At 34.6% G+C, this 54135-nt stretch overlaps 1 protein-coding gene across 1 annotated transcript; it reads right to left on the bottom strand.

The window, feature by feature from the left end:
• Positions 1 to 19258: 19258 nt before the first annotated feature.
• Positions 19259 to 23276, bottom strand: LOC112013952 (putative disease resistance protein RGA3). The gene is made up of 2 exons (XM_065772838.1): positions 20297 to 23276; positions 19259 to 19752 (listed from the first exon to the last, which is right to left on the bottom strand). Exons 1-2 carry the CDS (start codon positions 22898 to 22900, stop codon positions 19726 to 19728), a joined length of 2631 nt encoding a protein of 876 aa, XP_065628910.1. The 5' UTR covers positions 22901 to 23276; the 3' UTR covers positions 19259 to 19725.
• Positions 23277 to 54135: the final 30859 nt, after the last annotated feature.

Genomic DNA, 54135 nt, shown 5'->3' with positions numbered 1-54135 from the left:
TTGGTTACAAATTTTGGCGGTTTCAACTCGGCGAATTGGCATTAACAATGTTTTTTTTTTCTTTTTTTTTCTTTTTTTTTTTTAAATTATCACAATCTACAATTTATTATTGCATAATCTCAAAATATAACTAATGCATACAAAAAATTGAAGGTAGATTTCATTTAATAATCTCAATTCCAACACAAACATAGGGTCAATAAAAAAAAATGATATATCATCTCTAATAGACCTTGTCTCCACAAAAAAGGAAAAAAGAAAAATAAAAAAACAATAGCCTACTGCCTTACAACTGAGGAAAATAAAATCAACAAACCCAAAGTTTTAACATTCCCAAAGTCACATCAAGGATTCAAAATAATAACATACCAACATAACAAATAAACTTCAAAATGGTAGGCATGATCTCAAGATTTACAAGAATATATGAGACCTAAATCAAAAAGACAAACAACATACTCAATAAAAAATATAGATACAAACATTAAGCAATACAAAACATAAAAACAACTACCTTTGTGATTGTCTAAGAGAGTTCACAGTTGATGGAAGGTGAAGAATTGAACGGATAATAATAATAATAATTTAAAAAATAATAAAATAAAATAAAAATAATAAAGAGGCTTCAAAAAGGTTGAGGAAGAAAAGGACAAAACAACATGAAAGAGGGAATGAGAGAAAGTGGCTGAAGGTGAAGGCTAAATACAGAGTGTATGTAGTATACGGTTGAAGTGATTTTAGGGTTTCAATGTTGACTTTTTTATATTTTGTATAAGGAATTGATTATTGATTAGCTGTAAAAATTGATTAGGTGAATTGATTAACTTTATGTACAGAATATATGGTTGATCAATTTGAACTAATATATATATATATATATTATGTATAATTAAGCGAGCGAGTCGGGTTGTAGCGAGTTGGCAATGTTTCAATCCATTATCCAACCTAATCCGCTATTTTGAGCGTCTAATTTGCCCAACCCAAACCGCCTAACTTAATGACCCGCACAGGGCAGGCAGGTCGGGCAAAGTGACGAGTCAAGCGGATATTCTGCACACAAGCTGCTCTAGTCCTTTTTTTTTTTTTTTAAGTACAAACTTGTCATTTATTTCCTTTTTTATTTATCTATTTGCTAGTTTATTTATAAAAGTTTCCTTACACTTTTCATCAAAAATTTAACCTCATGTGTAAAAATGAAGAATCTTCACTAGAACATTAGCAACTTGTGCCTCTATACAGAGACCCACTCCTATCCAAATTGATTTCTAAGAGTACAGGGCACAATCATCCTCCATTTATCAAGCAACGTTGAAATCAAATTTGAATTCTCATAGAGTTATAGCTTACAACTGCAAGATGAGGTTATTGGTTGGAATTGGAAGCATAGGCTCATAGCTGTTTTTAATTAAAGATAAACCAGACCTGGTTAGGTTCAATATTTCATGGTTTTACAAACTTCATCAAAGAAAACAAAGACAATAGAGACTTGTAGATACATGCCATATGAACAAATTGATAGTTAGTGACATTCCTCCACCAAAGTATTCTCTATTAAGTTCCTTGAGCATTCATATTCGAACTGCCATATGCCAAATGTAGATATATTTTACCATCAAAACACAAAAACATCTCAGCACCCGGCATGCCAATTGTAAAAAAATATACAATCGAGCTACAATAGTATTCTACATATAGAATCAATTGTAGCAACTTGCAAAACCAAAATAACAAATTTTTATTCCTTTTTCCTAAAATATCTTCTTCTTTCTCTCTCTTCAGCCTCTTATCTCCTCTCTCTCCCTACTCTTTTCTTTTCTCTTTCCACTTCTTCGGATCCTGCTCTCTCTCTTCCCTCTCTATCTAATTGCCCTCTCTCTAGTGAAGGATAGGTTCCGATATGGGTATTTTCTGGCATGGGCTCCAGTGTGGGTTAGGTGACAATATGGGTTGTGGGTATGGCAATGTGAACTGGGTCATGGTTCTAGTGGCGTAGAGGTGGTCGCAGCAAGGTGGGTTGCGATGAGGTGGGTAGCGGCGAGGTGGGTCGTGGCGAGGTGGGTCACGGACTCACAGCAGAGGTGAGTGGGTTTTGATTGGTGGGTTCAAATGGGGTTTGAGGTGGATTTCAACTCTAATGGTGTTTGGATTTTGATTTTTTGCTATGGATTTTTGTTTTTTGGATTTGGTTGGTTGGATTTTTTGCTATGAATTTTTGTTTTTTGGACTTTGGATTCCAATGGGGTTTGGGTTTAGCACAGATTGGTTGGTTTGGTTTGGTTTGGCATGGTGGTGGTGTGGTGGTGGTTGATATAAAATGATTCTTGGTGGTGGGTGGTGTGAATATTGCTCAACAAAGGTGGGTGATGACTGGGAAGCTGGACAATGGTGGTGATTGGTTGAGAGAGAGTAAGGGTTCGTTTGGTTGGGAGGATGGAAAAGTGAGAGGATAGAAAATGTGGAGAGAATAGAAAAGAATTTAGTTTCCCTTATTTGTGATTGGTTAGGAGGGTGGAAAAATAGATGAATGGAAATTTTTTTTTTTGTTTTGTTGAGAATAAAGTTTGTATAAATTGACTATTATGTCTCTATTAAATAAAATAAAATAAAAGGTAACATATTATACTTTTTTTAAAAAAAAATTATGTATAGATAGACACTAATTAAAGTATATATATTGAAAAAAAAAAGCATAACAAAATGTTTTCAAAAAAAAAAAAGAGAACAAAAAAAAACCAACCAAAATTAATGAGAAAATAAAAATATGAGCACAAAAAAATGAAAAAGAAAGCTACACATCCAGAAAAAAGTCAAAGAAAAAAAATGAAAAGAAAAGAAGTTACGTCCAGACAAAAGAAAAGAAGAAAAATAATAATAAAAAATGAAAACCATCATGTCAGGAACAAAGAAAAAAAAATCAAGGAAAAAAAAGTCAACACGTCAGTAACAAAGGAAAAAAAAAAAAGTTGGATACTTGAAAGTGAATTTTAAGGGTATTTTTGGAAGCTCATTTTATGAGTTTCTTCTTCTTAGTTTTCTCTCCATTTTTGAGAGAACACTTTTTGGTGGACAGGAGAGAAAACATATAGGCCTCATCATTTATTTTTCTTCTTCCCCACCCAACCAACGGACCCTAAGAATCCATTTGGTTGGAAGAATGGAAAAGTGGGAGAATAGAAAAGATTTGATTTTCCTTCATGTGTGTTTGCTTGGAGGAGTAGAAAAGTGAAAAGGTGGAAAACTATTTTGTCTTGTTGGAGAGAAAAAGGAAAAGATAAAAAATGTAGTTTATATAAATTGACTATTATATCATTGTTATATAATATATAAGAAATAGATATATTTACACTCATTAAATAATATAAAAATTAACACAAATACATATAAAATTATATTACTTTTCTTTATTATTATATATAATTTAAAATTTATGGACAACAAAAATTGATTATGCGTTAACTGGGAAGACTTTTTCCAAAAAAAAAAACTTTATCCACATGACCATTGTTACATAAATTGGGAAGATATTAAAATAAATAAATAAACTTTATCCACATGACCTTGTTATGTAAACTGGGAAGATATTTTCAAAACAAAAATATATATATTATCCACATGACCTTGTTATGTAAGCTGGGAAGATATTAAAAAAAAAAAAAAAAAAGCTTTATTCATTGGCCTTTTCAATAATACAATGACCCTTTATACTAAAAACTGGGCAACTGGCAAACTTGGCAAATCAATTGGGCAAGATGTGGGAAAGTGAGAGGGGTAAGGTGAGAGCAATAAAAAGTGAGGGTATTTTTGTTATACAGTAGATCTTAACGTTTTCTCTCTATTTTAAAGAAAAAAAAATTTGTGAGCCCGGGTGAAAAATGCCTAGGTCCACATAAAAGTTTTTTTTCCCTTGCTCCCAACCAAACACTCCCAACCAAACAACACACAGATTCATTTTTCTTTCCAAAGTTTTTTATCCTCTCTATTTCATTTCCAAACAAACACACCCTAATAAGAGAAATAGAATTAGAGAGAGAAATATGTAGTATGGTAAAATAAAAGTTGAAATATTAAGTGTGTTATAAAATAGTATGATATAAATGATAAAGTAGCTTTTGAGATAGTAAAATATAATTTTTTTGTAAATACTAAATGTAAATGCTCTTATAAAACCAAATGTTGCATCCAGTATGCCACTTCATAGCTAAAAAATGAGCAGCATTAAATAGGTAGATTTTAAGTTAGATATTATAATTTTTGAAAGAATCAACAAAACAAAACTAAAGAAACCCCAATTTCTAGAGAACTCCTCGAACCAAACTTACTCTGCAACTCCTTGTTGCCAAACGGCCCAAACCTGACAAATAAAGAAACTTAAAAAACAAGAACAAAATGCTTGCTGTACTCCACCATGAACTATATGGTGAGGCTGTGATCCAGCCCTTCCTAGAACCATGAACTAATTTAGACCAACCATACACCTCAATTAATGCATATGGTATGGAGCAATAAAATCCCAAAGATCACGTAATTAATTTAGACCTTCCAAATACCTAGATTAATTAACAAAAAGCTCCCGCCTTTGGCACCACACCATCACCTTTACTTTCACACCCACAGCCATAGCATTCCAATTCAGGAAAAGGTGATACAAACTCCAACTCAAAATTCCTTGCAAAGTCCAGATTGACTTTATCTGCATGTTTGCAAAGGGCTCACCAAGGCAACCATGCCTGGCAACTCCAAATGAATTTTAAGAGAATGCCCCTGCAACTTCCAAATGGCTCCAGATTGCCTTTGTTCTTGTTTTCTAAGTTTCTTTAATTGGGGGTTTAGGCAATGAGGAGTTACTGAGAGTGAGTTAGTGCAAGGAGAAAAAGAAGATGGATGGTCTCCAGAAATTGGGGTTTCTTAAATTTTGGTGTTTTAATTGTTTTTGAAAACTATAATAAATTATTTTTAACTTAATATCTGACCAATTAATACAGCTCATTTTTTTTTTTTTTTTGTCTCATGTCAGTTTGTAAAAAGTGCTGTAGCTCTAGCATTACTCTTGTTAAAAAGTACTCAAGCTTCCCAAAAGCTTAAAAGAAAGAGAAAAATTCTTGAGGCATTTTTCAAAATTTCTTCCACCAAAATAGGATGAACTGATGGTCCCAAATCATCCCATTCAGGCACAAGAAGCTTACATGCCAGAGGCAAAGAACAACAAATCCAACATGATCTACCCATAACAAAAGAATCGAGAACATTACATAATTAATACCAAGGGGTCAATCTAACACAATCAACCAGACCCAACATAAGTATCTATAAACATAATCTGAGGAAATAAAAAATAAAAAATCTTTGCGGACTTCCTTCTTTGAAGCTGTTTATTAGAACTAATATTTTTTTTTTTTTTTTGATAGGTAATAAGACTTTTATTGAAAAATTGAACATCATGTTCACGATGGTGAACACTTTGAACAATGAAACAAATACAAGAAGATCAAGAGCTAAAAGAAATAGAAACTAAAAAGTCAGCTACAGCAGTACAATTCGTACACCCCCAAATGCGAGCCCAAAGAAACAAAGTACGAAAAAGTAAACATTTTATGTGTTCCAAAGTTCTCGCCTTGTCTTCAAAAATGCGAGCATTACGTTCCTGCCAGATTAACCACATTAAACATGCCGGGACCATGTTCCAAATGATTGAAAGATGCTTTCCAAACCAATTTCTCCAAATAAAGAAAAAAGATTTCATTGACCTTGGCATGACCCATTGGATCCCAAACACTGCAAAAACTTCACACCATAAAGCATGAGAGAACTTACAATGAAGAAGAAGGTGGTCTACTGATTCCCTATTACAACAACACAAGCAACACCGATTAACCAAAAACTGACCTTTCTTAATAAGGTTGTCAATGGTGAGTATCCCATCATTAGCTGCTGTCCATAAGAAAAAAGACACCCGTTTAGGCACCTTAGTACGCCATATACACTCCCAAGGAAAGCATCAGTAGGAGGACTAGATAATAGCTTATAAAAAGAGCGCACATCAAAAACACCAGATGTAGTCAATCTCCAAACCAACTGATCATCCCCCTCACCCCTCGGCATAGAGGAATAAATAAACTCAAAGAATGAGTAGACAGTGGTTGCTTGCCAATCCTGAGGACCATGACGAAACAATAAGTTCCAGCTCCTACCTCCTTTTGAATTTGTTACAATCACGTCAGAGACACATGCTTCTTTAGAAACAGAGCAATCATACATGGAAGGGAAGAGTTCCTTCAAAGGAGTAGGCCCACACCATGGGTCATGCCAAAAACTAACACGGCTACCCTCCCCCACATTAAACAAAATCTGGCTAAAGAACTTCTCTGATCCTTCTTTAATACTCCTCCATATCCCACACTCGTGAGCACCTCTTACCCCTTTAGTGCACCAGCCTCCTCTTGCCTCTCCATATTTGTCTGCTATAACCTGACGCCATAATCTATGATTTTCTTTCCCAAACCGCCACAACCACTTCCCAAGCAAAGCCTTATTAAATAGCCCAACACTCCGGATTCCTAAATCGCCACATTCAACTGGCAAGCATACCTTATCCCAAGCAACTAAAGGATATTTAAACACATCCTCTGAGGCCCCCTAAAGGAAATTCCTTTGAATTCTTTCAATTCTTGCAGCCACAGCCTAAGGAATGGTACACAACGATAAAAAGTAGGTGGGAAGACTCGATAGGGTACTTTTTAACAAAATAAGCCTACCTTCTTTGGACAAATATAGTCTTTTCCATCCAGCCAACATTTTCTCCATCTTTTCAATAATAGGATTCCAAATTGATGAATCCTTGTAGTGTGTCCCAAGAGGCATACCCAAATATCTCATAGGCAGAGTGCCCACCTTGCAGCAAAGGATACGGGCCAAACCATTCAAATCCCCAACATTGCCAACAGGAACAATCTCACTCTTGCCTACATTAACTTTCAGGCCTGTAATAGCTTCAAAGAAGATCAACACCATCCGCACGTATAATAACTGTTCCCTAGAAGCATCACAAAACAATACAGTATCATCAACAAAAAGAAGGTGAGAAATATGGATACCCCCATGTCTATGTGATCCCACTTTAAATCCACAAAGAAAACCACCATTTTCTGTCCTCTTCAACAGTCTACTCAACACTTCCATAATCATAAGAAATAAAAGTGGAGACAGAGGATCCCCTTGGCGAAGACCACGAGAACTACCAAAAAAACCTGCAAGGGATCCATTAACCAGAACAGAGAATTTAACTGTAGAGATGCACGCCTTAATCCACCTACTCCACCTTGCCCCAAAGCCCATCCTTTCCATAAGGTAAAATAGTGCATTCCAGTTCACATGATCATAAGCCTTCTCAATGTCCAGCTTTATTATAACACCAGGAATACCACTCTTCAACCTGCTATCTAAACATTCATTAGCAATAAGAACCGAATCGAGGATTTGTCTCCCTCCCACAAAAGAATTTTGAGAGTCAGATATCAATTTATCCAAAACTCCTCGAAGCCTATGAGCCAACACCCTAGCCAACAGTTTATAAAGGCTGCCCACAAGACCAATGGGGCGAAAGTCTTTGATATTAACTGCATTAGTCTTCTTAGGGATCAAACACAGAAATGTGACATTCAGAGATTTCTCAAAAACACACTGACTGTGAAAATCTTTGAAGAAGGCCAATATATCCCCTTCTAAAACACTCCAGCATTTCTGAAAGAATGCCATAGTAAACCCATCTGGCCCAGGGGCCTTATCGCCTTCCGCCTCCTTGAGGGCCTCAATAATCTCCTCTTTCTTGAACTCTCTCTCCAACATAGACCTCTCAGATTCGTCTAAACAAGCAAACTCTAACCCATCAATAGTAGGTCTCCAAGTTTCCGGTTCTTGATATAATCTCCTGTAAAAATCCACCACCTGATCCGTAACATCTGACTCCTCCTCAAAGAGAAAGCCATCCACCTCCACACCCCTAATCTGATTGGTTCGCCTATGGGAATTAGCAATTCTATGAAAGAATCTTGTGTTGTTATCACCTTCTTTGATAAAAAGAGCCTTTGACTTCTGCCTCCAAGAAATCTCTTCCAAGGAAGCCAGAAAATCTATATCAGATTTAACCACCAATCTTCTAGCCCTATCCTCTTGAGTCAACACCTGCAGCTCTTCTCTCAAGTCAAGGTCTAAGAGCTCGGTCAACAGACTCTTTTTCCTAAAAGCTACATCTCCAAAAACGTGCTTGTTCCAATGCTTCAAATCCCTTTTAAGGGCTTTCAATTTACAAGCTAGAACATAACTTGGAGGTCCCACAAAATGATAACCATTCCACCACTGACGAACCTTATCCACAAAACCCTCCACCTTTAACCACATGTTTTCAAATCTAAAAGGGCTCTTTCCCCTAGACAAACCACCAGCCTCCACTAGCAAAGGACAATGATCCGACACCACCCTAGGGAGAGTTCTTTGAGTCACATCTAAGAAATGCTCTTCCCAATCTGCTGTTATCAAAACTCTATCTAGTCTGGACATAGAAGGACTGTCAGAGTCTCGAAACCAAGTATATTCACCTCCTACCAAAGGCAAATCAATCAGCGAATGTTTAGCAATGAAATCCGAGAATTTAAACATAGCTGGACTAAAAGAGTTACAGCCAAGTCTCTCAGCCGGAAAACGGATAACATTGAAATCTCCCAGCAAGCACCAAGCCCCAGCCCACCGTGATCTCACTAAGTCTAATTCAGCCCACATAGCATCTCTAAGACTTCCATCAGTTGGTCCATAAACCCCTGAACAAATCCATTCAAAGCCATCTACCACACCCTTCAACACAACAGTAATTGAAAATCTTCCAATCATAGAATCTACTCTCTCAAAAACCCTTTTGTCCCACATCAAAATGACCCCCCCAGCTGTATGTATGGCGTCTAAAGCCCCCCAACCTACAAAAGGGCTACCCCAGAGACTTTTAACCATACTAGAGCTGGTACTATCTAGTTTAGTTTCTTGAACACAAACAATATCACACTTCCATTCCCGTAAAAGGTTCTTTACAACATCTCTCTTATGAGGATTGTTCAAACCCCTCACATTCCATGACAGCATTTTTAAATTCATTTACCAACAGACGAACCCAAACTAGAGGATTTCAAACTGCCTCTAGAACTTCTACCGGAATGTCCATCGTAATTAATAGATGAAAACAAATTTCTTAATTCTCTCAACCCCTTTTGGTTTGAACTGCTTACCCGACGAGTAGTGACAGCAGTTGCTTGCTGCTCCCAAACCCTCTCAAGTTTTTGAAAAAATTCAATACACTGATTCTCACAGCAATCAATAGGGAAACCCACATAAGTACTAAAATCTCTAATCTTCCTACTCACCCATTCTGATGGCTCCATAACCTCTTCCACTGAAACCCCATCCGAACCATCTTCCAAAGGGACGAGATCAAGAGAACCATTTGGGTCCCACAGAGCCAGAGGTGTAATAGCTTCAGGGTTAATAGCCTCCTCACCCTTACCCGAAAGCAAAATAGCATCCCAAAGCAGTCTAGGAGTCTCAGAGTCACCCAAACCACAACCCACCTCAGAAATAGGAAAATTCAAGTCCGAACCACCCCTCACTTGGCTCTGAACCAGAACTGAGCACCCAGAATCATCAACGGTTGTCGAACAATCTCCATTATCTGTATCGGCAACCAAACAACCAGCCCCATGGTCCACGATTTGATCAGCGACAGCAGGAGAGTGTGCTGGTTCGACACTCAAACCTGCCTCCACAGCAGTACCGTGATCCTCTGAACTCAAAGCATGGCTGTCGAGCTTCATATCAGTCACAGAGAGGCCACTGAGTCTCGCACCGGAGCTCTGGAACTCCCTGGACTCTTCCTTGTGAGTCGGTCCCTCGTCGGAGTGCATAACGGCAACAGGGGAGCCACCCAGTCCCTCACCGGAGCTTGGAATCTCTCCTTCTTCTTCCTCGTGAGTTCCCGATCCTTCCCCAATTCCCCACTCTGAAGTTTGCAAGTCCTCGGGCCCATCTCCTATTTGAATGTGTCTTGAGATGGCCAAAGAGGGCTGGCCCGACCCATTTTCACAACTGGGCTGGTGGGCTTGATCAGGTCTGCCTACAGTGGGCTGAAACTTACCCCAAGAAAGAGTCCTCTTACCCTCACCCATTAAGTCAATAGATATTTTCAAACAAAAGTGGGCCTGGGTCCATTTTAAATGGCTCAAACGGACAGGCCTACCAGCTGTTGACACACTAGCAGATCTAACCTTTTTGGAAACATCATCAAATCCCCCCAAAGGCTCAAACTGATTATGTTGACCAGTTATTTTTGGAAGATATTTCACAAAACGTAAATTACTCCCTTTATTTTCGTGGCCCTTTAATTTTTTCCAAACTTGGGGATTTTGCATGTCACTTGCTTTTTCAAACTCTCCGCCTCCGGCCACCACCTTCTCCACCGGTCCAGCATTCGACTTCCCCAAAAAATGGTCACGTAATCTTCTTCCAAACAAAGTCCAACCACCTATCTTATTCCCCTCTGGAACACGTAGGCAGCCCCTTCTTGCACCATTGTGGTATTCAGAGATTTCCACAAATAGGCCACCCTTGTTAAATCTACTGGCAAACTCCAAAAGCTTGGAATTCTCACGTAAACGTTTGAAAAAAGGTTGTTTTCGACAGTTCCACTGATCTAAATCTGCTATACAAGCAATAATCCAATCCAAACCCAAACGACCCACCCTAATGGAGCCATGGAACTTACCCCGTCGTTCATGAATAGCATAGGAATCTATCCTACCACCATCAAAAGCTAAAGAAAAAACCTTTGAATCAATATGAAAGACAGCTGAAAACCTCTTTAACCCCCCTGACTGAGGTTTAGGCTTGGGTTGTTGAGGTTTAGGTGGCTGGACAATGGGTTGTAAAGTTGAGGGATGTGAAGTGGTAGGCGGCTGTGTGGGAGTACTGGTGACCTTGGGTTGTAAGTTTGAGTGAGGGGAATCTATGGGTGCATGTATCAAAGGGGGTGGTGGTGGTCCTTGGCCAAAGGTTGGCCAAAAGAATTGAGGTGGGGTGAAAAAAGGTAAAGGGGGATGATATGGATTGTAGGGTGTTGGTATGGGTAATGGTGGTAGTGAAGGTGTATGTGTATGTCTGTGTTGGGCAGGCGGCGGTGGAGGGGGATGTGGATATGGTGGTGGTGGTATATGGGTGGGGCAAGGTGGTAGAGAGATCATGGTAGAGAGAAAAAAGTTTTTTTCATTGTAGTTCTTATTGTTGTAGCTTAAGACAGATCTCCATGTGACCTTTGAATATCTTGTTTTATTTTATGTCATTTCTGAATTTTTAGTTCTTTACTTTTTCCCTTTCAGGATCTTGTCACGGAAGTCCAATTTGCTTTGTATCTGACTCTCGGAATTCACCAGTAATGTAGAGGTGAGAGTGACTTTGAGGGTCCTATAGAACAGTAGTTTGAAGGACTACAGAAGGCATTTAAGATACCTTATAAGGCCTTAGAAGCTCGTTTGATGGTATCAAAAATGTTTCTGACTTGATTTAAGCAGTTAAACTTGGTCCTTTCATCCTTGATGATGTCTAATGTCCTTGATGCAAATGTTGTGTCCTGAGTTGTAACTTCTAAGTTATCTTTTTCCCCCTTATTTATTATTTTTTTTTGGGGGGGTGGGAGTGTGTTATATATGCTGGTCTTTTCTTACTTTTTTTCCCCCCTTCCTGTATTGTGTTGATGTCTTGAATTTACTGAAATTGTACTACAAAGCTAAAAGATGCTTTGTGTTGGTGAGCTTTTGTCAAATTCTTTGAGGACTAAGTGTGAAATGTTTTATGCCTCAAGCTGTGTCAACTAGGGATGAGACTTAAACCCTCTGTTGACCTCCAACCAACACAGGTTGCCCAAGCTGCAGCTTCTAAAATATTATAATTAGTGTCTTGGAATTTTATCAGTCTTTTTTCTTTTAATTTTCTGTATATGTGGTTTTTTTTGGGGGTGGGCGGGAATTGTTCAAGTCAACATGAAATTACTTTTGTCAAATTGTATTGCCTTTTCAATCTGATAAAGCTTACCAAATTCTTAAATGCACACGAAGGGTCTGTGAAAGATTTAGGGGTAGGTGAGGAGCAAATTGCACAGTACTGGCCAGGAGTTTTAAATACTCAAGGTACTTCCCTTCATCAGAAGCACCTGAACAATAGGAGATTGGAAGGGATTCAATATTGTTAGGATATATGTAATTCACTTGTTAGGAACATATGTCACTATTTTATGTAATTGGTTAATTCTTTGAAAAAATGCACTTTACTTGTATTTGGGTAAATCTAGGATGTGTTTAATACTTCAAGAAATTTTGTTTCAAGATCAAGTGTTAAAGCCATCCAAGTCTATCCAAGATTCAAGCTGAGAAAGTGCTTGTCATTAAAGCTTGACAGTTAGTATCTATCGAGTTTTAAGAGCTATTCCGGCCCCATGGCTCGACAACTGCTTGACAGATGGCTATTTGTCGAGGTTTATGAAAAACAGAATTTCAGTTCTGTTTTAACTCTAATCCGTAATTGTATGTTTGAGTTTTCTTTTTTTATAACCCTAGACATATAAAATGATTATTTTAAGGGCCGTCAAAGAGACACAAGTTGCACAAGTGTTGAACAAAGTTTGTTTAAGCAAATTGTGACTGGAGACAGAATTTGTCCTAGTTCATCGTTCTTGTGTAGAAGTTGCTGTGTTTGTACACCGTAGAGTTTTGTGAACAAGCATCTTCTTGATCTTCATTGTCTGGATAAACTGAAGAACTTTGCAGTCAACAACCTTCTCTAGTTGGTGATTAAAGTCACGTACTGGGATCCGCGCAATTAGTTAGTCACGTATTAGGAGCTGTGCATCAAAAGGAGAGATTGTCACTACAGAATAAGTCCAATTGGGTATTGGGGTAAGGGTTCAATTGTAGGTTAGTATAAGGTACTGAGATTCTTTTACTTGTAACTGATTGTTGTGATAATAGTGGATTCTTGGGAATGGTGACCTTAAAATCACCCGGTGAGGTTTTTGCCGTATTGGTTTTCTCCATTCGTAAACAAATCACCGTGTCAATTTATTTTCTGCTGCACACTTAGTTTAATTGGTGATTTGTTTGTGCTACCACGCGTTTGTATGTTAATTTGATTAATTATATAAATTTGGCTAATTAATTAATTAATTCATCACAAGGGGTCAATACATTTTTGGCCTAGCAAATATGATTCTAAGGAAAAACATGAGTATAATCTTAAAGATTTTCGGCCAAAAATGAGGAAGCTGCCAAATGATTCTGATATGTTTAACATTGAGTAATATAGGATTGTTCTCATTTAATCATTTTATGCAGGATGACCCAAAGTATTTTAAAACTTTTTGTCACATGAAAAGTCTGAAAGTAGACAAACTTAACTACGGGCATAAGAAAAATTGTTCTAGGGACAACATAGAACCAAATAAACTTCATCATAAGTCTTGTTGTTGAGATATTACATGGGTTGACACCATTTTCGTTCTTACAAATGGATGGCAAATTATCAGATCAGAAATTGTTTTAGGGAAATTTAGTTTTCCTGTCATGAATGAAGATTTAGTTTTGATAACATATTTTTGGTCATGAATGTGTTGCAGTGAGCTTATGTTTTGATAACATATTTTACTGACATTGATGTAGGACATAATGAAGTTTTTCTGTTGTGCTTACTGTATGAAGGGGTTTTTTATGACCAGGGACAATGAAGGAGAATGTAAATCTTGAAATTTGGGCAAATGCTAGACAGACTGACAGAATCAATGAACTATGATTTTAGATATGGCAGGCTTAATTTGAAACAGATGATCAGTAAGTTCAGACAAAATAATCTGGTTTCTAGCTTCAGTAGATGGCTTTTAAGAAGGATGTGAAGCTTTTTTGTTATTTTTGACAGTAATGTTCTTTTGTTAATACTGAAAAAAAAAAAAGAATTGCTGAAAGAGTGAATGACAATAATTTATAAAGGTTGTACCTAGTACACAAAGCTCCAACTTTTGTGGGGGTGCCCTTGTCAATGCTTCTTAGATAGTGGATGACAGTCCCGTCTTGTCCATGTGAGTGTCAGTCAGTGCCCTTGTCCATTTTTCTTAGATAGTGACAGTGAGGAGCTTGTACTCTCTCTGATTTATTGAAATGTGTGTGGTGATGATGGTGTTTTATCACGGTTCATATTCCAAAAGCTACTAGAGCTTGTGGAGTTGAAGCTGAAGGAAGTGATTTCAAGGGAACCTACTCTACTTGTTTTGGTGGTTCGTGTTCCTAACGTTGGCAAGTCGTCTTTAATCAATTCAATCCATCAAATTGTGTCATTTTGCTTTCCTGGTAAGCTGTTACTATGTTTCTGCTGGATCATGGTTGGATGTCATTGTCTTGAAATGGCACTGTGGTGAAGGTTATTAAATTATTGAACAATAACGGGTTCAGTATTCTTTCATAGTGCAGGAGAAGATGAAGCTACACTTAGCCCGTTGCCTGGTGTTACTCAAGATATTGTTGGATACAAGGTCAAGAGATTCTTTGTTTTATTGTTTTTATACCTTATAAAGTAAAAAGAGACTCAAATTTTAGCTTCACATGTCTTTCATAATCATTAGCATTCAGTAATTAAGACTAATATCTGAGAATGAGATTGGACCCTGATGTTAATATTGTTGTTAGGAAGATCAGGTTTGGTTGTGAATTTTTTGATTGACCATTATCACTTAACATTTAGTTCATGTTCTTGCTTATATGAGCCGCAGACTGATTGCAAGGAAGTTATGGACTTATTTTTTACTTGTGCTATATTATTTGACCACAGATAAAGTGAAGGGGATTACTATGACTTGGATTATATTTTTAGCTTAATTGATTGATGTTCCCCCTATTTTGCTAGCTTTCTAACTAATTTATATATCTATTTTTTTCCTTTCAAGTTTTTTTTTTTTTTTTTTTTTTTAAGCTAGTAAGTATCTGAAGGTTTATAGGAATAGGGGAACAAACTATACTGCAAAAAAAAAAAAAAAATAATAATAATAATTAATTATATGCTATTTCAATGTTTGATATTTTTTGTTTGACATCTCAAATTTATTGTTTGGAATCCTGGCAGGAACCTTTGAAGCATGTTTTCCACATTGTTACTGATAGGCTAAATTATGCAGCAATGAGGATGTGGTTTTTGGTAAATCCACCAGGCAAAGCTTCTATCCAGGTTCAGAACATAGAAGAATTTACATGGCTAAATGCAAGTTATAGTCCAGTTCTCAAGCAGTTGGGTTCGCAGTCTACGATAGAGTTAGACTATTACTTCAGAGCTCATCGAGCCAATTCTGATTCAAATTTGAAGTATCGGAACCCAAAATACTTATCTATCCTCAATCATCTTCAATTTTACTTGCCAGAGATCTTCCCAAAGTTCAACAAAGTGTTGTTCTTGGATGATGATATTGTTGTAAAGAAGGATCTCACTGCCCTTTGGTCCCTTGATTTGAAGGGGAATGTTAATGGTGCTGTTGAGACTTGTGGAGAGAGCTTCCATTGTTTTGATCGGTATCTGAACTTTTCAAATCCTCTCTGCTGTTGAGACTTCTGTGATAATAATGCTCTTTTGTTAATCCTTAAAAAAAAGAATGAATAATCGTAGAAAGACTGAATGTAAATAATTTATGGTAGAATAAATAAGCAAACAAGAAAAGCGCTTTAGAAGGGGTTGAAATGGTGTCAAGGTAAGCGGAAAGTTTGTGATTGAATTATAAGTAAATAAGAGAAAACTCATTAGTAGCCCTATAGACGATACATATATTGAGGAAGCGTATATTCTGATGCTAATTTAATACTTTGAAATGCTTGGCGGTGTCATTGAGTAAGAACATGTTGCTAAAGGTGGATATATTGGTTTCAATTATATAATTGGAAAAAGAAATAAAGATGGGAATAGTGGTAAGACATAGGTGAACTCACTAACATTTGTGAGTAAGCTCTTATGAGAGTATTTTGTATCCATAGGATCCATCTAAGTTACCATTTCTTTCTATAATTTCTACGAAAGGTAGATTCTCTCTTTTTCTGTAATGGTGATTGGTAGAGAAAAATATTTCGAACAAGGATTGATCAATGATGACTCAATGCATGAAATATGAAGTGCGCAAAATCTGGTTTATTTTTCAGTTCAAGAATACATAACAAGATTTTTTTTTTTTTGGCTGATAATTATATGTTTGTACACAAAGCTTTCTGAAATACTTCTAAATGTTTATGTTAAGACATTTCTATATATTTTAGCTCTTTTGCAGGTTACTTTATGTCATTTGTAGTTCTTATTGTTGTATCTACGAAAAGGTCCCAATGTGACCATTGAATATCTTGTTTTATTTTATCTCATTTCATAATTTCTGGTTCTTTAATTTTTTCTCTCTCATGATCTTTTCACAGAAGTCCAATGTGCTTTGTATTTAACTCTGACAGGAATCACTGGTAATATAAAGAGATGAGAGTGACTTGGAGGGTCTGATAGAGCAGCAGTTTGTACTTTGTAGTATACGGGCATTTAAGATACCATAAGGCCTTGGAAGCTCATTTGATGATAAACTTGGCCCATTTATCCTTGATGAAGTGTCTGATGCAAATCTGTGTCTTGAGTTTTAAGTCACTTTTTTTTTTCCTTTTCTTTTTGGTGTGTAACATTACAACTGTATATGCTGGACCGCTGGTCTTTTCTTCCTCTTGCCTTTCCCCTGTTCTGTATTGTCTTGGTGTTTTAAACTTACTATAATTGTATTATAGAGCTAAAAGATTCTTTGAGTTGGTCAGTTTTTGTCACATTCTTAATGGAAAATCTGCAAAGCAGTGCTAATGATGCTCCATTTTCGACACACTACGTGATAGCAATCTTTAAAAACAAAAAAAACAAAACGAGCTTTGAAAATTTCATTGCATGGTCTGTTTGGTTGGGTGTAAAAAGGGGAGGATGGAAAATGAGAATTTTCCCTTGTTTGATGTGGTGGAAAAGAAGGATGATGGAAAAGGGGAGTAGTGAAGTTTTTCACTCGGGGACTAAAAACCATCCTCCAAAAAAATTAGGAGGAAAAGTTGGGGAAAAATGTTTAATTCATTAAATTTACTATTTTTTCTATTTTTAATTACAATCTTTTCTATCATCTCTTAATATAATAAGGATAAAACAATAGGGTTTTGATTTCCCATGGTCACAAATTATTCTAGTGAGTAGCAAGCGTGTTGATATGATTTTTTTTTCCTCTAATAAACAACAAAAATTCAAATTTGAATCCAATTTACGAAATTAAAATACAGGAGAGATCAAAACCCGTGATCAATGCATTGGTGCTTATATAATGAAGAGTTTAGTTGATCAATATGAGATATCATTGAAAACAATTGAAGCCATTATTCAACAAGACTGTTTGGAAATAGTAGTTGTAATCATTTGTATTGAGGTGCTATTGTCCTAAAATTTTAAGCACAAACTAGCTTTTAACAAATGCAATGGTCGTTCTGATCATAGTGTCCTTAAATTTGAAGCATAAATTAACTTTCAAGAAAAGTAATTGTTGCTCTTGTTCAAGTTTTGTGGCTTTTGAATTTTGAGCCACGCCCATTTTCCTTTTTGGAAATACTAATTAAAAAGGGTTAAGGTTCAAGTTAAAATCTTTCAATATTAAAATACCCTATTATTTAATGCTAGTATAGTTATCATTTTTTGACTGGGCACTTGGGAAGCGGAATTCTAGTTCTTAGAAGGTAGATCCCAAATTTTAATGTGATTTCATAGACAATTTCATTAATATAATTGGTCATAGCATATTACCCCTCAAACTTGTTTTCAATATTTTTAGTGGGTTTGCAATTCTATTCTTCAATTTCATGTGGACAACATCTGAGGGAATTATGACATAAAATTCATTAATGAACATGATATTAGTGGAGATTAATGCAATACTCATTAAGAAAATACAAGTGTTCAGACTTCAGATGACTACTTTGGTATAAGAAGAATTTGAAAAATGATACTCATTGTTCCCAAACCTGAGAACTAACGGCCAATAATCTTCCACCTTTGCTTTTCCCCATCTTAATCTTAGTATATCATCTATAATTCTTGTTTAAGATTGGAGGAGCTTTCTATGGAAATGAAAATTTTTAATTCTAAATACAAATATTACTCTCATCAATGTCACTTTGTCAGTTATACACTAGATTTCGCATGTTATTACACATGGTGCGTAGCGCTAAGAAGAATCATAAAATATGAATATAAAAACAAATGCTTGCATGCACAAATCTATAAATCTCTCAACTTTATACACAAGAATGTAGTTACGGGAGTATGCATATCATCCTATATATTTATTAAATCTCTTACTTCATATTACAATGATATAAATGCTTATTTATTTACATCACTTACAAGAAAATTAAATAACCGGAATATTTATTTATTTACAGCTTGTAATCCAAATCGCAATGATGAAATGCTGAAGAAATGCTCACAAATTACAGAAGGACATACGACCTTGAATTGAGCAATGTTTAGATTCTCTTGATTTTCCTTTGTGTTGGACTCCAGAAATGAAATAATTTTGTTTATTAATGGAAAGAAAATAATGACATGGTTACTGACGTGGTTTAACAAAAGCATAATTCTTGACAAGTCATTAGCCAGAGTTTCAAAAGGGGAACAAGTTTGAGGCTCAACAAGTTGCTTCTTTGTCCATGGTTTCTGGAGGACTGTGTTAAGTTTCTACCTTGGCTCCGGAATGAGCTTTTTCTTTTTGATTTCTTCCCCCAGTATATCGCCCCATGTAAGCTAGTGCTCAAACTTGTCAACTTATGAAGCATCTACCTTGCTTTAATGGATGGATTTGTCTATGCCAATATGGATAATATTGGAGGGAATTTCCACAGCATAAATTCAATTATGAACATTGTAGTAGTGGAGATTAAATCAATTATTTGGTAAGAAATCCAAGTGTAAGTGTTTTGACTCCTTTAGCATAAGAAAGATTTGAAAAATGACAGTCATTGTTCCCAAACCTAAGGACCAACAACCTACAATCTTCCACCTTTGTCTTTTCCCATCTTTTCCTCTCTAATTACTAGTGTGTCAATTTTTTTTAAAATTAATCTTAATGTATCATTTGTAATTTTGGTTTAAGTTAGAAGTAGCTTTTCATGGAAATGAAACTTTATAATTCCAAATACAAATATTACTCCCTTCAATGTCAATTACACCTCATATGTTCTAAATAATTAAGCATATTAATACACATGGTGCTTCACGCTTACGAAGAAGAATCATAAAATATGAATATAAGAACAAATGTTTGCATATACAAATTCATGGATCTCTCAACTTTATACACAAGAATGTAGTCAAGGAGAGTATACACATCACTTCTTATTTATTTACATCTATTACTTTGAATTAAAATGACATATATGTGTATTTAGTGACATCATTTAGTACAAATTACAATAACATAAAATATTTATTCATTTACATCACTTCCAAGCAAATTAAATAACGGAAATATTTATTTATTTACAGATTGTAATACAAATTGCAACGAATAAATGCTTACGAATTAAGGAAGGAACATGTGACTTTGAATTGGGCAACATTTAGACTCTATTGATTGTGACTTGTGTTGAACTCCTGAAATGAAATTCACAATATATAAGCAACTTAGAAGAACGAAACTACTAGGAAAAATGTATTTGCAAAATATAAATAAATAAATAAAAACTTATTATGTTCATTCAATTTTTTGGGTGCCAATACCTTGCTTAGAAACACAATGTTACACAAACAGATAAAACTCAATTAATTAAATAGGATTAATCTCTTCTTCTCTACTTTTTCCCTTTGTTTTTTTTTTCTTCTTTTGCTGGGGAAGGTCCGAAGGGGTGGGCAAAAAATAAAAGATTTAGAGGACCACTTTACTTTTGGAAATTCAATTTCATGCAAAAAGTATTTTTGGTTTTAATTTACTTTAAATCTAATTTGGACAAAGAGGACTTTGACTTTTTTTATTAAAAAAAGGGGGGTTTGGGTTCATTAAGAATCATAACCAGCTTTAGGATTAATTTAAATCAGTAGAGAGTCTCTACTCCTGGTAAATATACGCTAATCATCTTACCTCATAGATGATAGAGACTATAATAGTACAAAAATAACAAGAAGACATATATGCCCTTACCTCAGCATCTTCTCCTTGTAAATATACGCTGATGTCGTCATCTCTCTGATGAACTTCACTGTCCTCATCCAAATCATCATCAAAATTAATGTCTGGTACATGAGCAATCTTGTGCCTAACTTCTTCTCTACACTTTCTACTCAACTTAGGACAATATTCAATCTGAAATTCTCTTAGTGCAGTGAGATCTTGCATCCCCTCTGGGAGAGATGAGAACTCAGGGCAATTTCTAATTGTAAGTGTCTGAAGTGATTTCAGATGTGGCAGCCACTCAGGCAAAGCAGTAAAATTACAACAATCTACAATCACTAAGTGCTGTAAAGTGTTGGCAGATGCTTGGAGCCATTGAGGCAAAACCTCCAACTTAGGTAACTTCCCAATCATCAACAATTGGAGGCTTAACTTGAGATCTTGATTCTCTTCTTTATCTGTCAAACTAAGCTCTTCACAATCCACAATTATTAGGTTCTCTAGGGCAGTTAGGTGTTTGATACTGAGTGACAAAGAGGTCAAACTTGGAGATTCTCCAACAAACAATGTTCGAAGATTGGTGAGGCGCCCCTCCATCTCTTCAAACAGACATTTTAGATTCTTACATCTCCAAATCAACAAAGATCGAAGAGAATCCAAGCAACCTACTGCCTTCTCCCACAAGCAGGTATGCTTTGTTGTAATAAACAAAAACCTAAGGCTGATTATGTCCCTTATACCTTTGGGCAACCGTTCAAGATTGCTGCAATCAGCAAGCAGTAAAGTTTGCAAACTGTGCAGCTTGCAAATGGAATGTGGAAGTTGCTTGATTATGCGATTACCTGATAGGTCAAGATATCTCAAATGTTTCAAACTTCCGACGGAACTTGGCAACACCTCAAAGGATGAATTGTTCAGATCAAGCACTCGCAAGTACTTAAATCTTGCGATACATGCTTCAAGAAAGGACGCAGGTTGCTCTATTTTGAAAATAATAGTCTGGACTTTGCTCAACTTCTCTAATTGTGTTGTAACTTCTTGCCCATTCTCCAAAATTGACAGATGACAAACTTCTGTAGCAAGGGTAGACTTCTTGGTCACTACCGAACACTCACCTTTGGCAATTGAGAGTGCAAGATCATGGATCAAATCATGCATTTTAAAGGTATACATGGGCACAAATTCCTCTTGACTAACATCTTGAAAGAAAGATCTCGACAACAACTCTTTGATATACAAGTCACCAACATCTGCCAACTCAACATTTTCATCCTTAGGTGATTGAAGAATTCCATGTGTTATCCAAAATTGAATCAATCGAAAATTAATGAATTCATAATCCTTTGGAAAAACAGAACAATATGCAAAACATTGTTTCAAGTGAAATGGCAATTGATTGTAACTAAGCCTCAATGCGGGTAAGATGTCACCTTCCTTTTGTTCTAAATTCCATATCTCATTATCTCTAATAAATTTCCACTTATGTTCATCAACTTTTAAATAAAGTAGGCCAGCTAAAGTACTCACTGCCAATGGAACTCCTTTACATTTTTTGACAATTTCTCTTCCCATATTTAAGAGGTTTGGATATTGATTTTCTTGTCCTACCTTAAATGCCAATTTCACAAACAAAGACATACAGTCCTCTTCGGTTAGACATTTTAGATTGTATGTGGTAGTACTGCCCATAATAGTAGCAACAGAGTTATTCCGTGTTGTCACTAAGATTTTACTTCCATTACAATCACCAACCAACAAATTTTCCAATTCAATCCATTTTTTACGATCTTCATTCCAAACATCATCTAAGACAAGAAGAAATTTCTTGTCTTTTATAAGTTCTCTCAAGTAAATTTGCAACCAATCTAGACTCAAAGTCTCATCAATTTTACCAAGTGCAGATTTAAGGATTTCTTTTATCAACCATATAACATCAAAATTTTCAGATACGCATACCCACATTCTCAATTGAAAATGGCCAACTACTTGTTCATCGTTATAAACCAACTTGGCAAGTGTGGTCTTCCCCAAACCTCCAATCCCAACCATAGAAATTACATTGACATTTCTGCCAGCATCTTGCTGCATCAAAAGATCTAGAATCTGTTTTTTGGCATCATCCCTACCAATGACATTCCGAGGATGAACAAAGGAGTGGGTCATCTCCCTCCTTTCCTGCATATTTAACTTTCTATCTTCAAGTCCATGAGCAAGATTGAATTTATCTTTCTCAGCTGAAATTTCATCTACCCTCTTCCTAATACTTTTGATTTTATCTGCCATTTCAAAACGGACAGCAAGTGGGTTAGAACTTGAAAAGAAATTACTCACCTTTTTGCTAGTGCTCCCGTTTCTCTTCATGACTTCCTTCTGCAGAAGTATGTACTGAAATTCATCCAGCACATTCTCGGCATCTTTAAGAACGTCTTTGAGCTCCCCTAACCAAACACTCAGCCCATGGTCACTTGCTTGCTTCTCCTCAGCATCCAAGAGTACGGCTTTGATGGCTTTGACAGTGCGCTCAAGCTTTGTCAGATCACTTTTGACGCCCCATGCAGAGCTGATCTCTTGGAAAGTACGGGATCCAAGCAGCTCCAGGACCTTCACTGCGATGCCATAGCCAATTGCAGCCATGTTCTTGAGCTGGTGCAAAAGAAATTGGAAAGGAAGTAAATCAAATGTACTAATACGAATGCTCTCTTGCTCTGTTGGAAGTAAGAAACTCAGATTTACAGGATGAGAGGCTTTTATTATAGGAGGAAAGCTTCAGATCTAGGGTTTGACTTTGGGAGATGGGTTCAGATGGTGACATGGTGTTTGGTTACGGCCACGGGGAAGAGTAGAGGTTCGGGTGGAGCGAAGACTTGTGAGAGTTCCTGAGCGTTGTAGTGGAAGAAAACAATACAACGTTGAAGATATAATAATGCTTCTACAGTGGACCACAATTTAAATAATAATAATATTTTGCTTCAATTACAAAATGCACCTTTTAGTATTACCCAAAATTCAATTCAATCTTGTATCGTTGATTTTATTCAATTTGGCTCCTTAAGTTTCAACTTTATTTAATTTAATCCTTCTATTAGTGATTGTCAAAATTGCACTGTTAATGACTCCCAAAACAGCTTATTTTTGTAATTTTCTTACATTAAAATATTCAAAAATTAATAAAGAATATTTTTCAAAAAATAAAAATTTTAAGTATTTATCTCCATACAAGTAAAAAAAAAAAAAAAAAATCTTAAAGACAAAATTCTCAATAAATCCTTAATTAATAGATTGATAATAATTGTCATAATATATATAATTACACAAAAGAAGAAAAGAAATATGTATACATGAAAATAGTAGAAGTTAAATCACTAAGGGCTTCTTCGAATAGCTTTTTACAACCAAAAAAAAAAAACTTTTTGAAAATGGAAAAATTATATTTGTATTTAAATTAGGCTTTAAAAAAATGTAAATAAACAAATAAACTAAAAAGTTAAAAAAAAAAAAAAAAAAGACATGCTGAACACTTTCGCCCTAGCTCACTCTCAAATTCAGCTCACTTAGGTTGTTAGAATCGCACACATAAGTACGTCTTAAAAATTTCTTGTTTGAGACCTCTTTGTTAAATTTGTAGCAAAATTATTAATTAATTTTCAAAATCTCAATTAAGTGATCCACCATATTATTATACTTCAACACAATTCAAAGATGCACCATAAACAAGAATATATTAAGAATAAAGTGCAATACAAGATCTATAATGAAGTAGAAAACTAATTAAGAAACTCCTTCAAAGAAATACCATCCAAAGATACAAACTGAAACAGTCCTATATAATTCAAAATAAAGGAACAATTAATAATTCAAATTACAAAACCTTTATATATAGACCCTTATGCACCTTTGAAAACAACACCTCGCTCGCTCCTGGCTTGCCTTTGCCTCTACTACATTAGTCTATGAACTTTGAAATCTTCTATAATGATTTTCCTCCACGTGAACCATAAACTTTATATACACTCTCATTGAATGTTCTCTAAAATGAACCTCACAAAATAAATTTTTGTGTGTTTCACACAATAAACACTCTTTTCTTGATACTACAGAATTATCCCATAAAAAAAGGGAATTATCATGAGTGGAGATATCTCAAGGGGGAGAAGTCGGTATGAGTACTTTGTTTTTAATTCCAACCCAACCCAATTAAATCCACACTCCCTTTATTTACCAAGCAAAAAATTCAATAAATTTAATTTGAATTATTTATAAAAAAAAAAAAAAAAAAAAAAAAAANAATAATAGAAATTATTATTTGGGATTTAAAATGAAGAATTAAAAAAGGACAAAGTTTAGCTATAAAATCGATTGTAACCTTAGGCTACAAACTCACTCAATATCTTTTTATTAGAGGTGAATTTTGACAAATCCACCATTGGATTATATCTTCTTCTTATATCCTCTATGTTTGCAAAATTTTAAGAAAATTAAAGATCAATAGTTATGTCATCAATAAATTTTTAAATTACAAGTTTTTGTAATTTAAAATTATGCATAAAATATAAGATTATAAATTATATAGTAAATAATATCCGATTGACACAAAAATTGTCATGTGTATTAAGAGTGTAAAAAACATATAATTCAACGGTTAGATTTTCAAAATATGCAGTAATATTTATTTTATTGAGTGAGTTTGTAAACTAAGGCTACAACTAATTTTGTAGCTAAACTTTGTCCATTAAAAAAAGAATGTCTTATTTTATTTCTGTAGCTTCTACTATTGGATTGCAAGTTGTAAGAAATTTTTATGAGTTTTAAGTGTTTGGGACCTGTGGTGGTAGTGAATGGGTTTTGGTAGCTTATGGTGATCACAACCCACCACATACGACTAACCAATACAACACACAACACACAAACCCCAAAACACCTCACTCATCTACAATCAATAATCGGTAATTCTACCCGAAACCCCCACCACCTACTTCTCACAAACACTAATCTAGTCACGGCATCAAACCATGAGATCATGTGAACACTTTAGGATCAGCATCAAACTAGGTTCCCATGGTAGAGAAACTATTAAGACCTAGTGTGAAACTTAGAGGATTGTTGAACAAAATTGAATTTATATAACTTGATTGAATTTTAAATAAAGTTAGAGGGTGCAATCTATGATTTAGCCTAATATTGGATAATATTGGATAATGAAGTAAAAATACTTTCTAACCTCATTTTTTGTATTTATTTCCATACCAGTGGAAAAAAAAAAATCTTAAAGACAAAATTTCAATAATCCTTAAATCCTTAAATTAATAGATTGATAATAATTGTCATAATATAATAATTACACAAAAGAAGAAAAAGAAATATGTATACATGAAAATAGTAGAAGTTAAATCACTAAGGGTCTTCTTCGAATAGCTTTTTACAACCAAAAAAAAAAAACTTGTTGAAAGTGGAAAAATTATATTTGTATTTTTTTTTTTTAAATTGAGGCTTTAAAAAAATGTACATAAACAAATAAACTAAAAGATTAAAAAAAAAAAAAAAAAAAGACATGCTGAACACTTTCGCCCTTAGACTCACTCTCAAATTCATCACTTAGGATGGCCACCATAGCTTCCTAAAAGCATCTTTTCCTCGAGTCGAACTTGGTGTTCGTCTTAAACTTGAATTAGCAAATCGCAACAATAAGACTTATAAGTTATCAAGGTTTCCCTACTGTAGACTAACAAACTAAAAAATTTCTTGTTTAGAGACCCCTTTGTTAAATTTGTAGCAAAATTATTAATTAATTTTCAAAATCTCAATTAAGTGATCCACAATATATTATACTTCAACACAATTCAAAGAATGCCACCATAAAACAAGAAATATATAAGCAATAAAGTGCAATACAAGATCTAATAATGAAGTAGAAAACTAATTAAGAAACTCCTCAAAGGAAATACCAGTCCAAAAGATACAAACTGAAACAGTCCTATATAATTCAAAATAAAGGAACAATAACTAATAATCAAAATTTACAAAACCTTTATATGATAGACCCTTTATGCAACCTTTGAAAACAACCCGCTCCCGCTCCGCTCCCGCTTGCCTTTGCCTCTACTACATTAGTCTATGAATCTTTGAAATCCTTCTATAATGATTTTCCTCCACGTGAACCATAAACTTTGATACACACTTTCATTGAAGATTTCTCTATAATGAACCTCACAAGAATAAATTTTTGTGGTTTCACACAATTAAACACTCTTTTCTTGGTACTATTGATTAGTGTTATTAAACCTGGCCCGGCCCGGCCGGTCGAAATAGTGACTCGATGACCTGGCGCATTGACTGGGCCGGGTGTTCAATTGGATCGGAAAAGTATGTGACTCGGTGAAAACTGATGCAACTCGGTGAGTTTTAAGCAACCTGTGTGACTTGGTTGGGTTTTATTAACCCGGATGGGATTGTGAATTGTGTAAAATTACATAAATAGATCCACTTTATTGACTCTTTTATTATTGTGCGATAATATAGTAATTTAAACAAAAGAAAACCTAAAAAAATCCAAAAAAAAAAAGCATTGTTTCATTTTTCAGTTTTCACAATTCTCAAAACCTACTGCTACGGGCTGCTATAGTGCATAAATTTTTTTATGCTTTGAAGTTTGAACAGATGTACTTGGCCAACAATTAGCATGTAAGTATGACCATATAACTCTATGCCACCAACTATCTTCTTTTGTTTAGGGTTTTTTAAAAAAAAATTTATTTATTTATTTATTCTTTATTTCTTGATTGCTTTTTAATTTAAGCATCTTTTTTTTTGGTTGTCTACAGTGTGTGTGTGAGAGAGACTAAGAGAATTACGCATTAGAGTTTGTGATTTTCCTTTTTATTTATTAATATACATAATTTTTAGACATGTAACAAGATTTTCTTGAGCAAAGACTTTGTTGCAATCTTATGACATTTGTTTATTTTCCTTGTGAATTTTATAGAATTTCTAATGCTATTGCTTATGAAACATTCATTTTGAATTATAATGGCGAGTTTAATTTAGTCATATCACATATGACTTTTTTTTCTTTTTCTTTTTAAAAAAATTAACATATTCAGGTTATGATTTCTCAAACTTAATTTTTATATATTTAATTTTAAAATCTTGTTATTTGACCCTACGGTTCAACTAATGACCCACTGGTTGAACCAGTGACCTGGTAACCCAGCTCATAGACTGTGTCAATGTTTGGTTCGGGTTTATAAACTATGCTATTGATTGGATTGACTTAATTTTGAAATGGCATAACTTAGGTGCTGTTTTTTTAGTTTCTCTCTTAAAATTTGCTATATGTCTTTTTTCTCACGAGTTGGAAGGTATTTTAAAAAAAAAAAAAAAAAAAAAAAAAAAAAAAAAAAAAAAAACAACAACAACAACAACAACAACAACAACAACAACAACCATACAACAAAGCTCGTTTTTAAAGGTTTAAAGCTAGTCAAGAGACCCAAATAAATTTTATCATGTACCAAAAGCTTCTTGAGCTTGTGGAGTACAAATTAAAAGGAACTGATTTCAAGGGAACCTACTCTACATGTTTTGGTTGTTGGTGTTCCTAACATTGGCAAGTTGCCTTAATTAATTCAATCCATCAAATTGAACCTACTCTACTTGTTCTGGTGGTTGGTGTTCCTAACATTGGCAAGTTGCCTTTTTTAATTCAATCCATCAAATTGCATTGTCTCACTTTCTTTGTAAGTTGTTACTATCTTACTATGTATTTGCCAGATTATGTTTGAATGTCATTATTGTCTTTAAATGGAACTATGGTGAAGCTTATTAAATTATTGAACAAAAAGGGCTTTAGTTATCTCTCATAGTGCAGGAGAAGATGAAGCAAGCTACAGTCAGCCCAGTACCCGGTGATGCTCAAGATATTGCTGGATACAAGGGCAGGAGATTCTGCATCTTGTGGTTTATATACCTTAGAAAGTAAAAAGAAACTGAATTTCTAACTTCATGGTTTTTTTTTTTTTTTTTTCATACTTGTTAGTATTCAATAATTAAGACTTGGTATTTGAGATTGGACCTCGATATTATAAGTTTGGTTGTGAATTGTTTAATTGACCATTATCACTTAACAAATAGTTGATGTTGTTGCTTTTATGAAAAGTGAACTCATTGCAAGGAATTTATTTATGACTTGTGGTATATTATTCGACCACAGATAAAGTGAAGGGGTTTACAATGACTTGTGTTATTTAACTGATATTCACTGCGATGCGGTAGCCAATTTCAGCCATGTTCTTGGGGGTGGTGAAGAGCAAAGACAATCAAATGTGAAGATGAATGCATGAGTGCTCACTGCTCCTCAGTAGCGAGAATGGTAGAGTGTAAAACATAAAAATAACAAAGTACAGAGACTTTATTGGATATGCTGAGAGACCTTAAAAGTAGTTTAGCCTGTTTAAAGTCGTTTACACGTGGAGGCCGGAGGGTGTGGCTGTGTGGGGACGGAGCTCTGTGCTGCGCATGTGCGGACTCACTATATCTATATATTGGTATTATAGTAAAGATAAAAGGAAAATCAGTTGTATGTATATAACTGTTTTTATTAAGTTTTTTCATGTGAATTACATGCATAATATACAAGTATTATTACTATTGATATAGCTTCTAATTAACAAATCAGATGTTTGGTCGTCGATTCACTGCACTCTGTTCACCAACTTAGATATTTCTAAGTCACCAAATCCAAATGTAGTTTGTATGTTATGACTTATGACTTATGAGTAATTCTCTCTCTCTCTCTCTCTCTCTCTCTCTCTCTCTCTATTTTTATTTTTATTTTTACAGACAATGCTCTTTCCATTTTGGTAGGGTCCATCTTCAGTCTTCACAGTCCCAATATTTAAAGTATAAAATTTTCCAAAGCTATTAAAATAAATATGGGCGATTTAAAGTTATGTGAACATACAAAATCTTCATATTCTACTAAGGATTGCTAAGATTATATGTGGAGATGTCAAACAATGTCACAATTTGAAATAATATTTATGATTCTCAACCAAAAAAAAAAAAATCTTTATATTCCTTCATATAAATTTGAATTATTTTTAAAGTTTTTAGGTAAAATTTTGTATATTAAGAAAAACTGTAGCTTTACTTTAATACTTTTTCATAAATATTTGTGGGAAGAGGAACAGTCCATCCACGAACCTAAAGCCCAAGAAGTTGCTGGACCGCAACAAAGTAGTTGGACTTGGCTTTCGTGCAATGGGCTTAAAGTTGGTTCGTTTTAAGGATGGAGGACGAGGTTAAGTATCACGGGAAGTCCATTCCCGTGGAAAAGGTAAATTAGTAGCTTGCCTGAGACATGGAGTGCGGATCGTCAACACGTGACTTCTGGAAGATACTAGTGACCACGGGAAACTCCTGGAATGTGCAAGAAATAGGAAGATCTTTGCCTCTGCATTAATGAGGGAGTTCTTACCTAACTTCTACCTCATTAATGGCACATAAGACAGCCTGAATAGTACATGTCACCCCAGGCCTTTAGAGTTACAAGATAAGAAAGTGAAGAAACTGATAAAGTAAAGAAAATATCCCTGCTACCTTAGGTAGAAGTGGAACAGCAGTAAGGGTAAGAAGGAGGTTGAAGTTATAAAAGGGGAGAGAGGCCAAAAGAATAAGGATCCAAAAAAAAAAAAAAGGAATGAAAGAACCCATCTTAGAAAGAGAGAAAGAGAGACAACGTGCATAACATTACGGGAACATAACTTAGAACTTCCCGAGGCTAGTAAAGTTTAGATTGTAATAGTATTTGTAATATTATAATGGTCAATGAAATCCACTGTCTCTCTTAATATATAACTTTTTTTTAGATGAATTATAAAATGATATATAACTTTATAGTTGTTAATAATTTTTTAGTTTGAGATTTTGAATGTTGTAAAAAAAAAAAAAAAAACCACGCATTTGGGTAAAATATGTTTTTAGTTTGTTATGACTAAAAATATTTATCATCATGTCAATTGGATTATCTATATTACCTAATGTATTTAAATTAAAATGTAAAAGGATTAAGAAAAACAATAATTAAAAAATATATTTTATTAATTTTAAATTCAAATCCAAATTTAGGTGTCTATACAATGGATTTGATTCGAGGCTAGAATTGTAATTTGGAGTTGAATTGGAATGCTCCACAGCTAGGCATTGTGGTTCTGGACTATAGCTAGGTTGTGCTGTCCGGTATTGCCAGGTGTTGAATCGTGAGGGAACAAGATTGTCTATGATCTATGTACACAATTTTAGATCATAGACAATTTTACCAAGTGGGTCCAAGACCTCTTGTTCTTGTAAGTTTTTTTGTTTTTAGCTTTGTTACAGGTTTTCTCTTTCTGGGTTTTTTTTTTTTTTTTTTTTTTTTTTTTTTTTTTTTATTTTTTTTTTTTTATACTTGTTAGTATTCAATAATTAAGACTTGGTATTTGAGATTGGACCCCGATATTGTAGGTTTGGTTGTGAATTGTTTGATTGGCCATTATCACTTAACGTATAGTTGATGTTGTTGCTTTTATGAGAAGCAAATTGATTGCAAGGAAGTTATTTTTGACTTGTGGTATATTATTTTACCACAACTAAAGTGAAGGGATTACAATGACTTGTGTTATATTTCTGGCTTTATTGATTGATTCAACCCCCTATTTTGCTCACTATCTTACTAATTTATTTATCCTTTATTTTTTTACTTTCGATTTTCTTTTTAGGCTGGCAAGTGTCTATGGGTTTATATGAATAGGGGAATATACTATCAGGCTTACGTATCTGGTTTAATTGTCAAAAGTTTTTAAGAAATAACTCAAGACATGTTTTGAAGGTCGGTCCAAATCATCAATCATTTTCCTTTTTCCTTTTCTTTTTAAAATCTTAATTTTTTTATTCTATCTACTGTGAATGTGCACACAGCTACCTGCATGCTTTTTTAGTCTTAGATGTGCTAATCTTGCTTGAAAGATCACTGTTATAAACAGACAAATAATTGACTCTCCATTCAATGTTATGAAAAGCCATAAACCACTCAACCTAAGCTGATTTGGTTGCAACAAACCAACTGGATTCAACTTCAGTTATGTTGGGTAAGGCCTAAAAGTTTTATGCCTCAAGATGTGTCGGTTGGGGATGAGACTTAAACCCTTTTATTGACCTCCAAGCAACACAGGTTGCCCAAGCTGCAGCTTCTAAAATATTATACTTGGTGTCTTGGAATTTTTTTTTTTTTTCTTTTATTTTTGTGTATATGTGGTTTTTATGGGGGTTGGGGGGAGTTTTTCAAGTCAACTTGAAATTACTTTTGTCACATTGTACTGCTTATTCTGTCTAATAAAGCTTACCAAACTCTTAAATGCACATGAAGGGTTTGTAAAATGTAAGCACTTGAACAACAGGAGGCTGGAAGGGATTTGATATGATTATAAGGAAAAACATTAGTATAATCTTAAAGATCTTCGGCCAAAGAGGAGGAAGCCGCCATTTGACTCTGATATGTTTTACATTGAGGTAATATAGGATCGTTCTCATTTAATCATTTTATGCAGGATGACCCAAAGTATCTTAAAATTTTTTGTCACATCACAAATCCGAAAGGAGACAAACTATGGGCAAACGAAACATTGGTCTAGAAACAACATAGAACAAAATGGGCTTTATGATAAGTCTGGTCATAGAATTATTATACAGGTATGACACCATTTTCATTTGTTTGTTTTTAGACCTCTTAAAACACAACTAGATTAACCTAGTTAATTAGCCAAGTGATTACTTAGTCAAGTTAAACAGATATAGGTTAACACAGATAAATCATATCATTTTAAAGTGCAGAAAATAAAGAACACAACGATATGATAACCCAGGAAAACCAAACAGGTAAAAAACCCGTGGAAGATTTAACCTAGCTATCCTCAAGATAAAACAAATCCACTATGAAAGAATTGAAGTTTACACAATAGCGACTTAGACTACTAACATCCTATTGCTACCTCGAGTAGAAAACTTACTACCACAACCACTTGATAGCTCCGAGTCCACGAACTACTTCTTTCTTGGATTCACAGCAAGCACAAGAACTCCTGCTTGTATATCTTTAAGCTCTTGAATCTGTAACTGAATTGATCACCAAACTCTTGACATCAATCTTGAGATTGGAAACCCTAAGTATGTGTGAAGGCAAACACCTCTAGATCTCACAAAAGATTCACACACAGAGCATAAAGAGCTACCTCAAATGTGGTTAGGGTTTTCCCTTTTATACTTAAAACAAAACATAAAACCCTACATGTCAAATGGGCTTGGGCTAAGTTGGAAAATTCTGCAGAAAACAATCTGGACGACTTTCGATCAATCGAGCCTAATTTTCGATCGATCGAGCCAGGCAAATTTATACAGTAAATCCTGCAGAACACTCGATTCCAACTTTACACTTCAACATACTTTGAGCAAGTCTAAACAAGACGAAAACGTTTTGACCATGGTTTGCCAACATTACAAAATGAAGTTCTAATACATTAGTTCCTAATCCTTAAAACCTAACAAACTCCCCCTTTGGCAATCCGTAACAAAACACAAACTTAACAAAATGCTCAAAGTTTACATAAAAACAGCCCATTACAAAAACATAGCCCAACATACCAAATTCAACCTAACTACTATCTATCAGTTGCAAGTGTAGACAACAGCACAACTGAATCAACCTGTATATCTCATAAAATACTTAACAAACGCATAAACGCATGTGTGGAAAATACAAGTAAAACAAAATAACTTCTAGATTTCACATAACACAAAATAAAGACATATATCGTGAATAACCTCATAAATATAAATCAATAAGCAATGTGAAACAAGAAACATATACAATCAATGTATCTCCCCTATCATAACAAAATATATCATGAGCCAAAAAAATAAATACAGGATGAAGCACCTAGATACAATCTAAAGCTCCATAGCTCCAAAACACAAAAAAAAAAAAAAAAAAAAAAATCTCCCTCTTACAACAAAATCTCTTCTACATATGTACTCCCCCTTTTTGTGATGAATTGCCAAAGGGCACTCACTCATCATCAAAAGGAGGTGGCAGAGGCGACCGTCTAATATGCTCCAAATCCACTCGCAAAGCAAGAAGCTGATCAAGCATGTCCACCAAAATCTGACCATGAGCTACCTAAATAGTCATGACAGTTTCCAACATACGACGAATATCTAAATCATCCGAAGTAAATGGTGGAGGAATAGCAGCAGTAGCAGTAGTCGGATCTATAGACGCCTCAGCTGAAATATCACCTATAGAAGAGGGAGGAGGAGGTGCGACACCGGAAGGCTCAACCCTAGGATGTTTAGAGCTTGCTCTCATCTGAGCAGCCCTCTGCCTAAGAAAGGTGGCACCTATGGGAGCTATAATATGAACGGGCTCAGACACAGGAAACTGCTCTAATCCTAAATGCAAAAGAATCCGATGAATAAAAACTGGAAACAAAAGAGCATGAGCAGTAGAACTACTCCTATGAACCTCAATCAAAGAACGAATGAAAAAATGAGGAAAACTCATAGGAGCGTCTGTGACAAGGGCATACAAAAACGCACAACGCTTGATAAGGATGGTGTGCAAATGAGAGATAGGCCACAAAGAATGACAAGCAATTCGAAAAGATAATGAATCTCAGTCAACTCAGCAGAAATGATCTGAGGATCAGAACCCCACTAGATAGAAGTACCAGTGATGTATGACATGATATCATCAAGGGGTGGAGACTCATCGTACAAATAGACATGATGTTGGACCAGCGGCACCCCAAGAGCATCAACCACTATGGAAGGAGTAATGGTGTACTCATCACCTCGTATCCAACTCTTCACCTGAGTGTTGAAATCATAGGAGTGGATAGAGAGGTTCGAGTAGAACTCTCTAATCACGGTAGCCGGAAGTGGATGAGAAATATTCATCAATGGTAACCAGCCCCTACACTCAAAGTTTCTCCTGATTTCAAGATCGAGCTTATCTAGAACTACCTTTCTTTCAGCCTAAATATTCCTAACAAGGTTCAACTTCTTATAGGTCTCCTGATGCTTCTCACTCAGAAATCTATCACTCTCAAAGGAAGGAGCAGAGGAAGAGGAGGGGGTCCTATGAGCTCTGGTCTTCCTAACCATGATGCTAAGGATCACAAGGACAAACAGAAGAGACAGAGGAAAAAAATAGAAAAACCAAGGGCAGACTGCAAGTTAGCACAAAAATATAGAAAATAACAATTTTATATGATGCATGAACAATATCAACATATGATGCATGCTCTAATGTAGTGAGAATAAGTTCAATTTGACTTTAAAATCACAAAATTGTCTTGAGCATAGAGTTTATACCAACAGCCCCAAATTTTGAAAACCCACTTTCAAGAAACCAACAAATTGACCAAATTGATCATCACACAGGATAGATAACACAAAATAGTGATCAAATTAATCAATCTAACAAGCCAATTTCATCAAATTAAACACAATTGAACAGAATCCCCAATTCAGGTAGTTACAAGCTCTAGAATTTCAAATTTTTTCCAAATCATCAAATTGATCAAATTAAGACTCAAAGATCAGTTGTATAGTGTCCCACAACAAAAACCTATTGCTCAATTTCCAAAGAAAAAGCTTAAATCAACAGAAATCCCAAATTCCCTTAGGTTCAAAATTTACCCAACAATGCATGAAACAAGAAAATAAATGAAAAAGGAATGGCAAAAAGGTCTTACTGGCCTTAGATGAGAAAAACCTTACAAAAAATTGGAGGGAAAACGACAAAAAACTTGATTGGAAGCCTTGGCCAATCGAAGAGAGAGAGAAAAGTATTTTGAAAAAGTTTGGAAGTGATTGAACACATGAAAGCTCAAAGTTTTAAAAACTCTCTATGCGATTTTCGATTGATCAAAAATGCTTTTGATTGATCCAACTGCCAGATTAACCTAGTGTTTTAGACCTCTTAAAACACAACCAGATTAACCTAGTTAATTAGCCAAGTGATTACTTAGTCAAATTAAACAGATTTAAGTTAATACAGATAAATCATATCATTGTAAAGTGCGGAAAATAAAGAATACAACGATATGATAACCCAGGAAAACGAAACCGGTAAAAAACCTGAGGAGGATTTAACCTAGCTATCCTCAAGGTAAAACAAATCCACTATGAAAGATTTTTTGAAGTTTACACAATAGCGATTTAGACCACTAACATCCTATTGCTACCTCAAGTAGAAAACTTACTACCATGACCACGTGACAGCTCTGAGTCCACGGACTACTTCTTTCTTGGATTCACAGCAAGCACAAGTACTCCTGCTGGTATATCTTTAAGCTCTTGAATCTGCAACTGAATTGATCACCAAACTCTCGACATCAGTCTTGAGATTGGAAACCCTAAGTATGTGTGAAGGCAAACACCTCTAGATCTCACAAGAGATTCACACACACAGCATAAAGAGCTACCTCAAAACGTGGCGAGGGTTTCCCTTTTATACTTAAGACAAAACATAAAACCCTACACGTCAAACGAGCTTGGGTTGATTTGGAAAATTCTGCAGAAAAATAATCTGCACGACTTTCGATCGATCGAGCCTAATTTTCGATGGATCGAGCCAGGCAGATTTACACAATAAGTCCTGCAGAACACAATTCCAACTTTACACTTAAACATACTTTGAGTAAGTCTAAACAAGACTAAAACGTTTTGATCATTGTTTGCCAACATTAAAAAATGAAGTTCTAATACATTAGTTCCTAATTCTTTAGAACCTAACATCATTCTTCCAAATGGATGGTGAATGATCAGAACAGAAATTTGTTTTTCGGACAATTAGTAAAAAAGAGTTTTCTTGCCATGAATGAAGATTAAGTTTTGATATCGTATTTTCTAGTCATGAATTATTTGTAGCATGCCTAAGTTTCAATAACATATTTTACTTACTGATTTTGGACATTCATGTAGGACATCATAAGTTATTTTGTTTGTGCTTTGTGTATGAAGAGGTTTTTTATGGCCAGGCGAAAATGGAAAAAAAAGAAAAAAAAAAAGAGCATGTAAATTTAGAAATGTTTGAAAATGCTAGACAGGTCAATGAACTATGACTTTAGATATAACATGCTTAATTGGAAACCGATTATCAGTTAGTTCGGAGAAAATAATCTGGTTTTTAGATTCAGTTGATGGTTTTTAAGAAGGATAAGAAAAAAAAAATTCTGTGATAGTAATGTTCTTTTGTTAATGCTAGTGAATGAAAATAATTTATGGTAGAGAGAAATGAGCAAACAAGAAAAGCATGTTCAGGGTGGTTGAGATGATGCCAAGGTAAGCTAAAAGATGGTAATTGATTTAGAAGAAGTAAATGGGGAAAACTCACAGGTACCCCTATAAAAAATACATATATGGAGGAAGTATAAATTCACACATTTGGTGTATCATTGAGTAAGATTGTGTTGCTTGACGTGGATATTTTTATTTCAGTGAAATAGTTTGAAAAGGAATAAAAGGGAGTAGTGATAAAAGATAGGAGAGCTGACAAATGTTTGTGAGTAAGCTCTTATGAGAGTATTTTTATCCTATAGGATCCATCTAAATGACCCCCTTTTTCTATTATTTTTGCTGAAGACCAAGCTCAAGCGAGTAGTGTCTATTTGAGCTTGGCTCGTCAGTAAAAATCAAATGCTCAAGCTTGGCTCGAGCTCGAGACAAGCCTAAATATAATGTTTGAACTCAAGCTTGTGGGGAAATCCAAAAGCTTGAGCTTAGCTTGGCTTGGCTTGATAAATTAATCAAGCCAAGCTCAAGCTTAACATCAAGCTCAAACTCAAGCTCAAGTCAAGCTTTTTTGCTTGGGATCTAACAAAACTGCATTATCAAGTGCTCAAATCTACTCAAATCTCCAACAATCAAGTAAACAAAAATAAGAAAATAATATACTCATTTGTTCATGCTTCTAATTCCACTTGTGATTAGCAATTACTCAAATTAAAGCTTTACATAATTAAATCTATCCATTCATACTTCGTTGTCTCTAGCTTTAATATTTGTTCAAAATTCAATTCAAAAATATAATCTTCATACTTCCTTCACAAATATACTTGTAATCTGTGCAGCTATAATCTTCAAAAAAAAAAAAAAAAAAAAAAAAGACCCTCTTAACATGACATTTCAAAAGTATCCATATCACCATATGCTAAGTTATCATATGCTAAACACCATGCCATTAACAAAAAGAATATTTAGTTTTTTTAAAATAAAAGACCATCTATCATTCACAAATCTAGGTCTTTCACTTTCTGCACCAGATCAGAAAACCAAATTTTAGAATATATTACACCGAAAGGTCTTTAATATGCACTAGATCAGAATACCAACAACCTACATACAAAACAACCAAAAATAATAAAAAGACATTAGAAATTATATGGAAGATGATAATTATAGTCAATATTTAGTAAATTAAGAGAAAATCAACTTTACATTATTATAGTTGTATTATCAATATGCACCATATCAACATAACATGCCCTTTGCAAATATAAGAAAATCATAAATATAAAAGACCATTATCAAATAACAAAGCACATACCAATTACACCCTCTTGCAAACACAAAAAACTAACATCCACAACAAAAAATCCTTCAACTCATTATCCTTCCAACTGCATGTAAAGCAAATATAAGCTTTTAAGAACATTATTAAAAAAAAAAAAAAAAAAAAAAGAACTAAAAAAAACATTTAATGAAAAAAAATAAAAAAGACACACACACATACTAAACAATACACTTAAGATAGGATCATTTTGGAAAAGGTATGGCTATCTCCATGATGCTAGTAGACCCCGATTCAACCTACAAAAAAAAAATTAGAAGCTTTAGATTCCAAGTCTTTGTTACAATAGACAAAAATTAAAATAAATTTAAGTTTTTTTTCGGAAAAGAATTAATAAATGTGATGAACACTTACTTTTGATTGTTTCTTAGTTTTGTAAAGAGGTCGAACCCAATCACCGCCACAAAGTAAAGCTTGTATAGTTTTTGTTGATATAGAAGCTCGATACACATCAATTATTCTACCTCCTGTAGAGAATGCAGTGTCTGAAGTTACTGTGGTAATGGGAATGGAAAGTATGTCAGATGCCATTTTTGAAAGAATACGAAATTTTAGGTTGTTAGCCTTCCACCACTCCAAAGCATCAAAGTTTAAGTCTAAATCATCCGAGCATAAAAAGACACCTTCTTTCAAGTACACATCCAAATCTGATTTTGCTGGTTGTATGTTATCAACATTTCTAACAAACTGATCAAACTCCATTCTAGCTCTAGTTTTAAACTTTGAATTATTGCCACCAACACTACTACTACCTTCAGTGGATTTAGATGCACTTTGTCCAGCATTGCTTGAAGTATAGTCCACAACATATTCATTATAAAGTTGATATAAGGAATCATGAACACGATCAATGTTTCTAGCTACTTCAAACCCTTGATAGATCCTTGGAAATGAAAAGTTTATCAAAGTCATTTTGAACCGAGGATCTAACACAGCAGTTATGACCATTACAAAGTTGCATTCACCCCAATACTTGTCAAACTTTAACTTCATCTTACATGCCATAACTTCAAAGTCATTTTGAACCGAGGATCTAACACAATAGCTATGACCATTACAAAGTTGCATTCACCCCAATACTTGTCAAACTTTAACTTCATCTTACATGCCATAGCACTAATGTAATCATCTTCATCAAGTGACTTCTCATTTAAAACTTCTTTTATCTTCCAAATCTCAGGAAGGAATATATTTGCAGTTGGATATTCACTTCCTGATATGACATTTGTGACTTCTTCAAAAACTGATAAAAAATTGCACACATGTTCTGTCCTATCCCAATCTTCATTACTAGGCAGCCAATTATACCCCGCATCTCTATCTTTGTACCTAGGGAACACCTCTCTAAACTCCAAGGCAACAACCAACATTGCATATGTTGCATTCCAACATGTGGGACAATCTAAGATCAACTTCTTGGATAGTAATTGCAATTGCTTTGAAATCTCACCAAACTTTATAAGGCGAGCTTTTGATGCAATTAGATTCTTCACACTTTCACAAACATTTTCAATCACCGTTTCAATCTCACTCAACCCATCTTGTACCAACAAATTAATGATATGTGCACAGCAACATACATGAAAGATCTTGCCACCCAACATGAGCTTCCTTTTGATAGCATCTTTCAAAATTCTTACAGCTGCATCATTGTTGTTAGCATTGTCCAAGGTTATTGTACACACCTTGTTTTCAAGCCCCCAGCAAAGACTTAAAGATAACATTAGAAATTACAACTCCGGAATGTGGAGGTGGTACATCACAAAAATTTATAATTCGCTTTTGTCATTTTCGACTAGAGTTAACAAAATGACAGGTGAGACACATATATCCAATTTTTTGTCCAGATTTCCAAAAATATGCAGTAAGGCTAACTCTATTGACACTACCAAGCATAGTCTTCAAGTTTTTCTTCTCCAACTCAAAAGTAGAAATGCAATCATTTCTTGCAGTATTGCGTGAAATTTTCTGGTAATATGGAGTAGTAGTTTTCATAAAAACATTAAAAATCTCATACTCCATCATATTAAAAGGACATTCATGCACAAGGATCATATGTGAAGCATTTTCCCTGACCTTGGCATGGTCATACTTAAAGTTTGCTATTGCCACCTCACTTTCCACCCCACCTTCATTTACAGCTAACTATTTTTGCTTCTTATTAGCTAGTTTACGACTTAGACAACCTTTCAAGTGCCTATGGTATTGTGTTGTTGCACTATTATTACTGTAGGCAAGTCTTTTAAGGCAGTGAATACATTGAACCTTTTCTGTTCCATCAGGAAAAATAATTTCATTAAAGTCATTCCAAATCACAGAAGTCCTTTTCCTTTTCTTTTGTTCAAATGGATTTTCTTCAAGTTTGACATCATTATTTTTTATAGATTCTTCATTCTCATCAATATTAATTACTGCATCTAGATTTTTAGTAGTAGGAGCATCCATTTGTTGACTCTCCACTTCACAAATCTAAATAAATTAACATTCCAAAACATATATGAATAAACAAGAAATCAAATTTGATATCCAAAAACACATAGCACATAGCACAAAACATAGCTAAGTACAAAGAAACTATAACATTTTTAGTAGCTAACCACAGAGGACTCTGCACCTCAGGAAAAAAAAAGCACAGACCCATTCCAAACTACATACCAGACTCCACAACCACAATCCACTAATTACAAAGTTAAGTTATTATCAAATGAATTCAACCAACAAGATTTTTTTATGTTATATAGAAATTTCATAAACAACCATAACTTGGAAATCAAAACGATTTTGCAATATCAAACAAACTACAATGCAAAAAACTATAAAAATATATAGAAAATTTTTAAACATGAAAATTTACCTATGGTGAGAGAAGGCTATGAACGTCTTGGAGGAAGGAGGTAGAGAGCGAAGATGGTAGTGATGCCAAATACTACACTGGATCTAGAGTTGTTGTCGAAGCTCTTTGCACACCCATTAGAACCCTTAAAAAACATGCAGATTCAGTAAACACCGAACTCTAAATCCTCTTTGCTAGCATCTAACTCTTCCAAATCTAGGACTTGTTCATTTGTTGCAAAGAGATATAGGGTAGATTTGGTGGAATTTCTTGGCCTCACGAGAGAGAGAGAGAGAGAGAGCTAATCAATTCCAACCTTGAGAATTTGGGGAAAAGAAAGAAACTGATGATAAAAGATAGAAAGATTGAAGCTTCTCAAAGAAGCTTCAGTCTTTCCAAGAGAGCCTAAGAGTTTTAGGCTGCAGACTGCATAGGATAGACATAGACTCATTGAGTAATAGCCGAGAATTTTAGTTTGAATGAAACTGAATTGGGTTTTTTTTTGTTCTATGATAGAACTAAATTGTGAAGTTTCGACAGAGAGAACTCAGAGAAGAAACTAAATTGTATTAACTATTAAGATATAGTGTATTTAGATGGAAAGGATACTTAGCATTACTTAGTAAATGACTAAACTAGCAAACTAACAACAAAGGGACACCTAAGGGCTAAGATGGTGAAGTCCAACTATATGCATGAAGTACTACAGTACTAGAAAACTCTAGAAGTAGAAACTGAAAAGTCTAGAAAAAGCGTGAACTTCAGTCTTTATTTTATTTTATTTTTTTTGCTAAAAATGTTTTTTTTTAAAAAGGAAAGAAAAAAACTTAAAGTAATGGGTACTGAAAGTGGTCTCATGTGGGAAATTTTATTATTAAAATATGTGTAATGTAAAAATATTTAGTTTATTCAGCAAATATATATCAAGCCTTTTATCAAGCTATACACGAGCTTAAGCTTGGCTTGTGTTGTATCGAGCTCAATTGTTCACGAGCTTGTTCATGAACAAATTTTTTTGCTTAGGCTTGGCTTGTTTATCAAACAAGCCAAAAACTAAGGCTCAAGTTCGGCTTATTTATAAACAAACAAACATGAACGAGCTTTTTATCGAGCCGAGCCCGAGTTGTTCACAATCGGCTTGGTTCATTTACAGCCCTACATGTCACATTCTCCAAAATTTAGATAAAGCAAGACCTTCCCAAGTTTTTACTATGAATTGAATGTTTAATATTATATGAATCTATTTACAAACTTATACAATTCAATTTCAAGAATATATAAATATATTTCAAGACAATTATATATATAAAAATATAATATTATACATAATTAAATCGAGCCCTCATGTTCACGAATAAATTATTATGTTTGAATTTGACTCATTTAATAATTGAGTCTAAACTTAGGCTTGAGCTTAACTCGTTTGCTAAACAAACGAACATAAATAAGCTTTTTCACGAGTCGAGCTCAAGCTATTCATAAATAACTTATTTTATATACAGCCCTACCATGAAGCTCTAAATTAATCAAAACAATTTCAAACATATAGGGCGCAAAATCAAAATAAATACAAATATAGAAGATGTCGTTGGGCATTGGAATGTAGCAAATTGTAATGATACATATCATTTTAGAATCACTTAAAAAATTTTAAACTTTAGGTGATAAAATCAAAATTAATCCAAATTTTAGGATATTATTATTATTATTATTTTAATTCAAACCCGACCCAATTAAATCCATGGACAACCCCCCTTTTCACTTTTTTTTTTTTCTAGTTTTTAAAACAATGCTAGCTTTTAACCCTTAAACCTCCAACAGACTATCAATTTGCAGTGACCAAATGTAGAGAATTGTAAACTGAACTGAACAAATGTGATCAATATTCCCCCAATGCGGCCAAGCTCCGCATTTCATTCTCCTTAGCCAGCCACCACCTCCAACCCCAACCCTTGACAACACTCTAAGGAACCGCCTAACACTACTCGATTCAATCTTTATGGGTTGAATTGAGTTAATTTTTAGAATTATCATGAGTGGATATTTCTCAAGCTAAAGAAGTTGTATTGGGTTTTTCATTTATTTTGTTTAGATTAATTTGCAAATTATACCCTAAAGTTTGGGATAATTTTGATTTTGTTCAAAAAATTTCAAAATTCGAGTTACTCCCTTAACGCTAGGTATTGTTTAGATTTGTTCGCTTCCACCAATGTGCTATGCCTACTTGTGTCCATTAAGCACTAGATTAATCAAAAGAATTTCAAACATATAGGGTGCAAAATCAAAATAAATACAAATATAGAGGGTGTAGTTAGGTTGCCAAATCTGGCCGACACTTAACAAAAATTAAGCACGGTGTAAGTGAGTCATAAAATTAGGGAATCATATCAAAATTTTGAAACTTTAAGAGATATAATTTACAATTTTATCTTTTATTTTCTTAATTAAAACCCGAGCCAATTCGATCTATGCCATGGACAGCCCCATTTCCATTTCTATTTCCTAGTTTTTACTTTTTTTTTTTAAAAAAAAATGCTAGCTTTAAACCTTAGCCCTCCAATGTAGCTTAGATTAGGTCTCTATGTGACCTGTGAATATCTTACTTTATTTTATGTCATTTTTGAATTTCTAGCTCTTTACGTTTTCCCTTTCAAGATCTTGTCAAAGAATTCCAATGTGCTTTGTATTCAACTCTATTAGAATTCACTGGTAATGTAGAATACGAGAGTGACTGCAGAGAAGCAATATGAAGCACAACAAAAGGCATTTAAGATACCTCATAAGGACTCAGAAGCTCGTTTGATGGTATCAAAAAAGCTTCTTACTTTATTTAGGGCAGGTAAACTTGGTCCATTCATCCTTGATGATGCCCCTGATGCAAATATTGTGTCTTGAGCTGTTAGTCACTTTTTCTTTTTGGTTTAACATTACGGTTGTATATGTTGGTCTTTTCTTCTTCCTCCTCTTTTCCCCTCCTTTCTTGTGTTGATGTTTCAAATTTACTCAAGTTGTATTACAAAGCTTAAGTTGTATTTCAAATTTAACAAATGCTTACATTGAAGTATTTGAAAAATGACACTCATTGTTCCCAAACCTAAGAACAAACTGCCTATAATCATTGGCATGTCATTTTTCTCTAAACTTAATCTTAATATATCATTTGTAATTTTGGTTTAAGTTAGAAAGAGCTTTTGATGGAAATGAAAATTTATAATTCCAAATAAAAATGTCACTTCCTTCAATGTGAATGATACCCCATATTTTCTAATTAAAGAATCATGTTAATATATATGGTGGTTATTGCTTATGAAGAAGAAGAATAAAACATGAATATAAGAACAGATGCTTGCACACACCAATCCATGGATCTCTCAGCTTTATACACAAGAATGTAGTCAAGGGAGTATACATAACACTTCTTTTAACTTTGAAATACAACACCAATATAAGAAATGAATATAAGAACAGATGCTTGCACACACCAATATATGTTTATTTATTTACATCATTTAGTTCAAATTACAATAATAGAGATGTTTATTTATTTACATTACTTAAAAGAAAATTAAATAATATAAGTATTTATTTATTTACATCTCACTTATCAAAAAAAAATTATTTATTTACATCCTGTAATCTAAATTGCAATGAATAAATGATTACAAATTATGGAAGGAACTTTTGATTTTGAATTGAGCAATGTTCAAATTCTATTGTATGTGACTTATGTCGAACTCCTGCAATAAAATTTGTAATTGTTTGATTTTAGACCCTTTAAACATAACCAGATTAACCTAGTTAATTAGCCAAGAGATTACTTAGTCAAATTATCAGATCTAGGTTAAAACAAATATATCATATCAATGTAAAGTGTGGAAAATAAAGAACACAAAGATATGATGACCTAGGAAAACCAAACCGGTAAAAAACCTGGGGAGAATTTAACCTAGCTATTCTCAAGGTAAACTGAATCCACTATGAAAAAATTGAAGTTTACACAATAGCGACTTAGACTACTAACATCTTATTGCTACCTCGAGTAGGAAATTTACTACCACGACTACATGATAGCTCTGAGTCCACAGACTACTTTTTTCTTGAATTCCCAGCAAGTACAAGCACTCTCGCTTGTGTATCTTTAAGCTCTTGAATCTGTAACTAAAACGATTACCAAGTTCTTGACATAGTCTCCCTAAGTATGTGTGAAGGCAAACACCTCTAGATCTCACAAAAGATTTACACACACAGCATAAAGAGCAACCCCAAAACGTGGTTAGGGTTTTCCCTTTTATACTTAAGACAAAACATAAAACCTACATGTCAAACGGGCTTAGGCTAAGTTGGAAAATTCTGCAGAAAAACAATCTGCATGACTTTCGATCAATTGAGCCTAATTTTCGATCAATCGAGCCAGGAAGATCTACACAGTAAATCCTGCAGAACACTCGATTCCAACTTTACATATAAATACACTTTAAGCAAGTATAAACAAGACTAAAACGTTTTGATCATGGTTTGCCAACATTACAAATTGAAGTTCTAATACATTAGTTCCTAATTCCTTATAACCTAACAAACTCCCCCTTTGGCAATCCGTGACAAAACACAAACTTAACAAAGTGCTCAAAGTTTACATAAAACAGCCCATTACAAAAACATTGCCCAACAAAACAAATTCAACATAACTACTATCTATCAGTTGCAAGTGTAGATAGCAGCACGATTGGATTAACCTGTATATTTCCTGAAACACTCAACAAACGCATAAACGCATGTGTGGAAAATACAAGTAAAACAAAAATAACTTCTTGATTTCACATAACACAAAATAAAGACATATATCATGAATAACCTCATAAATATAAATCAATAAGTAAAGTGAAACAAGAAACATATACAATCAATGTATCTCCCCCTATCATAGACAACCCAAACAAAAAACATCATGAGCCAAAAATGATAAATACAAAGTAAAGCACCTAGATACAATCTATAGCTCTACAGCTCCAAAACATCAAAAATCTCCCCCTAACAACAAAATCTCCTCTACAATGTACTCCCCCTTTTTGTGATGAATTGCCAAAGGGCAATCAAAACTCATCATGAAAAGGAGGTGGCAGATCCGACCGTCTAAAATGCTCTAAATCCGCTCGCAAAGCACGAAGCTCATCAAGCATGTCCACCAAAATCTGACCATGGGCCGCCTAAACGGTTATGACAGTCTCCAACGTACGACGAATGTATGAATCATCTTAAGTAGATGGTGGGGGAACAACAGCAACAGCAGTAGGATCGACAGATGCCTCAGCAGAAGTATCACCTGTAGAAGAGGGAGGAGGAGGTTCGACACCAGAAGGCTCAACCTAAGATGTTTAGAGCTTGCTCTCATCTGAGCAGCCATCTGCCTAAGAAAGGTGGCACCTACGGGAGCTATAATGTGAACAAGCTCAGATGCGGGAAAGTCCTCTAACCCTAAATGCAAAAGAATCCGATGAATGAAAACCAGAAAGAAAAGAGCATGAGCAGTAGAACTACTCCTATGCACCTCAATCAAAGAACGAATGAAAGGAAAGCTCATAGGAGCATCAGAAACAAGGCCATACAAAAATGCACAACGCTCCAAAGGAATGGTGTGCAGATGAGAGATAGGCCAGATGGAATGGCAAGAAATCCAAAAAAAGAGATAATGAGTCTCGGTCAACTCGTGAGAGGTGATCTGAGGATCAAAACCCCACTAGATAGTAGTACTAGTAATAAATGACATAATGTCATCAAGGGGCGGAGACTCATCATAAGGGTAAACAGGATGCTGGACAAGTGGCACCCCAAGAGCATCAGCCACTACTAAAGGAGTAATGGTAAACTCTTCACCCCATATCCAACTCCTCACAAGAGTGTTGGAATCATAGGCATGGACTAAGAGGTTCGAGTAGAACTCCCTAATCAAGGTAGCCGGAGGAGGATGATCAACATCCAACAAAGGAAGCCAACCCTACAGTCAAAGTTCCTCCTAATCTCACCATCCAACTCATTTAACAAAACTTTTCTCTCAGCCCAAATATTCCTACGAAGGTTAAGCTTCTCATACGCTACCTGGTTTTCTCACTCAGAAAACGCTCACTATCGAATGAGGGGACAGAAGAAGAAGAAGAGGATTTTCTATTAGCTCTAGTCTTCCTAGACATGATGCTAAAGAGCAGAAGGACAGACATAGAAGGAAAAAAAGAAAAACCAAGGGCAAACTGCAAGTTAGCACAAAAATATAGAAAAAAACAATTCTATATGATGCATGAACAGTATAAGCAAATGATGCATGCTCTAATGCAGTGAGAATAAGTTCAATTTAACTTTAAATTCACAAAATTGGCTTGAGCATAGAGTTTATATTAAAAACCCCAAAATTTTGAAAAACCACTTGTACAATTTTCAAGAAATTGACCAATTGATCATTAAACAAGATAGGTAATACAATATAATGATCATATGAATCAATCCAACAAGCCAATTTCATTAAATTAAACCTAATTGAACAAAATCCCCAATTTGGGAAGTTTCAAGCCCTAGAAAATTAAAATTTTCCCAATTCAACAAATTGATCAAATTAATTCACAAAGATTAATTGTATATCAACCCACAACAAAAATCCAATGATCAATTTTGAAAGAAATTGTCAAAAACACCAAAAACCTCAATTTTTCATAGGTTCGAAAATCGCCCTTAAATGCATGAAAAAATGCATGAAACTAAAAATAAATGAAAAAGGAGGGGCAATAAGGTCTTACCGGCCTTGGATGAGAAAAACCTTGCAAAAAATTCGAAGGAAAACGACAAAAAATTGCTTTGACTCCTTAACCGATCGAAGAGAGAGAGAATAGCTTTTGAAAAAGTTGAAAAAGTGATGAACATGTGAAAAGCTAAAGGTTTTAAAAAAACTCTCCATACAATTTTCGATTGATCGAAAATTAAATTTGATCGATCGAAAATGTCTTTGATTGATCCAACAGCAATTGAGCACCGATTGAAATAAACAGAACCAAACCAAAATTTTAATTGCAATTTCGATCGGTCGAGAAATAGGTTCGATCAATCGAAATTCAAAAAAAAAAAAAAAAAAACAATTTTTTTTTAAAAAAAAAAACAAACGATCGGTCGAGAAATAGGTTCGATCAATCGAAATTCAAAAAAAAAAAAAAAAAAACAATTTTTTTTTAAAAAACAAAGCAATTTTATGCAGAAACTCCTTGAAGCATAGTATTTTATGAATAAAATGCATGAGTATGAGATGAAATGTTTTTCAAAAACACTTGGTTTAAACCCAGTTTTCTCAAAAATAAGATTTTCAAACAATTCTCCTTAAATTCTCAAGCACCAAACACGTTTTGCATAAACTCAAGGAATTTTCAAACTTCGTTGGCCAAACCAAAATCACACATAATAACATGTACAAAGTTTAGCAAAAAGTAACTTGTGTAGTGTCTGCAACTAGCAAAAACTTGAGATACATGTGAGATAATATGTAAATAGTAATCAACCACAATCTCTACAAAATTCATCACATAAATTCGAAAGAGACTATCACCTAAAGAATTACATGATATAACTTCTACATCTCCTAGAATAAAAGCTTGCAATCATGTAAGTTTCTTAATTTGCCTCATAATTTACACACCAATTTTATTTAGTCAGAAACTTATTAAAGATAGCCGGGATAATGTACACACCAATTTTATTTGATTGAAAGTTATTATAGCCCAATAATGTACACACCAATTTTAGCATTTAAACTGAGGTTACACCTTATGTTTTTTTTGTGCATGTGCTACACTTTCTCGAGTACAAAATCTTACAATATGCACTAAGGTGTTCATGATTAGCTAGTAAACAGTGGTGAGATGGTTATTTATGCCTTTCTCAATAAGTTCAAGTCCGAAAATCAAAGGCATGTGACTTCAAAATCAAGATCATGTGATTAAAAACTATAAACAACTTCTACACAACATGCACTACAAAGCTCAAACTAGTAAAATGCAGTAAAATAAGCCCATTCAAACTAAACAAAGTACATAAACATATTATGTAAAGATAAAATGGCCAACTTTGATGTCAAATCCAAGAAATAATGCAAAACACATTTTGCTTCCTTTTTCTTCTTCCCTTTTTTTTTTTTTTTAAAAAAAAATTGATAAGAAATAACAAAAACATCCTAGAATGAAATGCATAAATGTTATGCAATGCAAATCCTAGAAAAGCAAAGAAAAAAAAAAACAACAAAGAACAAAGGTTAGAAAGAGTAGAGCGATGAATCACAAGGACCATGTCAAAAAGACTCAATTAGATCGAACATTTTGCATCCAAAACTTTTTAGATGCAACTCTAGCAATGGAGTTATTCTTCACATTAGAAATCTGAGTAAATCCGAGATTGGAATAAAGGTTTAGAGCCTTTACCAATTCACCAATAATTACCATAGGATCTTGTGCTTGAGGCACAGATACTTTTGGCTTATTTGCTCGCTTAGCAGTTTGCAACTTGAAACAGTTTGGAAGAATGTGCCCAGACTTTCCACAAAAATGACAAACGCATGCAAGCTTATCATGCAACTTGCCCTTAGGAGGGTTGGGAGCATTAGGTATAGACTCTTGAAGATCAACCCTAATCTTCCTAGGAGGTATAACTTCTACAGATTTAGTAGCCTCACTCACAGGGTGATCAAAAGAAGGGACAAATTTTATGGAATGGTATTCAGGCATAGAGATGCTTTCTACAAATCCTAAACTAGTTTTGTCAGAGGGAGACTTTTGAACACTCAGCATGTGATCAAGTTTGGAGCTTGTAGACCTATTAGATTGTTCTCTAGCAACAGATAATTCAACTTCCAAATTCTTAACTTTATCAAGCAAAAGCATGTTCTCAATCTTCACATTATTCAACAATTCATTAGCATCAAACAGTTTCATAAGCAAATTTTTCTTTTCAAATTCAAGAGATGCAATTTTCTTTAAGCCTAAATCAACACTCATAGCATCATTTGCAGCAACTTTGCAAAGTTTATTGTAGGCTTCTTGTAAATTTGCATCCTTAGAGAGTTCCCCATCAGAAGGGTTTTCCTCAACAGCAACACTTTCATCAATTACAGCAGTAGCAGTGAAAACAATGAAGTTTCCATCCTCATCACTACCAGATTCATTGTCAGAAACTTCATCATCACTAAGAGTTACAGTCATAGCCTTACCCTTAGACCTCAAGAATGTAGGACATTTAGATTTTACATGACCATACCCTTGACACCCAAAACATTGCTGACCCATAGAATTATTGGAAGACTAACCTACTTTCTCTTTAGGTTTTTCAGTGTTGTTCACCTTAGTGGGATCATTTCTCCTAAAATTTCTAGGTTCAGCATTGTTTTTACCTCTTGCCTTTCTGTTGTTGTTCCTAAGAAAGTTTCTAAAGTTCTTGGCACGATAGGCAATCTCTGTAGCAGAGAGCTCATCATCAAATCCATTCATATCAACATCATCAACAGACTTAAGAGCCATTGATTTGGATTTGCTAGTCTTAGGTAGGTCCAACTCATAGGACTGAAGAGATCCTACAAGTTCATCAACAGGGATGGAGTCCACATCCTTGCTTTCAGTGATGGAAGTCACTTTAGGTCTAAAATCCTCAGTCAAAGATCTAAGAATCTTCCTAACAATTTTAGGTTGATCATAGATTTCACCCAAATTATATGTAGAATTAACAATATCATTAAGCTTAGCATAGAATTCATCAAAAGATTTATCATCAGACATCCTAATGCTTTCAAATCTAGTTGTTAATTGCTGTAACTTATTGATTTTAATTGTCTTTGTGCCTTCGTGCACAATCTAGAGGATATTCCAAGCAGTAGAGCAACCTTAACATTAGAGATTCTCTTAAATTCCTCCATAGAAACAGCATTAAAGATAGCATTCATAGCCTTGCTATTAAAAGCTGCTACTTCTTTTTGAGAAGTTTGCCATTCACTCACAGGAGTAGTGGGCTTCTCCCATCCGTATTCAACGGAGTTCCAGACTCTCTCATCAATAGATTTCAGGAATGTTTTCATCCTTACTTTCCAATAAGCATAATTATTCCCATCAAAGTGAGGTGGAATAACAAGAGAGTGTCTGTGTTCCATGACAACCGAGGTCAAGAATCAGCTCTTAGATCAAAAGATCTACGACAAGAGAGCTACCTGCTTTAATACCACTTGTATGATTTTAGACCCCTTAAACACAACCAGATTAACCTAGTTAATTAGCCAAGTGATTACTTAGTCAAATTATCAGATCTAGGTTAACACAAATATATCATATCAATGTAAAGTGCGAATTATAAAAAACACAAAGATATGATAACCTAGGAAAACCAACCGGTAAAAAACCTGGGGAGGATTTAACCTAGCTATCCTCAAGGTGAACTGAATCCACTATGAAAGAATTGAAGTTTACACAATAGCGACTTAAACCACTAACATTCTATTGCTACCTCGAGTAGGAAACTTACTACCACGACCACGTGACAGCTCCGAATCCACGAACTATTTCTTTCTTGAATTCCCAGCAAGTACAAGCACTCCCGCTTGTATATCTTTAAGCTCTTGAATCTGCAACTGAAACGATCACCAAGTTCTTGACATTGTCTTGATTCTTGATAACCCTAAGTATGTGTGAAGGCAAACACCTTTAGATTTCACAAAAAATTCATACACACAACATAAAGAGTAACCTCAAAACGTGGCTAGGGTTTTCCCTTTTATACTTAAGACAAAATATAAAACCCTACACGTCAAACGGGCTTAGGTTGAGTTGGAAAATTCTGCAGAAAAACAATCTGCACGACTTTCGATCGATCGAGCCAGGCAAATTTACACAGTAAATCCTGCAGAACACTCAATTCCAACTTTACATATAAATACACTTTGAGCAAGTCTAAACAAGACTAAAACGTTTTGATCATGGTTTGCCAACATTACAAATTGAAGTTCTAATACATTAGTTCCTAATTCCTTAGAACCTAATAGTAATTATATATAAGAAACTTGCAATGAGAATAATACTAGTGTAAAATTGATTATACAAAAGAGAAATAAATAAATAACATTTTAGTATATTCATTTTTTTTTTTTTTTTGGGTGAAGCTTAGTATATTCATTCAAGATTATATGCCTTATTGCCCAAACATTGAAACACAATGTTCTATAAACAAGATTTAATTCCTCTATAAATTACACCTAAATAGATCAATGTTTTTCTTCTCTTTTTCTCTTTTCCATTTATTTTTATATTTTTGTGAGGAAAGGGTGCGGAAAAAAAAAAGATTTAAAATACCACTTAAGTTTTTGAATTTTTTATTTCAATCTACTTTAAAACTATTTGTACAAAAAGGGCTAAACATAACTATCAGTAGTCATTGTTAAGCGTAAAAAAACTAAAAACTTAAAAACCATAATAAATAATTAAATAACACAAAGAAGAAGAACATAAAGACAAATATGCCCTTACCTCATCTTTGTTTCTTCTTCTTCTAGGAAGTACTCGTTGACGCCATCTTCTTTTTTATTGTGTACCTTGTCCCTTCGAGATTAATTTGTGGTGCATGAGCAATCTTGTGCGAATTTTCTTCTCTGCATTTTCTACTCAAATCAGGACAACCTTTAATCCCCAAGTCTCTTAGTGCAGTGAGAGCTTCCGTCCCCTCCGATAGAGATGACAACTTAGGACATTTGCCAATCCAAAGTGTGTGAAGTGATTTCAGACGTGGCAGCCACTCTGGCAAAGCCTTCAAATTTTCACATTCTCCAATCCATAGCACCTGTAAAGTGTTTGTAGATCCTTGGAGCCATTGGGGCAAAACCTCCAAATTAGGTAAACTCCAAATTATCAAATTCTGGAGGCTCAACTTGAGAACTTGATTATCTTCTCCCTCCATCTCCATCAAACTAAGCTCTTTACAATTGTCAATTATCAGGGTCTCTAGGGCAGTTAGGTGTTTGATATTGAGTGATAAAGAAGTCAAACTTGGACATTTTGCAACAACCAATGTTCGAAGATAGGTGAGGCGCCGCTCCATCCCTTCAAACAGACATTTTAGATTCTCACATCTATATATACCCAAAAATCGAAGAGAATCCAAGCAACCTACTACCTTCTCCGACAAGCAAGTATGCTTTGTTCTAACAACCAAAAACCTGAGACTAATTATTTCCCTTATACCTTTGGGCAACCGTTCAAGATTATTGCAACCATCAACCAGTAAAGTTTGCAAACTGTGCAGCTTGCAAATGGAATCTAGAAGTTGCTTGATTATGAGATTACTTGTTAGGGTGAGATATCTCAAATGTTTCAAACTTCCGATAGAATTTGGCAACAACTCAAAGGATGAATTGCTTAAATCTAGCACCCGCAAGTACTTAAATCTTGAGATACAAGCTTTAAGTATGGACATGGGTTGCTCTGTTTTGAAAATAATAGTCTAAACTTTGCTCAACCTCCCTAATTTTGTTGTAACTTCTTGCCCACTCTCCAAAATTGATAGATGACAAACTTCTGCAGCAAGGGTGGACGTCTTGGTCTCTACCGAACACCCACTTTTGGCAATTGAGAGTGCAAGATCATGGACAAGGTCGTGCATTTTAAAGGTATAACTAAAGAAAGCATCTCCATATACATCTTGAAACAAAGATCTTGACATTAACTCCTTGATATTCAAGTCACCAATATATTCCAACTCTTGATTTTTGTTAGAGATATATAATAAACATATATTAGCCCAATGTAATAGGCCCAAGCCCATTCCTGCTTGTACTAGTAGTCTAGGGTTTAGTCGCCTATATATACTCATGTTAGGGTTCATTGTAACACAGGTTATTGTACTACACTCCTATACAATAAAGATGTAGTCCTTAAGGGATTCCTCCGTGGATGTAGGCCGTCAAGGTTGAACCACGTAACCCTCGTGTTCTTGATGTTCCTATTCTATACTTCCTCTTCCGCATCCACTCTAGCATACACAACATGGTATAACACATTGCGTTTGATAATATTGTCCATTTAACATGGTATCAGAGCTAATATTCAACATGATATCAGAGCCAAACTTCATTCTTGGCATCAAAAAAAAAAATCTCTACACAGCAAAGAAGATTCATACATGCATAGCACAGATTCACAATGCCCCCGCTTAGCTTTAAATCCAGACCCCACGGAATCATGCAGCCGCCATGGCTCACTGCTGTGTCTAGATCCTCAAGCCCAAGCAATCTGTGCCTCTCCTTATCAGATCTGTGCAAATCCAAGCCTCGCCTGATGAAACCAACACAACAGACGTGATCCACGACCTCCCGCGACC

Source organism: Quercus suber, unplaced genomic scaffold (genome assembly GCF_002906115.3).
Source record: "Quercus suber isolate HL8 unplaced genomic scaffold, Cork oak 2.0 scaffold_65, whole genome shotgun sequence".
Lineage (NCBI taxonomy): Eukaryota > Viridiplantae > Streptophyta > Magnoliopsida > Fagales > Fagaceae > Quercus > Quercus suber.
The sequence above is the reverse complement of the archived record's forward strand: the minus strand, read 5'-3'. Positions and strand labels throughout refer to the sequence as shown.

Excerpts from the sequence above, each read along its gene's own strand:
- LOC112013952 (XM_065772838.1), bottom strand. The coding sequence starts at position 22,900 with ATGGCTGCAATTGGCTATGGCATCGCAGTGAAGGTCCTGGAGCTGCTT. Across the intron at positions 19,753-20,296 it reads TACAAGGAGAAGATGCTGAG|GAGTTCAACACAAGTCACAA; the intron begins GTAAGGGCATAT and ends ATTTCATTTCAG.